We start from the raw sequence: 72089 nt of genomic DNA, 5'->3' as shown, positions 1-72089 counted from the left end.
GTACACTCTTAGAAAAACAGAACCTGTTACACCAAAAAGGTGATATTTGGAACCTTCTCATCAAACAGATGCTAATAGGAACCTTTTTGCCTCTCATTCCACGCAATGCTCTGTTTGATGTTGGGATGTCAAATGAAAATGAGCACAGATGTAATACAGTTACAGTAGAATCAAACAAGAACCCATCACAGATACACCGGTTAGTGACATATTACATAACATAAAGAACCAAAATGCACAGTTACCCACAATTACCCAGCAAACGTGCTACATTGCTTCCTCCTGTTGTCACAAGGAATTGCATTATCTCACTAACCAATACACCTGTGATGTTGGTTCATTGTCATGCAAGGTCATTCACCTTTGAGGTGTTTTGAAATGTTTAACTTTGAGATATGTTATGGTCTGCCAATGTGAGATTGCCTGGACTTCCTAAAGCTAGGCTACTATTTCTGGTAGTTAAAATAAAACAAATTCCAAAATAGAACAATTTAAGGTTCCTTAGACTATTAAATATAACCATTTAAGATTATTTATACATAAATAAATGTTCTATACCATAACTCATAAATAGCACCATGCATTGTTCTATTTAGAACCATTTAGACAACTCCATATGGATCTTTCATAAGAAAGAAAGGAGCTCACAAATAACTATCCTATATCCTCGCTGTGCCCTGTTAGGCTAAATACCACAAATCCTGTTTAAAAAAACATGAATTAATCTGGTTCATTTGAATGGGATAATAAACCCAGAGTAATATGTATTATTTGTGACTGGGTGGCAGCTTGTCTCCTGGTCTCCAGAACTGTTTATTAAATGTTTATTTTACTAATGTTAGCCAAACCCTTTACTATCCAAACACACACATACACATTGTGCACAAGGGATTTAAAAATGTATGCTTTCAAGAGGCACCCTCTACCTCATAACATTATGAATCATTTCACAGAACATGTTTGAAGTACATTATTCAGGTTCTTTAATTTGCCCTCAAGGCTGAATTACAGACCGGGCCAGTGCCCCGGGACCTCGGACTGCCAGGGGGCCTCCAAGCCTCAAGCCGTGTGCGTTGCGTGGCCCAAGACTTCCGAAGGAAGTTGAACGGCAGGGCCCTCAGTGTACACACGCAAGCTGACCACTAGGCCCCTGGGTGCTTATACTGTGAACTAACCACTAGGGCCCCCAGACCCCTTGGTGTTTAAAACGTAAACTGACCACTACTGCCCCCCTGACCTCTCGGCGCTTACAATGTGAGGGCCCCCAGACCTGTTATGGAAAATACATTGATAGAACTGTTTGAAGAACATACACTTTCATATGACCGATACAACTTGTGTAAATACTGTGATTACATTTTCTCCTTTATTACCACACCTCTAAAGTTCTATAGCCATTGTTCTGAGAAACACTGTATGATTACCATATGGATAGCTGTGGTTCCGGAGTGAGTGGTGGAAGAGAGAGAGCAAAAGGACAGACACATCTTGCCGACAGGAAGGTGGATAGGTGTGAAATGTTGAACGCCGATTGATCTATAGGATATGATAGGAAGTCTCCCCATTGTTCTTTCTCTCCCGCTACCTCTTGTGTAAGCACAAGCCCACCAGTAGACTTTGTAGCACCCACCATTTGTTGTTTCATCTTTATAAAAGACAACCTTGAGAATTGCCTTTTCAGATTTGCGCTGAACAGTCCCCCGGATTTACACTGGGCTGCTGTTAAGCTCTTGTCTCTTGTTTGCAAGCAATAATAAATACCGGACTCAGATATTGTGGCTACTCATGACTTTATTTCTTGAATCTCATCTCTGAAGAGCTAAAAGTACAGAGTGGTAAATCCTAGACTTCCACCACAGACCCCTTGGTGTTTAAAATGTAAGCTGACCACAAGGGCCCCCCAGGCCCAATGCCATTTAAAGAGTGAGCTGACCACTAGGGCCCCTAGGCCCCTGGGGCTTAAAGCGTGATCTGACCACTAGGGCCTCTGGGCCCCTCGGCACCTACAGTGTGAGGGTCCCTGGGCCCCTCCGCACTTAAAGCATGAGCTGGCCCCTGGGCCCCGCAGCACTTACAATGTGAGGCCCCTGGGTGCTTACAGTGTGAGTTGGCCACTAGGGCCATACGAGCGTAACATCTGGGCCTCTTGGTACATACATTGCATGCTTAAAACGAGAGCCTCTCGGAGAGTACAGTGCTTCTGTACAACTGAGCCACTGGTTGGCACGCTACAATATGCTGTGACATGATACAATATTCACCATCAGTTCATTCTGCATAACAGGACAGTTTGAAGGGTGTCATTGGCAAGCCATTTGTTATTTGGCTTACCATAACTAGCTATCCCTTTATTTTTCTTTAGCTAGCTGTCCATATGATTCAGCTTGTTAACAGAAATTAGTTAGCTAGCTGCCATTTTTGCCAGCTAGCTGCCCATACAACCACATCAGCTGCAGTAAAAAGCCAGCTAGTTAACTAGCTATCGGCCTGAAACTCAGCTGTCTAATTAGTTAGGTGGCACACAACTTAATAAAAACCTCATTGAGAGCTTATTAGCTAACAGTTTTGTGAAACATTAAAAAAAATATGCCAAAAGCTATGGTGGAGGGCCTTGGGTTGGACCTCTCAAACTGTAGAGGTCAGTCATATGACAATGCAAGCAACATGTCAGGAAAATACAATGGGCTACAGGCCCACCTGAAACAAAAAAACCCTCTGATAGAGTATGTGCCTTGCGCAGCACATTCACTTAACTTAGTTGGTGTTAACACCTTAGATGGCAGTAGCCCAGAGGCTGACAAGTTTTTTAACATGTTGTAGTCACTGTACACATTTTACTCTTCAACCACAGGTGGGGGAAAGTCTTTCGGAAGACAGATGTCAGACTGACATTAAAATCGCTGTCTAGTACTCGGTGGAGTGCTCAGGCAGAGTCAACCAAGGCACTGTGGAGAAATTCCACTCACATTAGAGAGGCCTTCACTGGTATGTGCAATGATGATAATGAGAAAAGAGATACTCAAATTGAGGCCGCTGGACTATGTGCTAAATTGGACACCTTAGAGATGTGTTCATGGCACATTTCTGGGATGTCATACTTGACCGGTTCCACGCTACAAGCATGCACCTACAGAAAAGTGACATTGACATCTCTGTAGCAGCACAGCTTTTGTCTTCATTGAGGGATTTTGTAGCGGGACAGCGAGACCAGTTTGAGGCTTTTGAAAGGGCAGCATTAAATGTGACAGGTGTCTCTCACTCATATAAGCATGATCTTGTCAATGAACTCAATGAACTGCCAATGAACTCATCCAATTCAAACTTTCATGTCTGACTCTGAGGGTGAGAAGTGCCCAACTAAATTGCTTGAGACGTTGCAGGCACTTAATCTGCAGTCAGTGTTCCTCAATGTTTCCGTGGCACTTCAGATTTTTCTAACTTTGTGACAAACTGCCAGGGTGAGCGGACATTTTCCCTTTTAGGCAGAATAAAAAAAAGCTGCGGAGTACCATGTGCCAATCACGTCTCAGCTCATTGTCACTTATGTCAGTAGAGTCAGATCTTGTCAGACAGCTAGATTTTGATTATCTAGTGGATGAATTTTGATTTGCGAGGAGGAAGGCAAGAAAGACACCAATATAGGAAAGCAGGGGGGGGGGGCTCCAAAAGACCTCACAGGCCTCTGGGGCCTCACGGGACCTCATGGACCTCAGGGGCCTCACAGGACTATGATCCGGCCCTGCTTGCACTGCTCGGAAGCGTTTTTGAGGACATGCATATTACATTTTCATGTAAGTTTAGCCCACCATTAGAGAAATGTAAGCCCATTACAGTTCCAATGAAGTTAATTAGGTATGTTGTCTTCCTTCACTCTGCTGCAATGTGCTCACGAGGCCATTTGTGCAAATTACGTCCAGAGATGTCATTAACATTTCATGCACAGTGGACATCACGTAGCTCTTGCACGGACTTCAGATAACCCGGCCTTGACGCAGAGAGATGTGGGAGGAGAGAAGAAGACCTCTTGGGACCATAGAAAAGACAAGCATCCTTATACATGTGCAGTACTGTATAAGATTGTTCAATCATCTGATTTGATTCTGTGGTAGTGGCTGGCAAACCTTCTCTAAATATATGCATATGGTGACATTTACAGTGTATGCACATTTACACTGATTGCACCCATCCGAGACACGTTACTGTAGGTAATCTATGGTGGTTCGAAAAGCGGAAAAATAAACATAAGCTGTTGTAGTCAACACCTTGTTGTAGAGATAAGGAATAATGAATCTATACTGACATGGTGCTATCTGAGGCATGGCTTAGCCTGGTGATCTCACTGGAGGAAATTCCATTAACTACATCAAAGGTTGCAGTTTAATGTACAGTGCATTCGAAAAGTATTCAGACCCCTTCACTTTTTCCACATTTTGTTAGGTTACAGCCTTATTCTAAAATGGATTAAAAAAATGTTTTTCCCTCATCAACCTACACACAATACCCCAAAAGGACAAAGCAAAACATATTTTTAGAAATGTTTGCTAATTTATTAAAAATAAAAAACTGAAATATCACATTTACATAAGTATTCAGACCCTTTGCTATGACACTCGAAACCTGTTTTGGCTTTGTCATTATGGGGTATTGTGTATAGATTGATGAGGGAAAACAATTAATTTAATCCATTTTAGAATAAGGCTGTAACATAACAAAATGTGGAAAAAGTTAAGGGGTTTGAATACTTTCTGAATGCACTGTACATACAATGTACTATCATTAGCGAACATAGGAGACATGAATACAGTTTTAACTTGTCAGGCATGGGGGGGTGGGGTGGGGGGGGGTGGAGCTCGCAAATAATTATCCTACATACCTATATCCCTGCTGTGCCCTGTTAAAATAAGTACCACAAATCCTGTGTTTTATAAAAACATGAATTAATCTGGTTCATTTGAATGGGATAATAACCCAAAGTAATAAATGTATTATTTGTGACTGGCTGGCAGCTTGTCTCCTGGTCTCCAGTTGTCCACTACAGAGATGTGAGTCTCTGTTAGGAGGATGGAAAAGAAAGAATACATTCTTCTGTCTGTTCTGTCGAGGCCCCAGCTGTGTCTCATTAACCACTGTCATTATAATCCTCTTAGTCAAATCCCATAATTTCGTCCATCAACAAAAACAAGAGCAACAGGGCAAACGTTTAGTGCATCCCAATCATGGTTGTTTAAAAATGGAGAATGAAGGTGCTTCGATCAATAATGGTGTTTTTGGACACAATCACACACATTATGCAAAACAATTGGGAGTAATCCTCTCTCTTTTTTTCCTTTTTTTATTTACTCTCATTGACTTCTTCTTGGTCTCTGACTGTATGATCCGACTGATCTGATTTGGACTGTGCAGCAATCTTGTTCACTGACAGGATTTTGTGTCTGGACCTTGTCCAGACACAATCCTGCCTCAGGATTTTCGGAGAACTACTGTAACCCAAATATATGTTTATATACAGTACATATAACTGTATGACTGCATGTTCAGTTTCTATAGTTTCTCCTCCCAGGCCCTACCCTCTCTTCCCTGTGAGCTACAGTATTTCCCTTTCTCTTTTTCCACACTGACAGCTGGTCGGTCCACTTCACCAGCACTCCAGCATGGACCTGCACTATGTATAGACCTCCATCATTAGAAAGGCGTATTTCAGTGAGTCTTGGTGCTATGAATATCTCTCAGTCATTAAACCAGAGGGATCCATCTGCAATGCTTTTGCCCCTCCATGCATTCTCCAATTTGAGTCCAATAATGCTGCAATGCGCAAGCTCTCGAGGGTGCGTGAGATCCAACCTCCTCTGTTGATGAGAAACTCCTTAGACTTGATTCTCCAAATGTCAAACTGTCCCTTGAGAGGTATTGCAAGATACACAGTACTCGTGGTATGTTTTTAATTGTGACATTTATGAGATGTGGGAGAGCAACATTTGTGCTCCCTCTCTCCGCTGTCAAAGCAACCCAGAGGATTTTGTTTTTCCATAAGAGTGAATCACCCCTTTAATTGTGGACAGGAATCAGAGGATCGATTTGTCAGGTAATATTTCTCTGAGCTGCAAATTGGTTTCCAGAGCAGCAGTTTGCATGGCGGCTGTGGGAGTCGTTTGGTGATGTGTTTCCAGTCCAGTGTTTTGTATTACCGTCAGGGGGTTCTCTGACCATAGTGTGTCACAGTTCTCTGTGACGCCTCTGAAACCCAAATCACCACATTGCAATTACTGACTATTCCTTAGTGCAAGGCTGCCTACAGTGTCTGCCTTCAACAGGAGAGTCAGGACAAGCCTCACTGCTTTATACTGTGGCATGTCATCCCGCTCTAAAAAACAAGATTAAATTGGTTCTGCTCAGTTATTTGCTGTCAGCTAAAAGTAGATGGTTCAGCAGGAGAAAAAAGGTATCTGAATACAGAGCATAACACTCACACTCACAGACACATGCACAGACACGCACACACACACACACAAACACACACACACACACCACAAATAGACACGGACACACACATACACAGACACACACACATGCTGATTCACACGTCAGTGTCACACCCTCCACTTCCACCTAGCCTGTGCCAGTCTCTCTCTCCCCTGTCTGTCTCTGTCTGTCTGTGTGTGTTTGTGTGTGGGCGTGGCCCCAGGCTCCAGCTATCCAGTTCACGTCATCCACTCCACCTGCTCTGTCGACACACCTGCGGTTCATCATCCCATCATCCATGCAGTATTTAAACCCCAGCTTCCCATCCACTCATTGCCAGATCATTTGTTCTAGTGCCATTTCCCGGTTTCTTCCTGCCCTGCCACCCTGCCCTGCTTGCCATTCTACCCTGCCATTCCCTTCATTGAAATCTGGTTCCTTTTATATACATGTCCTGACTCTGTGTCCTGCGCTCATATCTCGTTGAGGAGGATGTGAAGGCGCAGGCTGTATTTGTGACCTTTGTTGTGACTGTGAGGCGTGTCTCTCCCTCTTAGGAGAGGCTGATTAATTTCTGTTATTTACATTACTGCCCCGAAGGCTCCTCTATGGCTCTCACACATTTGTCATTTCCTGTTTCGTAAATGAAAAAAATGAAAACGAATGGCAAACCTCCTGAGCCTCATTTACTTACTGTTCCAGTGCCAGTGCCTTTTTAGGTGAACATTTGCTCATAATAAACACCATATCTTATTGCTGTAATACAGAATAGCAGCTGGAGCTCGAGTGCTGCGGTCCCAGAGACGTCTGCTAGCTGTTGCAAACAACTAAGTAACCTGGAGGGCTGTAAGGCGCCCTGTTACCATTCCCATGTTACTTCATTAATGCTTTGATTGGATGTGCAGCACAACCCATAAACCTGCAATAACACTGGTGAGATACAGCTACTGATCCACATTCCCTTTTAATTTCACTTTCCATTTCCAACCCTGAGGGAGATGACGGACATCCCCAGATGTCGTCCCACAACAGCCCCAACGACTTGTTATAAAACGACATGGGACCCTGACATTTTCCAACCCGATCCCTTTGCCTTTCAGCCCTCACTCTTCCTGCTGCTCTTCCTGCTCTTTATTCTCTCACCTTCTTAGAGGAGAGAGAGAGAGAGAGAGAGAGAGAGAGACAAACAGAGAGACAGAGAGACAGAGTGAAATACGCAGAAGCGTCCTGAGAGCACTTCAGCTTCACAGGAACGCCAACGCTAATCCTCTGAGCGTTACTGCACTGTCTGCATCCTAAATAAGTACCCCTGTCTTCAAATTCTGTCACCCTCCCCAGCTGTGACTGTCTCTCTCTTTCCTTCTTTCCCTCCCTCCTTCTCTCTCATCCTCCCCCCTCCCTCCAACAGCCCTGCAGATGACCAGATAAGTGACTGAAGAACTAAAGAACAGGGCTTTGCTTCATGACAATCATCAACAACATACACTACTGTATCTATAGGTAATCATACTTAGCTTAATGTTGAAAGAGGATTAAAGGGAATTTGCATACCACTGTCATTATTCCACCCCTTTAAGATTAATTATATGTCCCTTATCAGAGATAGTTCCATCTGACAATTGGCCATAAATGAGTCACAGTCATTTCTGATAACAGAAACAAACACTAGCACTTTCCATTTGCATTAAACAACTGCTTTGTTTTCCAAAGACAAGAGCCAGCATCCCTTCCCCCTGGGGTAGCATTACTGCAGCTGGGCTATAGCTATCATCATAACTTAGCGTCCCAGTAATGGAGTTGCCCTATAACGAGGCTGACCTGTTTGGCTTGGAGACTGTTTGACTGCGGTAATTACATATACAAGGTCTTTCAATGGGTATGATTAGCCTCAAATAAGCACAGAGGCTCAAAGCAGCAGGTGATTAAGCCGACTACGGCAAACAACAATTCATCTACCACGGAGAGCAGCATGGCCGGTGTGCTCTATAAAAGTGTATATATGTGAAATTATAAGCAGTACTAGGAACTCTCTATCTGGTATGAACACTCATTGGTATAAACAACAATTAATCTACATCTTGAGTACAATATGAATGAGTGTGCTTTATCCTCTTGAGGTGCTCTGTGGCTATGCACACACTAGTATTAAACAACAGTTGTTCAATGCAATGTGTGTACTGTATGTAGCCCATGTTTGCATAGCTCTGAACCAGTCTGAACAACAGCAGGCTACAGTATATAAGGCATGGCTGGATCAGAGAGGCACGATGTTCTATATTTCTGGAGTTCAGATTGGGTCTCACATTCATGTGTTTATTTCAGTCTCTTGTTTTATTTAATCACACACTTGCGTTGTCAACGTAGGCCCATAGAAAGCCTGAATGCTGAGCCCTTGGGCAACTTTTCCCTTTGGAGATAACACAGATCACAGAGTGTAACACATCAAAAAATAGCACTTTAATGTGGCAGTTATATTGACAGTGGGAAGCATTTAGGATTATTTTCAGCATAAAAAAAAGGGTAATTTTCAAATATAGTGCCCTGCGCAAGTTATGGGACAGTGAAGCATGCTTTCTTCTACACTCCAAAAGCTTGGATTTTAAATCAAACAATTACTATTAGGTTAAAGTAGAGATTCTCAACTTTTATTTGATGGTATGGGTGTACATATTGGTTTCACCATTCAGAAATTACACTTTCTATGTCCCCCTATTTCAGGGTTCCCAAAAGTGATGGGGCACTTGGCTTGACAGGTTTGTTAGATGTGTTCCATCATATAATTTGTGCAGTCATAAGAGAGTTCCCAATGTCTAGTATTGATTCTAGGCTTTGTGTTTGTTGTTGGAGTCTGCTTTTGGTGTCTGTGAACATGAGGACCAAAGAGACATTAATGAAAGTCAGGGAAGCCATTATGAGGCTAAAATATCAGAAACATAGCCAAAACCTTAAACCTACCAAAACCAACAGTTTAGAACATCATTAAAAGGAAAGAAAGCACTCAGAAAAAGCGTAGAAATCGCAAACAGCCTGGTAGGCCAAGGAAGACTTCTACAGTGGATGACCGAAGAATGCTCATCATGATTAAGAGTGTTCTGGAAAAAGGTCTCGTGGACAAATGAGACAAACATTAACATGTATCAGTGGCAAGAGTAAAGTGTGGAGAAAAAAATTAACTGCCCAATATCTACAGCATATCATCTCATCTGTGAAATATGATAGAAGGGCATGGGCATGTATAGTATGGCTTCCACTGGAACTGGCTCACTTGTCTTAATTGTTGATGTAACTGCTGACAGCAGCAGCAGGCAAATGCCTCCAAACTCTTTGCAGCAGGATACTGACCCAAAAACATACTGTCATAGCAACTAGAGAGGTTTTCAGGCCCAAAAAGTGGAAAGTTGTGACTGGCCAATCTTCAGATTTAAATCCTATTGATATGTTAACTAAGTTTGGAATGTTTTGACAATGTTCTCCAACTACACCTTTCCATGTGCAGTTGCTCATATTTCTTTTGTGTGTTATTCATGTGTGTATACAGTAGCTACTGTATGTTAATTTTAATTTGTACTGTACTTGTTATTCCACTGTGTGACAAAACACTAAATTATTAATGAAATATCAATTCAAAGTTTTATACTCCAACTTTTGACAATGGGTCTCGCTGATAATCTTAATAGGAGCTGAATATTTCATTGAGGAGATATTTGAAGGCTCAGACGAGTCACACCAGCTTATAGCTAATGGGGAAACTTGATACTTAGAAAAGTGGTGGAAGCATTTATGCTCCTGAATCTTTAGGCTTTAGGTGAAAAATCTTTGCCTCAAACTGCTAAACCTCAAACATCAGGATGGCTAAATGTCTTGTTGTAAGGGGGTATTAAAAATGTTTTAATCCTGAGCTTTATATCATAGTATGTGATCAAATTGGGTTCTTCCATTATAGGCTCTCTATAATGAACTACCATCAATAAAGTAGGACACACACAGGCACACACGTGTGCATGCACGCACTCCCACGCGCGCGCACACACACACACACACACACACACACACACACACACACACACACACACACACACACTAAACCAACAATGTTCTCGACTCATTATCTGAACAACTATTACAGTAGGGACGGAACGAGAATTGCAGCAGTCAGTCATGCTAATAACAGATATTAACAAGGCCACTTTTGAAATTCTAATATTTTTTTAAAGGGCTCAATTTTAAATTCATTATGGGTGCGAAGGTTCATTACTATGTACCCGATGAATTATCGTTACATGGCCCTTCTCAGGCCCCTGTCTGTCATTAAGAACAGTGTCAGATCTGCTTTGGCTGGGGGTGCTGTTAAAGGGAGCTGGGGAATTTATCTGCTCAGCTGTAAAATGATTTTCTGTCTCTTCAAGAGATGCGCTGGGATATCAATGATCTGAGAGTAATTAAGATATGGGCTCACATCACATGAGAAGGGCCTTTACACTCTGGAGAGATGAGCAGATAAAATTCAATGTGAAATAGTTCACTTTAAAAGAGAGACTTTGATTAATTACAAAACTCTCACTGGACGGTCAACCCCCGCTTAATTGAACTGCCATCCTATAGAGCCAAATGCAGCATTGATGACCTCTACACCTCCCCTCTATGTTTAATAGGCAAGCTATCTTGTTATTCTTCTGATCTTCCATGGCTTATGTGGATGCTCTCTCTCTCTCTCTCTCTCTCTCTCTCTCCCTCTCTCTCTGCCTCTCTCTCTGCCTCTCCCTCTCTCTCTGCTAGACTATGTGTTGTTACATACATCTAACAGCTATTCATAAAGATGAAGATTAAGATAAAGATTCTGGTTAAGGGTAAAAAGAACAAGAGGAAGTGTGCAGCAATAGAATGTCAATTGAGATTGAGACACACATTTTCACCCTACTGACATACTGTACATTTCATAGGATTTCATAGAAAAAGTGACAGTCTAGTTACACCTGAATCACCTATGGATATTACAGTAGTATACTGTATGACTGATACAGTATGTGATGGGGGTCCCGATGCAGGTGCCTGTGGTCTAGCCCCTTCTCCCAGGACCTCATTACCCACCACTACTGCAACATTACAATGACACTCTGAACACCTCATAATACACATCTGATCCTTATTACACATCCCAAATATAGGCATAATGCATGAAGTACTGCTCATGGCTTACCTAAACATCCCTCATGAGGACTGAGTAAAGGAAAAGAAGAAAGGAGGAGGAGGTGTGAGGATGAGAGAGAGAGAGAGGGAGGGAGAGATGAGAGAGAGATGAGAGAGAGGGAGAGAGGGAGGGAAGAGAGGAGAAAGGAGGGGCTGCGTACCAGCCAGGCCTCATGATGATATTTCTCCCAGAACAAACAAGCTGAGCTTCACAGAGAAGGAAAACATTGATCTGGTCAGGTCGAATCATAATACATCCAGTTTCCAAGTTTTCTATCTGCTGCATTCAATCAGGACGCTCTTTATAACGTTTGTGGTGACAAATCGATTTGTTATTTTCCTTTCTCTCCCTCCTCCTCCTGATCGATGGGACGGTTGATAGGGTGGTGTGTGTGTGTGTGTGTGTGTGTGTGTGTGTGTGTGTGTGTGTGTGTGTGTGTGTGTGTGTGTGTGTGTGCCACTTGCAGTGCCATCTGGCCTCAGAGCACAGGGGCCACATGGTGGGAAAGCAAATGTCACTGCCCAGCCCGGCTGAGCCAAGCCCTGAGAAATGACATCACATGTATCCCACACCACACCATAGTACCAACCTGATCCCAACCAAGCAAACAGCTGTGTTACCCAGCTCTGTTTCTCCTTAAAGAGAGCTGGAGGATTAACTAAGAGGATGAGATAGGGGACAGTTCCAAAAGACTCCCCTCACAGATGGCCAAGACTTGAGGATGTTTGTGAACTATTCCCCCAGTAAGGGAATCCAAAGGGCAATGAAATGTGGACCGAGAAATTGGTTTATATATTCATCTGAAGGGAAATGTATTTTCGGTTAGTGACATTTAAGTGTCAATCAACCTAAAGGGTAAAGTGATTTACCAAATAGAATCGTAACTGGTAACATACTTTCAAGACCATACAGTGTGTTACCAGACAATGAAGTATATTGGATCCCCCCCAAAAAATCACCTTAGTTGTATGTGTCTGGGAATTATCCTATGAATTATGAATCCCAAATGATTGGGCCCAATGAACCCATCTCTATGGGTCCTGATTTATCCCTCCTCCTGTGATCCAGAGTAGAACTGTGACTAATCTCTGTCTTTTCATAGTCATTACTTAGACTCTCAGAGAAGCAGCCTAGATATAGAGATTTGGAAACCTGCCATTAGCTACTGAGATTTAAAAAAAGAAAAAAAAGAAAAAAAAGCTCCACTTCAATTTGTGTGGTGCAGTGGTTGCACAGATGGTGCTAACCTGTTAAAAGCCTTGTGTTTAGATGTTTAGACAGCATCTGTTGAGCCCCTCAGCAGTGGGGAGTATGATACAGAGATGAAGAGGCAAGAGGGTAAACAACACAATGTCCTTGCGAAGTTATTGCTGTTTCAATGGAGGCTGTGAGAATAAAGCCATGTTTTGGCTTTGGTTTTTTAATGAACTGAAAAGCTAACAGGGTTTAAGGAAGGAAATATTAGAGGAAGTTAGAAGAGTGTGTGTTTCATTTTGGTTTCATGGTCATCTATCACATTTGTATGAGGATTTATAAAAAGGACTAAACTTTAAGTACAGGAGATACCTGTACTGTAGTTTATGAATGCGCCCTCCCCCTGCCTCCCTCACCAGATGACAGGAACTACTTTCCATATCAGAGGAACGGCAGTTGTTAAATTAAGGATTATCCAAGCACTAGTGACAGAGCGAAACCTAGCCACAGTGACCTCAAGCACAAACATCCTCTTCCTACACAACATTAACAACCCCCCTCCTTCACTCTCCCTCATGCCACATACACTAACGGATACAGTAAACACACACAAACAAATATGCACACACACACACACGCACACACACACACACACACACACACACACACACACACACACACACACAAGCACACACATGTTCAACACATCCCACTGCCAAATGCAATAAGGGAAGCAGAGGACCAGTTCTATATTACACATCCGCAGGGGGTCAATAACTCATTAGAGCTGAGGCGAGATGGGTGAGGGGCATGAGGTGGTGGGAGAGGCAGCGGTGGGACTTTTACCTGGAGAACTCAGCATGTCATTGTACCCAGAGGTCAGAGAGACACAGCTTCATTAGTACCATGTCATAAAGCATGGTGGGCCGTTTCCAGGGCTGGTTACAACACCACTGCCTCAGCTTCTGTCCTCTGTGCCACAAGTGTCCTCAAGTATAGTATGTACTTCATTCTCATTTGACATTGAGGTATAGAGACAGGAAATGCTAAAATTGTGTACATTAATTCTGTCCCATTTGTTTTTCATGGTTCACATCCCATATTTCATGACAGCCAGTTTATATCATTATTAAGCCACTGTTAGATAGGATTGTGCATGGCTTTAGATAAAAGTGTAAGCACAAACTTTAATGAATTACTTCAAATGTCACTATAACATCCTCACTAGACCTACTGTATAGTATTTGCCATCTTGTTGACCTAAATGAAATGGAGATGGCCCTCCACCTCTCTCTCAACAAGCAGTGGCACGTCTCCAATGAAGGAGACTCATCTGTTTAATCATCTCAATCATTGAGCTGGATTGGACTAAATATAGATTAGAAACACACACACACACACACACACACACACACACACACACACACACACACTCACACACACACACACACACACACACACACACACACAATAGACTGAAACAGACCACAGCAATCTACTCCACTGAGCAGACTGCCATGCATGTCTCTAATTCAATCACTGTGTGTGTGTGTGTGTGTGTGTGTGTGTGTGTGTGTGTGCATGTGTGTGTCTGGGTGTGTCTGGAGAGAGATTCTAGGAAAATAAGCTACTCTAGTATCTGTGGGTCACTGAGGGTGGTACAATACGTCTGCTCTGGCCCCTGTGAACACACACAAGTAGTGTCTGTGTATTATAACACAGGGGCAGAACAGGAGACAATAAAACCAGCTCACAGGCTTTATCCACATTACACAACCAAATCCCAGAGGATTGAGGGCCCCCTCAAATGTTCAAAATGTTAGCAGGCACTGATCGAGCCTGATCAGAGTATGGTGTCATTATTTCAGAGGCTGGTACTTCAGAGGCTGGTACATCTTACTGTCACACTTCAGCCTTTTTGCCTCTCCTATTAAATTGCTGTTGGCTTTCGTTTAGCTTGGCAACTTGACTTAAAGGAATTGTTCACCTAAATTACAAAAACAAATACAGTGCTCCGCGTAAGTAAAGGGACAGTGGGATAGGGGGACTATGCATAACAATTTCTGAATGGTGAAACCAATATGTACACAAGTACCATCAAATGAAAGCTGGGAATCTCTTCTTCTCTTCTTTAATCCCATAGTAATTGTTTGATTTAGAATCCAAAGTTGTTGTTTTTCTTCACTGTGCCATTACTTACACAGGGTATTTGGTTCCTTACCCTGAAAGGAGTCTAAAGACAAGGTCAGACTTCAATCCATCCTTCGGTTCTGTTTATCTGGGAAATGTAACTGTATGCCAACTGTTAGCATTTTGAACCAAAAAAGCAATTGAAATCAACTAAATTAGCCTGTTAGCGTCAGGCTTAATTAATTTCAAAGTAATGTACATTGAGAATGAGAATTTGCGACGATTTAGGCATGAAATTTCAAACATGCTTATTAAGGGTCCATTGAAAATGCGAACAATTAGTGGTTAGTTACAGTGCCCAGATAAACAGAACCAAAGTGTTGATTGAAGTCTGTTTCAGGGTAAGGAACCAAATGTGTGATTTTGCGATTTGGGTGAACTATATCTTTAAGATGAAGAAAAATCATATTGCAATGAAAGGCAAAATGATATTGTTTCTAAATCTCTCCAACTGATGATCCTAATTTAATGAGGGCGCTTGCTAATTAATTGATCCAAAGAGTAAAATCCATAATTACTCGGGGAAGGTAATTAAATCAATTGCATACCTCTGTGTCAACACCACTCATCCGAGAAGCGCAGTGTGCAGTAAGCGTTCAAATGACATTGGACCTTACTGCAATTAGCAGTGTGGCGCTCGGGAGAAAATTGACTTGTGCTGTCTGACGAAATCAGAGCGCTCCATGGTTCTGAAAAAACATTTCAAGGTCTGTGACGATGAATAGCAAAGCTCAAGGGGGCTTCGTCACTTACCCGTTCTCCTGTCCTGCATATGCGTTCATTTTCAGCCGGATAATTCACAATAGGCGGCAACACGTGCTTCACAAGCACGCGCGGACGCAGCTGTCTTGAATACCGCGCGGAGCCAGTGCGACGTCAGACTAACGGTCTAGCTGCCACTAGAAAAGCGAGTGTTAGCATTATGGAACACATGAGAAACATTCAATATGGTTATTTTGGGAAACGTCACTGCAGCCCACTGATTGCGACGATTTGATCTATTTTTCAAGCTTCTTTACAGGCCTACTAAAGTTATACAATAGCCTATGCTGTGGACTGAATAAATCATCTATAACCTATGTGATTGCATTGAATTATGCTTGTGCCCAGAGACATAGTCTAGACACACAGTATAGGTTTAGGATTAATTCTCGGAATTGGCCAATACATTTTTATTATCAGAAATGGTGCGTAATAGTAGAAACCTGGTCCAAACATTAGTAGAAACTTTACAGAACCCGCTGTACAGAACCCAACCTTCCTTAATATAAATTCAATCTTTTTCTATGGAATATAAACTACATTAGTAGGTTACTCAGCTAGAGATCCCACAGAGCAACATCATATTTCATAGGCTAATCATTATAATTCAAAGTTATCGTATTATGTAACGAAAACGACACGTGATACACTACTGTAACCCATTAGCAACGCGGGAATTTCGGTGATCCAAAGCGAGGGGCACATAGTCAGTCGGTACAACTTCCGCCAAACGTTTTGGAGATGCTGCCTATCTCATTATTTCACGTTACGCGTTGATTGATCTCTCTCTTTCTGAGCCAGTCACATCACATCAACAGTAGTGGAATTTCCGAGTGTGCAGGAGACCACTCCTTTCCAACTGCATGTTTCCCAGTCTGCTCTCTCCACTGTCGGTTCCTGGGGGGTGGGGAGGGGGCGGGGGGGATTGGGTGGGGGGGTGGTCTTGCAGTCTATGTGAGGAGCAGAGTTGCGCTTTTATTGAGGAGCAGCTGCATTGGAAGAAAAACGCACTGAAAGCGACCACCAACTGCCCATCGTTCCCTCGCGGATGATGAAAAGAATGGAGGATGGAGGAAATGACCACGGACTGAAGGCTTGTGGCGAAACTAAAGACACATTTGTAACTTGTTGATGCAATATTATCTCTATTTTTTTTTTTTTTTTTTGCATTTTCCCTGATCGTCGGGGTAAAGTGAGGCTGAGGCGGGTGGAAGCTGAATTCTCAAGCATTTCTCTCTTACAGAAACAGGTGGTGTTTCTCACATTGGATGCCATATACAGAATAAGTTAAGGTAAGATAAGACTTCACAGAGTGAACGAATTTTATTCTTGCTTTTCCTTTCCTATTTGACTGATAAATGTGTCATAGTAGTACCCATGCACCCATGCACATTTTCTGAGCTCATTTTTAGAAGTAATAGTTCTCTATTAAATCAAAAAAGGTTCCATGCTTTGATACATATAAGGCACCCCTTTAAAGTGCTATACAGAACAATTCATGAAAGAACCATATGGGGCTCTCTAATTGGTTCTAAATAGAACCATGTATGGTGCAATTTATGAATCATGGAATATAACCTTTTTTATGTCTAAAGAACCTTAAATGGTTCTATTTTATAGTCTAATGAACCTTACATGATTCTATTTTGTAGATACATTATTTTTAACTAGTAGAAGTAGTAGCCTCGCTTCAGGGAGAGTCCAGGCAATTTCAGATTGGCAGACCACAACATAGGCACTATCTCAAAGTTACAAATTTACCTCAAAGGGGAATGGCCTTGTGTGATCATTTTTACTATACCAAGTGGAGGACCGCACTGATAGACTTGCACACACTTCACGCCAATGGGTGCCGGACCAACAACCCCAACAAAACACATGCATAAGCATGAGCACAGATGTAATAGCCTACAGTTAGAATCAAACACGAACCAACATCACAGGTACATCGGTTAGTGAAATAATGCAACACAAAGAATGGGAATTCACAATTACCCACAATTCCTTTACAACAGGAGGGAGCAATGTAGCTTTAAAGTTTTCTGGGGAATTTTGGGTAATTGAGAATTGAGGTTCATTATGTTGTAATATCTCACTAACCGAAGTACCTGCAGGTACATCACATGTGATGTTGTCCTAACTGTATTACATGATGTTTGATTCTAACTGTCTTACATCTGTTCATGTGACATCCCAATTTCAAAAAGGTTAAAAATAGCACCCCTTTCATGAGAAGGTTCCAAATATCACCTTTTTGGTGTAAAAGGTTCCAAAAAGTACCATCTTGATTAAATGGTTCTATAAATGACTTTGTTGCACCTCAATGATGCCATAAATAATAAATAAATAAATTTTTTTTTTTTTACATATGTTACATATGTTAAACCAAAAGGTGTAGGCCTATACATTTGTATTCTGTAGACAATATAAGGTATAATGTCTCATAATGTCTATTGTCTCTTTAGATGCCAATTCATCTCCAAGCCGTAGCACTGTGATATCCGAGGAAGGGTCTTTCTAATACATAAGTCAGCATGGCAGCAGGAGTGGCGGCATGGCTTCCCTTTGCCCGCGCGGCGGCTATAGGATGGATGCCTGTGGCAAGTGCCCCTATGCCAATACCTCCAAGGGACAAGAAGAAAATTCAAGATGGAATTATCATCCTCAATGTGAGCGGGACCAAATTTCAGACGTGGCGAAATACTTTGGAGCGATACCCAGACACTTTATTGGGAAGTACAGAGAGGGACTTCTTTTTCCATGAGGAAACTAATGAATACTTTTTTGACCGTGACCCTGACATCTTTAGGCATATTCTTAATTTCTACCGCACGGGCAAACTGCACTATCCACGCCAAGAATGCATTGCTGCGTATGATGAGGAACTGTCGTTTTTCGGGATCATACCTGAAATTATTGGGGACTGCTGTTATGAGGAGTATAAGGACCGGCGGCGTGAGAATGCGGAGAGGCTTCAAGATGATGAGGACGATGAGAAAGGTAACGAAATGACCCCTGTAGACATGACCTTCCGGGAGTATCTGTGGCGGGCTTTTGAAAATCCTCACACAAGCACCACAGCCCTGGTCTTCTACTATGTCACAGGGTTTTTCATCGCCATCTCGGTCATGGCCAACGTCGTGGAGACGGTGCCATGTGGGACTTTGCCGAACCGGTCCAAAGACATGTCCTGTGGAGACCGTTACGCACTGGCGTTCTTCTGCTTGGACACAGCATGCGTCATGATCTTCACCGTTGAATACTTGATGCGTTTAATTGCAGCCCCGAGTCGGTACAAGTTTATGAAAAGTGTGATGAGCGTCATTGATGTGGTCGCCATCATGCCTTACTACATTGGGTTAGTCATGACTGACAATGACCAAGTGAGCGGGGCTTTTGTCACCTTGAGGGTCTTCCGTGTCTTCCGAATTTTCAAATTCTCCCGCCACTCTGCGGGGCTGCGCATCCTGGGCTACACACTGAAGAGCTGTGCCTCAGAGCTGGGCTTTCTGCTGTTCTCCCTAACTATGGCCATCATCATCTTCGCCACTGTGATGTTTTACGCAGAGAAAGGCTCCTCAGCCAGCAAGTTCACCAGTATTCCCGCTGCTTTTTGGTACACCATAGTCACCATGACAACACTGGGGTAGGTGCCTGTATTGCACTGCTCACTGTAGGATCTAGCTTGATTTTAAATTATGTCTTTGCTAGACTATACACGACAGACACTCACTCTCAAGGATTTCAATTATGAAGGCATTCTAATAGGCCTATGTAAACGGTTATGCTGACTGTAGCCTTTTACTATTTACTGGTTGAGAAACCACACACCATGTTTTAGTTTGCCATATTGAACCACTAGTCTACACTGACAAAGTTAATGAAGGAAAAACATGTATTCTTTCTCTCTCTCTCTCTCTCTCTCTCTCTCTCTCTCTCTCTCTCTCTCTCTCTCTCTCTCACTCTCTCTCTCTCTCTGTCTCAGGCCTATCTTTTCAACAGGGTGTATTATAGAGCAATGTTTGAATTTTAATTTCATGCTCATGAACAAGGCGGCTTGATGTGCTGATGTAGCATAAATTAATTAATCATAGTTAAGGCGATTATTTTAATTAATTTATATTGATGTGCGCAGTCATCCAGTCAGCTGCTCGTCTGAGTTATTGTTCATTGAGGTTTTTCCTCTGCATTCCGCACTCGCGTGCTGCGGTGGTGCGCTTTCCAAGGTGCTGAAAACTTCCTTGTGTTGCAGCCAGTTGCCGCACGCCGCTATATTGCGCACGGTTGCTTTGTTGCTTTCTGGAGCTGCCGTCAAAATACTGAACCGCTGTGTCTGGCTGGCTGAAGCGCGGGCATAAGTCATACACTGAAAATAATCAGACCGTCCCTAATTTGTGACTAAAAATACCCTTGCTACTTTGATCACCGCTTCCCTGAAGTGTGCTGCTATTCGAGTCATATAAAAGAAAAAAGAAAAACTCGTCATGTCAGTTCCCATGCCTCCTCATCATTGGCGCCTAAGGCATTAACGTAATGTTGGAAATATATGTGTTAACCATTTAAGTTGGGGCTTGTCTATGCACCTTAGTGGGGTAACTCTTCTTGGCAAATGCAATGAAAGCCTAATTATGAAAACACACAGATACATACTGTAGTAGCAGATAGATGAGATTTATGCTATTATTTTCATCGATCACACTACAACCAGTCAACAGCCAGTGGCAGCTGGTGAGCTATCAAAAGGTCTATACTGTAGACCATTTTCCTCATAAATAATGTGTTGTGTCTAATAATCCTATTTTACTAATCATTTACAATGATTAGAGAGACAGGTGCCTTTATTTTGGGGGCCAGTAAGTCTATAGCTTGCAGAATCAATTTGAATACATCTTCGAGCACTGGTGCCTTATAAAAATATTGATGATAACCAACACCCATTTTGATCTGGCAAGCTGCAGTTACTTCTCTAATGTCAGTGGATCTATCATAATAATTAATTGCATTTATATAGCCCTTTTCTAGACACACAAAGGGCTCACGTAGTAAGGAGGAGAACTCACCTCATCAATGTGTAGCAGCCACTTGGTTGATGCAACAGCAGCCATTATGCACCAGAAAGCTCACCACACATCAGCTGTTAGTGGAGAGGTGGGAAGAAAATTACATCTCTGTTTTCTTCTTAATAATACACAGCTTTCACTCTTACTCAATTCCTATTCATTTTTCAATTGCCAGTTAAATATCATAGAGCATTGCAAAATGAACGCCATTATCTCCACAATCCAATGACTGAAGGTGACAACTTAATTAGAATGTGTCATTTCAATACTGCCACAGTTATTTATTCATTTTTCAAACTCTAGTCTAGTAAGGACTTTATGGATTATACACTATTCTTCTTTAGCAAGCCAATAGAGGTGTTTTTCATACATGAGGTGGAATTCCTAATGTGTTGCTAAATATATTGAAAAAGATGCCACTCCATGGAAAGACAAAACTGAAATGACCTTGGTGATGGAGCCGTTTTTGTCCGTCTGTTGTAGGTTAATCATTGACAGCTATGTTGACAGATTTGCAACCTGAGTTTAAGGTTTAACATTCTTTGACTATTGTACTGCTTATCCAAAAGCTGCATACCCTGTGCAGTGAAAGAAATATCCCAAAGTCACCTCCCTTTCATATGAAGCCCAGTAGATGTGCATAAATACATTTATTCACACATGCAGTGTTTTTAAATCCCATCTCCAATGGCCAACTATCACTGGATTATAGGTGGTTGCTCTTGTCAGTCATAGTCAGTCGAAGGTGAACAAAAAAATAACTGTATTATCCCCTGGTAACCTTTACATGGTTATTTGAGGATAAGTATGGTAGATGGTGCTAGATGGTCTGTTTCAAAGCACAGCATGCAAATTAATTCATCAAAGTTAACAGAATTCTGGTCCAGGCTATAATATATCAACCTCTATTCTCGATAGATGTGAGCAAAGATATTTCGGGAGGGGGTATTGGGGGGGGGGGGGGGGGGGTGGCTTCTATTGGGGGGGCTTCTATCTATAAGCTTTAATGGGAATCTGTTTGATTTCCTTATGATCGCCACACAAATGCATTACGATTACAGAATCTTGATACCTTTCCACTAAATATATTTTTAAACAGTGGCGTTCTCTCCCCTGCTGATGGCCCATTGATCGTGCTTAAGCAGACGTGCAGACACTGGCAGAGCAGGGCCCCCGTTCACAGGCACTTGGCAGGCAGCCTGAATGGGAGGGGAGGGAGCCTGGAGACCAGCGAAGAATCAATAGCGCTGTGCAGCTGCGTGTCACGCCTCTGTCTCTCTGTGGCTCTGTGGTTGCAGCTTGCTATACCAAACACAAGAGAAGGACCACTTATCCCTCCTATTTATGGAGTCTAATCTCCGTAGCTACTCCGGGATATCCAATTGGGAGGAGAACAGAAACATCCTATGTTGCGATGCTGCTGCCAAGGTTTCACTATCATCTCTAAGAAACGCTGTGGGTAATATTCTGACAAATATGAAATTCATACCGTGGCATGGTGCAGATCTGTGGTATAATTGGTATCTTCTAAAGGTCAAAGTGCCAAACCTTGAAATATTCAAGACAGTCCATTTGTATGGTTGAGGTATAAATTAAAATGTGGCTTTAGCACTAGCTACACCATTAGCCTGTGGATCAGATATGGCTCTGTGCTGTTTGCTTACTGAAGCCCTCTCTGGCTGATCCATATGGTCAGGGTAAATTAGCTGCAGAGGGAGTTTTTGGTGCTTCAGATCTTTTAAGTGATTTAAGGTGTAATGGAGTGCACCGCTGAGAGCAGCTGTGAAAAAGCTGGAAGTCAAGCGAAACCCACAGGGGAGGAGATGGAGTGAGGAGGGGAGGGAGGGGGCAGGGCCACTGGTGCATGGAAGGGACAGGCACATCTCAGCCAGTCGGAGTCCGGCCGATTGGCTTGAGTTCAGCAAGGGGCTTGGATTCAGCAAGGTGCTTGGGTTGAGCAAGGGGCTTGAGTCCTGCATTAGTGTGCCTAGCCTTTAACAGGCTGCCCCCTCCTGAGGTCACATCCAATGTGTGAGAGTACCTTTCTCTATTCTTGAGGAATAGGGTGTAACACCACATTTGATAGAGTATTTGAAGTCCCACTTCCACTGAGACATTTGCATTGACATTATCCCTTTCTGTCATGGATGGTGTTATTAATCAAAGTTTCCACTACATTGACACAAATATCATTTGTTAGAAGAGCCCCAGCCCACCCAGCATCACAACTAGAGAGCCTTACATGACATGTGATGTCCATAAACATGACAATCTGACAATGATTTAGGAGTGGAGATAAGGTTAATAGACACCAGGGTCAATGGAACCTCCATAAATCCCCAGCAGTATAGAATTGTTGTTGCTACTTCGGTCATCACAGCCCTCATGGCAATCAAAACTCATTCTATATGCAAAACATTAACTTCACACTTAGCTGAGCTTTTTGATGTCCTAAACTTCAATCCATAGCTGATGTAATTGAAATGTATAGGAAAGATCTTGAGGGCCTCTTACTGTATCTGTTCCCAAGAGATAACAAATGTGCTTTTGACAATCTACTATTCCTGCTGTTTCTTAACTTACTGTGCCCCTGGCAGACCAAGGAGAGGATTTTCTCTCTTTTTTCCCAAAGGAAGCATATGACACAGTCATGAAGAACATTTTGTGTGTTTGGTGTGTTACACAGTATTGGGTGTATTGGTCTTTTTATGTTAGAATGGTACAATAGATTTGCTGCAATGTTTAGAGACACACCCCTGATGGTATTGTTTTGGAGGGGGTCTTTGGTGTGTGGATGTGACGTGACTGTTCGAGTGAACGAGATGGAATCCTCATAGTGTACATCAATGCTTAAGCCCAGATAAAGAACACTAAAAGTTGGTGCGACACATGTGCGACACATGTCATAACTGAGGAACATTTATAAGCTAACCATACAGTAATAATGTAATGTATGAGGTGGGTGTGTTAGCTATGTGCCTTTGTGTGTTCTACAGTATGTGACCATTATGAGTCAGTCAAATAATTGAATGTGAGTGGATGATGCCAGATATGTACCATTAGGCAGTACTGTGCCTTCTCCAGGTGCAGAGATGGAGGAGGGGAGGTGATTTGATTGCATCCTAAGCTGGTTCCGTACATATATTACAGGGAGAAAATTCTATGTCAGTCTTGGAGATCATGTGTTGGATGAGTATGATATACGTTTTGGTGTTGCACAAGGAAATTGCCTTGGTCCCTTACTATTCTCACTGTATATGCTACTGCTTGGCAATATTATCAGAGCACACAATGTAAACTTCCATAGCTATGCGGATGATACTCAATTATACATCTCTGTTGAACCAAATACTATTTGCCCCCTCAGTAACTGTCTATCAGCTGTCAATAAATGGATGAACAATACATTTTTAAAGCTAAATGAGGACAAAACTGAAATCCTCTTACTTGGCCACAAAGACAAACGGGCTATGCTTTTAAACAGCCTTGGGAATCTAACTCCCTTGATTAAGTCAGAGGTTACAAGTGTTGGTGTTATCTTAGACTCAGATCTGAGTAATTCCCACATTAGTAAGGTGACCAAGACAGCCTTTTTCTCATCTGAGAAACATTGCCAAGGTGTGGCCGTTTTTAACTCAGCAGGATGCTGAAAAACTGATTCATGCTTTCATTTCAAGTAGACTTGACTACTCTAATGCACTTTTTACTGGCCTCCCCAAGAAGTCTATAGACAGGCTCCAACTAATTCAAAACTCTGCTGCTAGGCTACTGACAAAAACTAAGAGGAGAGAGCATATCACTCCAGTCTTAACTCCTCTGCACTGGCTCCCTGTATCGTTTAGAATTTACTTCAAAGTCCTACTCATATTTAAAGCACTAAATGGGCTGGGACCATCCTACCTTACTGATTCGCTGACAATCTATACGCCCTCAAGAGCACTCAGGTCCTCTGCTGCTGGCTTATTGAAGGTTACTATCAAAACCCAAAAGAAAGTTGGTGATGCGGCATTTATAAACTATGCCCCCTGAACTGTGGAATACGGTATCTCAAGAAATCAGGGAAGCAAGCTCAGTAAACATCTTTAAGCGCCAGTTAAAAACCTATCTCTTCAATTTAGCTTTCAATTAACATTTTATCTATGCTGCTATCTCTGCTGATTTTATTGTAATGATCAACTATCTATACAACTAGATTGAGTGATGCTGCTTTTATTGTATTGATTAATAATGTATATATTTTTAATCTGCTCTTGCACTGTATTGTACAGCACTTTGCTGATGTTTTGGTTGTTCTCGTTTTTTAATCTGTTCCTTTTTCTTTCTTTTGCGCAGTATTGTACAGCACTTTGAGCTGCATTCTTATGTATGAAAAGTGCTATATAAATAAAAGCTGAATAAAATTATTATTTACATTTTTGGACATTTAGCAGACCTTTATCCAAAGCGACTTAAGTGAATCATCTATACATTAGTCATCATAAGAAAAACAAATCTATACTAGGACCAGGGGCTATTGCCAATCACAATGCTAGAAGAAGGAAGACTTACTTTAAAAAAAAAAAAAAATATATATATATATATATATATATATAGAATCTGTACAGGGGGGTAGTGGGGATGAAGAGGTCTTTAGGAGGGACATTCAAGATGTAGCCTGAAGGGATGGGTCTTCAGTCAACAGCGGAAGATCGGTAGTTCCACCAGTGGGGCGCCAGGACAGAGAAAAGCCGTAACCGAGAAGCACGTCTGCTGCATCCACGTAGAGGCAGCGGTGCCAGGTGGCCAGCCGTGGTGGAAGAGCGGGGTGATTGGGCAGGGGTTTGGGGGCTATTCTTTGCAAGTAGGGAGGGGCTGTTCCCTTTGCCACCTGGTGGCAGTGTTGGCGAGAGGTAGAGAGAAAGAGCTGCTAATGTCATCAACCTTCTTTTCAAAGTAGGTGACAAAGTCATCTGCAGACAGGGAGGAGGGAGGAGGGGGAGGAGGTGGGTTGAGGAGTGAGGAAAATGTGGAGGGTTGAATTTTGGAATGGTAGTAAGAAGCTTTAACAGCTGATGCAGAGGAGGTGTAGTTGAGGAGGAGAGAGAGATAAGGTTTTAGGTCATCGGCAAGGCCGTTTTTTTTCCATTTCCTCTCAGCTGCCCGGAGCCCTATTCTACAAGCTTGCAGGGTTTCAGACAGCCAAGTTAGGTGAGTTGAGGAGTCCTGTGCCTCCCCCTCGACCAGAGAATCTAGGGGAATGAGAAAAGGAGTAGGCATCAGAGAAGGCTGCCGGAGTAACTGAGATAGCCTCTACTTTCCGGACCGCTGACTGGCAGTTCCAAAGTCCTCCCGTAACAGTGAGGTCGTGGTCAGTTGAGCATGGTAGGTATATTAGATTAGAAGGGTTGCGAGGGGAGGTGTAGCATCTATGTGTCCTCCTGAGGGATGAAATAACAGGAATGGGGAGAAAGCACATTGGGATATTTGCCGGTATAGAGATAGAGGGTTTGTGGGCTATACAATATGTAGGTAGCGCTCAATACACTCAGAGTAGTGAAAAAATAATCAAATAGAATAAAAATACTCAGTAGTTTGGCCTTCCTCTCAGGCCTTCCTCAATGGACTCCACAGATTGACTCCTTCGTCTTCGTGTCTGTCGTAGGGGCTGTCGTAGGCTGTCGTAGGGGCTGTCGCTCTTTGACCATCAGGATAGAAGTGCAGATTCTGTAATTGCTGATGACTTAGCAGGGTTGCAGCCCCTCCCACCTAGCGATTAGTTAACAACCAGACAGGTTCCACCACTCAGTCCAAATGTATTTAGTTCTAGTCAAAGCTGAGTAGGGACTTAAATACCTTGCAGAGTAGTTTCAGCCCCTCCCACTGGAGATGGACAGCAATTGGTTTCAAAGCAGATTGTTTTCAACAGAAACTAGGTCTCAGGGCTTCAAGCAGGATAGCCACAGCAATACTACCAACAACACACTGACTTTTAAACAAGATTAAATTAACTTACTCAGTCTGGAGACAGGCTTCAGGGGAGATGAGGCTGACTGTGAAAGACAGAACTCTTAGACACTCTTTCTACTGCTAAGTTGAAAATACACCTATCCCAGCTCCTTCCTTTATTTCCTCTGATACACCAGGACAAATTTAGCTCCTCAAACAGTCACTTTAGAGATGAAAGAAATAGGGAATTAGAAGAGAGTGTCAAACACTTTCTGTAGCAGTGATAGATAGCAGAGAAAGAGATATCAAACATTTGCTCCTTTTTCCTCGCTATGACTTATCATCCATAGTATTCCGGTTTTGCTTAACACTGAATTTTATTTTCTCACACTCATCCGCTCATGTTGTGTGAACAGAAACAGAAAAACATATTTGTGGTTATTGGACCATGAGATGCAAAACAGATTAGGGCTTGATGTTGGGTTGATGTCAGGCCACAGTCTGTGGACAGTATGTAGATGAAAGCACCGACCTTTGCTGACACTCAGATTGATAAATAATCCATATGGCAAGGACAAAATGGCTGTCCTTCCATTTCATTCGATTGCCATGACATGAAGCAGTGCCCATAACCTTCTGTCAATGCTCGGAGATTGTATTAATGCAGTTTGAATGTGGTGCATTAAATAGTGAAATGGACTGGCATGTTCTCCACTTCGGCTTGGGGTAACGTAGTGTGAGAACATAAAATATGGCATTAGTATTTCCCACTGCTCAGCATTTTCTCCTTTTTATTTTTTGCATTGCAAGCTACCTGGAAGATGAATGGTATTTTCCAGAACAAGATTAGAGTTATCCTGAATGAAGCCAGCGTCACAGCATTAGGATGTAAAGAGATATGTGAGAAAATACATCACTGTGATTTTATTGTTGTTTGAGAGCATTTCACTCAGCCCGGCCCTGCTATGGCCCAATCTAATAGCCGAGAAGCCTGACCCAGCGTGAGTGAATCAAAGATATGTGAGAATATTTTATTTGAGCAGCTCCCCCATCTTGAAGCTTCGATATGTTGTGTGAGATATCAGACGCAAAATGTATTCCCTCTGATCACTAGATCAAATAGTGTGCAAATCCAAGTCCAACAGCAATCTCATCCCAAAGAGGCTGTGTCGTTTATTTACATACTCAGCATTTACATACTAATGAAAATGGCTTGTCAGGTTACAGAAATCGGTATGCATACACACATAATGCTTCCTCATCACTTTGTGAAAATTGCACTACAATATTTAAAATATCTCTGTGGCTTAGTCCTCTGTGTTTTACAGCCTGTTTGCCATTGAATGCAAACAAGTGTCATGTTGTAAACATCAAAGGGAAGTGGGTTTCTGCTCTGAGGGCACTCAGAGCGGAGAGACTTAGGAATTGCCACCCACACCTTTGCAGAGGGGGTTTTAGGTGCAGTATAAGTTATGCAGTTAGTAGTCTCTCTCTCTCTCTCTCTCTCTCTCTCTCTCTCTCTCTGTGTGTGTGTGTGTGTGTGTGTGTGTGTGTGTGTGTGTGTGTGTGTGCTTTCCTAACTTTGTTCTGGCTCTGTTGTGCATCAGCATACAAAGGAGTGATCCCCTGTTTGTTTTCTTAGAGGGCTGTGTCAATAGTGTGTTTAATGTCTGTGCTGTGGCACTGTGAACACTACACTGCTCCTGGCATTGGCCTGTAATGAGAGCTGAGCATCGGAGAAACAGCTGTCCCTGTACATGTATTTTTAGCAGCTATTGTCGCTGAGGTAAACATTGAAGACAACACTCATTACACTCTATCTCCCAGGCCCAAATCAACCCCTAAACCCTACTTCCAGACACTTACAGATGGTCCTGACTAGATCTGACAAGACTGGATTGGTGTAAGCCATATGATAACAGTTCCACCTGGCCCGATGGTAGGCAAGGTGGCCATTTCTATTTTTTATCCATGTGAAAAATGTATGGGTGCAGAGTCAGTTCCATAGTCTGTAGCTGTCTTACTGTCTCACTGTCACATTGTTTCAGCTGCATCCCACAATAATAAATCAACCTATTTACCAAAGCCACAGATTTACCTGGGCTCATAACAGGGATCATCAATCCACCTGTTGGAGGTGATCTTGTTTACACAGACAGACAGGCCACAGGCATTATGTATGCGATTGTTATGCAGGCAGGAAAGCAATTAAAAAAAAGATGTAATGTTGAGTGCCATGAGCCTCGTGGTTCCTGCTCCACTAAGAAAGACAGAGGGCTCATCTGGTCGTGGTTGGAAAAACATCACTCTCAGCTGTGCGACAGGTGATGAGGGGAGGATGAGGATAAAATAGGGTCAGGAGAGGAGAGGAGAGGATAGGTATTTCTTTGGTATAGTAGTACCTCAGCTGGTATAGTAGTACCTCAGCTGGATCTACTGAGGAGGAATGAACAAAAGTATCATGATTATTAATGGAAATTAAGTCAATTAATTATGAATTATAGAAGATACTATTCAAATTGAAGTAGTTACTCATTAATTACATGTGTATTACATAATCATTAACTTTGATACCAGTTGTAATACTTAGTGCTGAAGCACTACAAAAGGAAGTAAAACCACCAGTCTAATAGTCCTGCTGAAATGTGCCTTTTGACAATAGGGGCTACATCAAAGTGGCTAACGACAACATGGGTAATTTATCTACCATGTGAGAAATTATCTGGAAAGTTATAACTCAAAACAACACCACTACTTATTTCAGAGGAACCATTCCAGGTGCCACCTGCATAGCATGTAGAGTTATTGTCACAGGCAACAGGGACCGTAAGCTCCAGTAAATGAATAATACAGGGGGCATGTACTGCTGCGTATATTTAATGATGCTGTCCCATTTGTATGTGTATGTGTGTGTGTGTGTGTGTGTGTGTGTGTGTGTGTGTGTGTGTGTGTGTGTGTGTGTGTGTGTGTGTGTGTGTATGTGTGTGTGTGTGTGTGTGTGTGTCTGTGTGTGTGTGTGTGTGTGTGTGTGTGTGTGTGTGTGTGTAAGTAAGTAAGTAAAAGTAAAATATTGGACTCTGTCTGGCTGCCTGGCAGGGAGGATCCTGCTGAGATGAGTGATGTCAGCCTGTCACCCTGACGCAAGGCAGCTGCTTCCTGCCCGCCCCATCTCCTAGAAATAGCCATACATGTCACCCAATGTAGGTCATTTGGTCAATGACCAACAAAGCAGGACTCATATGTGCTGCAATTTTCATTCTCTGACCCCCAAAACAGTTCTTCTTAGATAACACTGAGATAACACATTACTGCTTTTGTTTGGTTCTTTTCTTCCAGCAAACTTGATCAATATCAATAGGGGTCAGTAAGGGGTTCAATAACTCCATAATGACGCCAACAGTATTAACATAACTAACCCTAACCCTAAGTAAATTCCTTTTAAAAAACACATTCTCATCCCTATTTGTCCTTATTTCACCTGTCAGATGTATTTCCTGGTAAACATTCTGAGGTGAGCATCTCTGGTTGGTGGATTAGAGCTGTGATCTCATGTGAACCCTGCTGGACAGCTGCAGGCCGGCTGGTCGGTCATGTCAGGACACTGAACTCAATCAATACTCTACATCTTGATCAATAGCTCATTCCCCCTGTGGCTTCTTCTGGCATTGTGAAGCATTACAATGTAATACTGCAATATGTCTTTGCCACAGCATTGTATGTATCTTATTAGGCAATATTTTCAGTATCTATTCACTTGGTCTGGCATCTGGCAATGGTGATTATAAAATACAAAGCAAATAGCCAGTGGAGTCTAATAATAGTTGACTGAGAAACAGCTTTAAAATGCACTATGTAGAGTAGGGTTAAGACATACATTTTTCATCCAGCCATATGTGCATTCCTCGATTTTTAAACAGCCCTCACTTCTCATCCTCTGTGTACATACTCTATTGGGCCCAATGAGTTGTCAGAGTGTGATGTAGATGTTTTAGGATAATGTTATTCGGTCAAAACCATGTTTTGTCACAAGAAGGGCGGAGTTCAACAATGCTGCTAGTCTATCTGTGCGTCTGAGTTTGGTAGAGACTGTTTGATGAGCAAACGCCAACACGGTCCCCATGGAAACTGCCGACATTCTGCTGAGCTCTCTGGCCCCTTTCATTTGGTTGGCACTCAGCTTTCCCCCTTCCCACATGCCCCCTGTGATGCCCACCAGGTCTCTGCAGGAGTCAGGGTGCGGGCAGGGGAATGGGCAGGGACAGCTCACTGGGTGGAGACATGAAACCCACAAGGACCCACTACTTAGGTCATGACCTTTTATCAGATCTGTCTTGGCTTGATCATCCTAATGATGGCTGGAAATAGCCATCAAAAACCTATATCAACCCAGGGATTTTTTTGTATGTAATCTGCCACGTTAAGCCCTCCCATTTAGCGAACAGGCGTCATCAAATAAGATTCAACATATATACCTGCTTTCTATGGTACGTCACTCTTCAGTTGAAACACACTAATCCATATGACACTGCAGCAAGATGTCATTAGATTTGAAATGCTAAGAATACAAACAATTTATTCCGAATGTGAGAGCTGATTGATGGATTGAGACATTGATGGATTGTTGAGATGTGTTCTTCAAATGACAGTTCAGCTCCTCTACAGAGGACTTCTATACTTGTGTTTTTCCCCCAAGTCATTCTACTCAAGAGTAGCTCTCTCAACTGCTTTAGAATTGCATTTCTATGCAAGATTTTCAGTTATTTTTCAAGGTATTATGGCTAAAATGTAAACAGTTGATTTATTTGTTTGTTTTTTCTCCTCCTCTCCCTCAGCCAATTGTCCATCTGTTAATCTCTGTGGAGGAGCTTAAGTGTTTAGTTTCTGGCAAGCAAGGCCTTATCTTTACATAACGTCCACAGACAAACAGAGCTCATCTCATTTTGGCTAAGCTGGACATTTGGGGAGCCCACAAAGATGAGCAGACGAGCTAAATGGAGCAGACAGCCACGTAGACAGACGAGCGGATAGCATTAATAAAGCAGGACGATGCTATTAATTTAAGATTCAGCCAGGGCCAATTTACATTGTGGCCGCGCACACACACACTCACACATACACACACACACTCACACACACGCACACGCACAGACAAATGGAAAGCGTTTATGTACATACAGACACTTTTGCATTTAGCCAGTAATCCTAACCTGTGGGTTGAGCTGTGATGTTTCCTCACGTGTTCTCTGACTCCAGCGGTCCCTTGGAGGTCACAGGGGATCGTGTCTACATCACTGCCTCGGAGGGAGATACAGAATCAGGCCTTTTGATGTGACTTTCAGTTACCTCTAAAGGTGATGGGGTCTTAGGGATACGGCCAAAAGGAATCTAAAAATCAATTTATTATGGAATTTTGTCTATAACACCAGATTCCCCTCCTCCCTCTATTCTGTGGACGTCATGGTGACAGAAAATAAGTGACAATGCTGTCAGTCCTCCCCCACTTCCTCTCTGTGAGATGGCATCAATCAAAGTTAATGGACTGTAATCATCACCACAAATGTCCTGTCATGTGTCTCCTGGATATCCAACCTCTTCTGTCAATGGGATTCATTTGGCAACCCAAACAATGACATCTGTGAAATACAACATTCTTCCGCTCATTGACGATTTTGTATAAAAAATCTAAAGCATTCATCAGCTTTGAAATCTCATCCTGTTCCCCAACATCTTTCATCATTGGGTTGTGAGGTGTAACCTCGGAAAAACATGGTATTGTCCTTGTTTGTAATCATATTTTCAAGGTAGTCAGTGTAAGCCTTCTACATACAGTAAAACATACAAGACACACATCAATATCAACCTCTTTGCCAAGCAATTGAACCATGGTACCATAGTTTTGCATTGTACACATTGTTGCCTCTCCAGCCTCGGCCTCTTGAGTTTAGTATGTCTATCTAATTCATCCCACTCATAGCCCCCCTAACTGTATGCGGCTTCTCTTTGATTAGTCATCACACACACAAACACACACACACACAAACACACACACACACACACACACACACACACACACACACACACACACACACAAACACGCACACTCGGACACACGCAAACACAAACATGCACGCACACACACAAACATACACACACACACACACACACACACATACACACACACACACACTCACACGTCTACACTGCCTAGCCTGGCACAGATCCACACAGACCGTCCCTCATGTATTGGGGTGTTTGATGGGATGTTTTACCAATAGATTCCCCACACCCTGTTTGACAGACCTTACCAGATGGAGGAGTCCAATTAGAAGAAAGGCGAATTAATGCGAGAGAGCACTCCATCTTTGTTTATCTCCCCGAGGAGGGATGGTTCTCAATAGTCTGATAGCACAAAGACAAACGCCACCACTGATTTCAAGGGGCACATGAAAAAAAGATAAAATGAAAGTAAAAAATAATCAAACACTTACATCCTCACATTTTGTAGTTGAATGCTAAACAGTCAAAGTCTTTTGAAAGCCACTGAATATTGATAAAGCTCCCTCTCTAGTTATGAAAATGCCTCACTGTTGTTTGATTCTCCAAGGGCGCACGTCCCATAAAGCAATTGCCTCTCCATCAGCCCAGAACGAAAAAAAGAGAAAAGGAATGAAAAAATCTGCTTAAAAATAGTAACCCCCCTGGGGTTGTGGGAGGGAGGGTGCTGCAGTGTGATTAAAACGAATAACCTTTATTCAGTCATTATTGTGTTAAACAGTACATCAGCACACACCCACTACGACAACCTGAACTGTGTCTTCCTTGAGCTCCTCTAGGTTAAGAGGATGACTGTGACATAATTATTCACCGATGACAAACTTGCTTGACTAATAAATAATGTGCTGTGTGTTATCAAGTAAGCACTCTCCTCATCATCAGTACCCCTAGGGTCAGTTTCCATACCAGCCAGCTTTTACCGCAACAACAAGCCATCAAAAGAGAACAAAATTGTTAACGACTGTTAGATTGTGTCTACAGCACAAAATTCCATTCCGAAATGACCTTTTCTGATGTTTTGTTGTTATGTGTACAATGCCCTTCAGTTATTATTTTCATTGGGTTTTTTTCTCTCCTCCAATTAATTATTTGACGAGAGACTTCCTATAAAGGGGAGTGGAAACAGTAACGGTAACGATGTCCCCATGCACATGCTGCAGTGGTGTGGTGGAGCAGGTGGGGGGATGGTGGCTGTGGCGTGCTGCACTTTACTGTGTGGTGGTGCTGCACTCTGCTCCACTCTGCCTCAGGGGCCAGTCGACAGCTGTTAGCGGAGTTGTTTCTCTGCTGGCCCATTGGGCCTGATTCCCAGCACTTCCCATAGATTCCCAGTTGGTTCCTGGTACTCACACTGGTATCTGGCATTGCTTGTTGATGTGGCCTGGCTGGTTGGCTGAAGGCTCCACGCTGCATATAGCTTAGGCTAGCAAACGCACAATGCATTCCTCCCCACGTTCTCTTCTCACCCTTCGCCATCTACAGTATTTCTCTGTGAGAGTTGAGGTGCTCTTTTGAACTGGCAGCTGTTCTTGTGTTTTTTAAAAGCCTGGCATTTTGCTCTTGTAGTTTGTCTCAGAGCTGTTCCCGGGGGTATTTGATACGGTAGACTATTTCATCAGACTGAGCGAGAATCATCCGGAACCGTTTTCACCTGCACATCCACATCTTGTGTGTGTTTACTGTTGACAGTATACTTGTGTGCCATGTAAAGGCCTATCTCTGTGTTCCCTCTGCACTGCCTGTATGTGCAAGGTGCATACCCTGAGAGATAAGGAGGGCCAAGGGCCAGAGGGGGGAGCTGATATCCAGTGGCTGCTCTGTGTGAAATCACACATCAAAGTTAATCTTTCACTGTCTGCTCCAGTGCTGGCACGGTAATCTTCTGAGTGATGAGGCTACTGGACCAGTTCCCCCCTCCTCCATCGAGGCACTAATCCTCAAGACCTTTCACTTCCTCCCTCCTCCGTCTCCTGGACACGTGCTAAAGGTCATCGGGGTCACAGGTTTACCATGCAACTACCCAACCTCCGGTCAACCCTATTGCGTCGTTGTCGCTGTGGGTGGACCCCTCTGAGTTTCACCTCCAAGCCTTGTGTCTGCCTAAACGAGATCACAGGTCTGCGCTCGCTCGTAGTGGCATTTCCTGCCTCCGGGATTTGAGGAGGCAGATATTGAGAACAAAACCTGACTAGGGGAGTTGGGGGGCTCATGCTTTTACTGCACTTTGCCCCTTGACTCAACACGAGATTCAACCTGTGTACCTAAAACTGTGGATAAACATTGCACTTGGAGCAACCACTTTCACTTTCTCTAGCAGCCCGTTCAAAGCTGATGCAATCAGCCCCACCATGTTTTTGATGGTTACTCCTGAAAATCAAACCGTGTCAGCTGTCATCACATTGAGCATTCTGAAAGCTAATAAATCTCTTCTGGATGCCCCCATTTTCTCCACACATCACACTGTTATTGACAGTTGACCATGACTACTGTCATCATTGACATAGAAGTTAAAGGAGCAGGTTGTAAGTCTGTTGGAAATCTGCCACATCTGGCCACCGTGGCGAGATTCAGTTCACAGTTCCAGACAATAACATCCTCCTTAACAATAATATAAACCCCAAAATGGACATTAGCTGTTGTGTTTCTGCATGTGCGCACAATTCGAAAGGGCAGCCTCCAAAGAAAGAAAGGCAAAAATCAGCCCGACATTGCGATGTTTTAATGTATTAGCTAGTACATCATTGAAATAAAGGCTTAAGCCTACGCCCGGTTTGTCATCTATGAAAGAACAAACATAACAGGTAGGACACTCCATTTTAGAAAGCGCTTTTGCGGGACCAAAACAGCATTAGTAAATTAAATATTTATTTCAAGGGATCCCATTCCTTGATCTCTATCAATTAAACAGTCATTACAGCCATTAGGAAGCTTTTAGAAAACGTTAATGTTACATATTGCACCTTTAAAGGAAGAGGGTCTATCAATTTTTGACAGAGCAGTTGTTCAATCACAGGAAAGTAGAGGCCCTGCCTCCTATCACGTGACTTTCAATATGAATGGATTGCTGTAAGTCTTCTATCTGGAGGCAAGCTCTCGGGAAGGCAGAAAACAATCTCTGACCAACGCTACTAGGTCGCTGTTGTATTCCATTTGTCTTAAAATGTCATATTTCTTGACAAATTAGGCAGTTCTATTCTTGCTTTTTACATGAAAAATTATGTTATTTTTTCATCTACATTTTGAGGTGGCACTGCCTGCCTCCTCGTAACTAACACCCCTCTCACCCGCATGGAGATTAACCTGTGATGAATACAGAATTAATGCATTAGCATAAACGCTTGAGTGTCTGATGATTTCATTTTATCTTCACGTTCTCTCCATAAGCCATAGCCCTGCCACCGCCCCCCCCACTGGCTCCCCTTTCATGTTCCTCTGCCCTCCCCATTCAGCCATGAAGCAGTGTAATTGTATTATCTAAATGTTACAATAACATTGTAAGAACGTGTTTTTAGCCTCCGGTTTTTAAAAAGTAATTTAAAGAGAAATGGATAAAACGCAATATGGAAGGAAGAGAAAGACACGGTCTTTGAGCAACCGTGGAGTCAGTTTACCTATTTAATTAAGCCTAGACTGATCAAAGACCTGTATCTCTCAGCCTCTCCTTCACTGACTGGAGGAAACCTCAAGAAAATAATGCTTTGTGTCTGTAAATAGTGGGGGCGCGCCCACACACACACACACACACACACACACACACACACACACACACACACACACACACACACATACATCTATACACACATACAAACGTTCTGCGCACACACACACACACACACACACACCCATGCAAGCACATGCATGCATGCATGCACGCACACCACACACACACACACACACACACACACACACACACACACACACACACACACACACACACACACACACTAAACCACCAATGTAACCCTAACCCTAACACACACACTCAAACATGGTTATTCCCATTTTTATGAGAGCATGATCTTTTATAGGGGCTTGTGGATGTTTAACCTTTTAGTAAAACAGCTATTAAATCTCAATTAAATGAAACTGCCACTAGGAATCATTTGTAATGATGATGGGGAATGAAGTGAACGTGCCTCGGTTGATGATGGGAGAGAAATAGAACTGCTCTTTTGCATAACACAGCAATTGTTTCTCATGTGTCAGCAGAATAAACCTGAGAGATGAGAGAACCGGAGAAGAAAGGGAAATGTGAAGCAGGTGTGTGCTGGCACTGCATGGCAAAGAGAGTGCGGGAGAGAAAGGGAGGGAGTGAGAGAGAGAAAGAGAAGACGTGATTCTTTTCATCTCCAACTCATAGGGAGAGGGAGGTCCAGAAAGTGTGAGTGAAAGTCGGTAAAAGAGTGAAAGAGCGGCAGAACGGTAGAGTGGTGGGGGGAAGCTTTTTTATCATCCCTGACTCTAAGAAGATCTCCCAAATGAGAAAGGAAGTGCATGCTAACGTTAAAGCCGTAGCGATAACTAGCCGCCTGGTTTCTCAGGGCCAGGGTTAAGCTGGGATTTTGAGGACTGAGAGAATACATGTTTGATATGTGAGCTGAAGAGAGAGAGACGAGGTGCCTTTGCTGGGGATATATGGGAGGGATTATCCTATACAGTTTATCTATGTCTATGTATAGCTAAATGGGAGAATGCCATGGTCTTTGAACAGTAAGGTCTGTGTTCTCTCCGAGAGGCTGTGATTAATTAAATGGTGGAAGCAATGCTGCATTGACACTGCAGTACAGAAGGAAGTAACTTCGGTAGCCTCCAGTGCATAGCCATAAAATGTCTTTGTAATGTTGCTCTTTACACCAACAATATTTAACCCTAACCCCCTATAAAATCCTGAGATGAGGCTGGTGACTGTCTTCTGCTTTTGATTGTGTTTTTCCCATTTTAGAGAATTTAAACAGTATGTCAATACATTCTGCTTACCATTCACTCTGAGAAAAAAAGGCTACAAAAGGGTTCTTCGGCTGTGCCTGTGGCAGAACCTTTTTGGGATCCATATATACAGCCCTCTGTGGAAAGGGTCCTACATGGAACCCAAAAGGGTTCTTCAAAGGATTCCCCCCCTATTTTTAGTTTTTGGTAGAGCCTTTTATCGACGAGTGTAGGCATCAGAACTGTATGTGCTTATGCTCAACGTTCTTACCTTGCCACTGAGCAGTCATTTTTATGAAAGAAGACAAAGGCCCTTTATACATAATATTGTGTGGATTAACTGTGTATCTCTCTCATATCAGATACATTGCCTTATTGTTATGTGCCTCCGCTGCCCTCTCCCCTCTCCCCTCTCCCCTCTCCCCTCTCCCACATCACCTGCATTGGAAATCTAGCATGATAATCCCACCGCCTCTGGGATTCCCCCTCCATAATGATGTATCTCAGGAATAGGATCACAGCCAAGCCCTATCATCCCACACACTCTAATCCCATCAGTCCCCAGTGCCTGATCCACAGAGGGCCCAGCTAGCGCTTCGGACGCGAGGCTCCCAGATTACAACCAGGGATATAGTATTGGAGCACCTGGCTGATGTTGAGGGTCTAGGGTTGTTAGAGATCATGCTGAGTGAGGGCTCTAATGCCTGTGACCTTGTGTCACTGGTTTTGGGGGAGGTTACTTTCTGCACCTCTCCTTCTCAGCTTGGTGATGTGGTACTCTTTGACCCCAAATGTAACCACTAAGGGGTATATTATTATATGATATGTGCTCTGTTTTTTGTTTGGCTCATACTTAGGGGTTCAATTTTTAGATTTAGTAGAGGGTGGAACCGTGCCCAAATAATGGAGGTTACCTGTCCATGAAATCTATCAACACAAATCTGTTACAGCATATGTCAGTGCATGAATTTTATAGTCATAGTTATATATATATATATATATATATATATATATATATATATAATGCATTTATTTTATATAGAGCTTTTCTCAGTACTCAAAGACACTACATTCCATGGAGAAAACAACAATAGATAGATAAATAAAAAGTAAAAGAAAAGCACAGTCAGTAAAAACAACAATAATAAAAGTTAAAGATTAAAAGCAAGTTTAAAAAGATGGGTTCTGAGGGATCGTTTGAAGAAGGAGAGGATGCTGGATTCTTTGATGTGGTTTGGGAGAGTGTTCCAAAGAGTGGGAGCTGCAGCGGAGAAAGCGAGAAAATCCCCCCAGATCCGGTGTTTAGTCCTGGTGATGGGGACAAGGAGGTTGGCATCAGCTGACTGGAGACCATGCTTAGAGGTGTGCCAGTGGAAGACTGGAGTGATGTGGAGTTATGTGGTTCGATGTTAACTCCTGCTTCTGTGTCAGTTATAGAACAACAAGTAAGTTGTTCTTGTCAGTTGCAATTTTCATTAAAGCCATCTTTTTTGTATGGCTGCTTTTTTGAGAGGGATATTCCTCATGTTACATTTCTACCTTTAACACTGTGCTCCAAGCTATCAACAAGGCTCAGAGTGAATTAATCATGCTGCTCGTAAAAGTCTGGCAGTTTCATAAATATATTTAAGAATTTGATATATTTTGACATGTATTAATTTAAAATGTGCCTCTAACACCAGTCATAACTTATGACCCAGGGCAGCTGAATACATAGTTTGGCCACCGGCTTATGTTCATCAAGCTTTGGTTGGATGATTACATTTTCAGTGTATCCATTATCTAACTGTCGGCAAGGATAAAAGAATGGCTTTAGAATTCAATTGTTTGTCTAAAGGCAGAGCGAACTCTGGCTATAATATTATTATTATTATTATTATTAGTAGTAGTAGTAGTAGTAATAATAATAATAATAATAATAATAATAATAATAATAATAATAATTAACAATGCACTCTTAGTTCCCACGCGGTGGCTGCGTTCAGATTGTCTAGATTGTCTTGCCTCGCTAGCAAACGTCTATGAGGAAAAGGAAAGGAAAAGTTACATGGAAAGGAAAAAGGTTGCCTTTTCTGTATAATCTGAACGTGCAGCCCTATGTCAGTGTCCTTGCTCCTGTGTCACTTCTCCTGTGTTTAATTTATGCCCCGCTCTGCCATTATCACCTTTTGATTGGCACTGAGGCACCATCTGGCGCTCATCCTCTTTGTGATTGACGGGTCTCAGTCTCTTAGGTTGGGGGTTGGTGTGTAGCTACTGCAGCAGTTGGCGGTTGGTGTGTAGCTACTGCAGCAGTTGGCGGTTGGTGTGTAGCTACTGCAGCAGTTGGCGGTTGGTGTGTAGCTACTGCAGCAGTTGGCGGTTGGTGTGTAGCCACTGCAGCAGTTGCTGAACTGTGAAAGTGAGAAAGTGAATTACCACGTGAAGTGCTATTGATGATGCTGAGCTCGGTGTGCAATGCAGGTTAGTCAAGGTCCAAAAGGTTTTTCTTAGTTCTGGTGACAGCGAGATGACTGGGATGTAAGATTGTACAGTAATTGTAATTGTGCGTGTTTTTAAAAATTTGCCAACCTTGTTGTGTTAAGATGAACTGGTTGCAAGTGTCTCTATGAAGGTTTTTAGGTTGTCCTAAAACATCAAATGGGATGTCTTGTGTTGGCATCTTTAATGGTGTCTCACAGTAGTTTCATTGCAGAGGCTCATGTAGATTCAAATGGCGGTGCTTCGGGAAGCATTCCCTTGTTGAAGATAAGAGGCGAATGTTGAACAGGATATGAATCCTACTCTGCAATCAAAAATGAAATCTTATGGAAAAAAATAAGAGTGAATCAAATTAATTTGGAGTCATATTAGATCAAACTCAGTTCACTAATTAGCGACATGAAACAACGAGAACTGATAGTAGTGCCAGGAATAGAGAAAGTGGCTAAGCTCATCTTGATATGAATCAGAGCGATTAACACAATGTATTAATCAAATTAGCTTAATTCCTTTGCTGTTCATTTGAACATCAAAGCACCGTGGATCAAAGTTGAATAAGAGTTAGCTTGAATATACTGTGGCAATAGTATCTTCATCATACAGATGCAGATAGCTTGGTATGGCTATAGGCTATTATTTTCATCACAGATACTAGCTCTCCTACAGGATTCTCTCTGGATGGAAATACAATGACATTGTGAGTCATTGAATAAAGTCAAAGATATACAGTATTCAACTTATTTGGTATTTGAAGGTATGTTATCAGTAATACCATCCCAGAGTTGAAACAATGGTCACTGCTGTAATTGGATTATTAATTTATGTAGTAATCCTGTTGCAAACTACTGAAATGTGTTCTGATGTATTATCACTTTCGTTCTCAGATCTTCTTTTTTTCTTTCTTTTTTTTTATGGAATTAGCAATATAATACAAGTGTATTACAACACCTAACTCCTGTGAGTGCAAGGAAGCTGGTGTAAAATAACTCATTCTCAGTGCCTTGCCCCAACATTTCAGTTTCAAGGAGTAGTCCAAAGTTGTGTTTAACCCCAGCTGATGCTAGGGGAAACTATAGCATTATCTCGGGGGAGAAAGGGGATGATTTGATTTAAACACTGTTGACAGCCCCCTCCCAGCTGAGAGATCTCCCACAATCCTCCTTGAGTTCTCATTGTCATCGCTGCTAAGCTGTTGGCAACCGGCTGAACTCACATATCAGTTTCCGGGACAGGAGGAACCAGGGGCTTATTTTGGAGACATCCTTATAGAGTGATGATTACATCAGAAGTTTGACCATGTTGTCATTGAGGAGGGGCTCACTTAAGAAAGTTCATTGACCTTTTCAGGCTAGACCCTCAACATTGCCGCACAGGTGTGTGTGTGTGTGTGTGTGTGTGTGTGTGCGTGTGTGTGTGTGCTCGTGCTTGTGTGTGTGTGTGTGTGTGTGTGTGTGTGCTCGTGCTTGTGTGTGTGTGTGTGTGTGTGTGTGTGTGTGCGTGTGTGCGTGTGTGCGTGTGTGCGTGTGTGTGTGTGTGTGTGTGTGCGCGTTTGTGTGTACGTGTGCTTGTGCGTGTGTGTCAATATATGTGTGTGTCAACAGATGTTAAGGGTCAAATTCGTTTTTTTTGGTGATGTGTGGAGATCCTGATCCTTAAAAGCTAAGCTCAATTTGTGTGTGTAGTTTTCTGTGCAAGTGTTCAATTTGTTTGTTTCGTTCAGGAAGAAAGAAATTGGCCTGTGCTTTTTATGAGTAAAGAAATAAACAAATTGCGTGTCTGTAAAGTCATCCAGCTATTTTTTTCACTTCCCACTCACCAGATGGCAGTCAGAGTGTTTCTGGAAGACAATCAAGGAACAAGATTGCTTTTCTAGAGTGGGAATTGGTTTAAATAGATGTTGAATTAAAGCGTTGCTTTTGTTTTTCATTTGCAGAGGGTTCCAGTTTGGGTGGTTTTGTTTGTTTTGACAGAGGGAGGGGTCATTTTACATCTCTGTGTCAGAGCACCCCCTGATGGAACTCTGCCCACACTTTAAGGTAATTCTGAGTTGCTCCTGATCTCCACAATGCAGGTTGATACTGTGGCTCATACATATTTGATCTCTCTATTATCCATGCCAGAAGTATACCTACCATGAGGCCCAGATTTGAATACAGCTCTGACCTATGTCATTCTTTAAGGCTGTACAGAACTATAGTCTTCAATGTAGGCCTATGTCACACTAATGCTGCAATGCTGCTGTGACTCTATAGTATGCTTATCTTATACTTAACTAATCATAGTGGGAGCACAGTGGTTTCAGGTGGGTGGAGCTCTGAGCCTGATAATCAGTCATTTAGACATCCCTCTTCCTCCTCCGTTGGCTGGATAAAGATCTGGCCATCCATCTTCATGTCTCCTCCAAGTCAGGGAGGCAGACCTTGATATCAGGTAGTCAGAGACAACAGGGGGGAACAAATCAGGACATTGCTTCAATCTCTTTCTGGTACTCTTGCTGGTCCGCAATGTTATCATGGAGTTTGGATCTCTTGTAGGATGTGGAGAGCCTGTCTTTTTAAGAGTGTTTATCTATCACTATTAATTTTTTTAGCATTTCATGATTTTTGTTGCAATGTCTTTTTATATACTTTTGTAGAAATACTGTGCTTCCCACCAGTTTACTCTGTGGTCCTTACATTAGCCAGCATTATGGTTTTTCATTTCATTTCATTTTCATTTATGGCATTTAGCAGATGACTTTATCCAAAGCGACAACAAATACATTTGTTTAAGTAAGTGAATCATCTATTCATTAGTCATCATAAGACTAAGTAATCAATGCTGGCAGTCACAATGCTAGAAGAAGGAATTGTTTATTAACAGGAGAGAAACTTGTACAGGGGGGTAGTGGAGGTAAAGAGGTCTTTAGGAGGGACCGTTAAGATGTAGCCTGAAGAGATGGGTCTTCAATCTACGGCGGAAGATTTACAGGCTTTATATAACACATGCAAGCACTCACTGATATGTACGGTAGGAATTTAATGTGTTCTTGTATATCCTCTACCAGGATCTCAGGGGTACGTATCTATAATTGACATATGCTGTTAAGCACAAGCAGTGATTACATAGGGAAATGGCTTGACCTGAGCTATCAAACTAACAACATCTGCATGGAATCACTTATCTTGAAAGAAAACGGTTGTACATGAATTCACATCAAGCGTGATATTGAAATGTCCACTTTACATCTTTTCCCCTTGGTTCAGGGAAAGGGCCTGCATGGCTGTTAGACCAACATGATGGAAACCTGAGGCTAATGATTCAAGCTGCCGGCCATGGGCATTAGACAACTTCATTTATGAAATACTCAACATCCCGTGTAGCGATATATTCACATTACCGTGCCTCCATTGAGAGATACGCGGCTGTCACAGCCACTGAGCAATGCTGATGTCCTCTCAAACCTGCATTTGTCTTACTCTGGGGAGGTAATGGCGTTCTCAGGTCAGTAACACATTAAGGTCCCAATCCGTCATATTCCTGCCACCTGCAAAACCACTGGCCCCTTCATGCAGGAGTGTCACGGAGGACATTTAGGAACCAGGAGACTGCAGGGACCCCATTTTGTTATTACACACTATCTCCGTCATTTGCACTCTTATCTGTCTTTATGCTCCCTCAGACATGACACTTTGACAGAGGGTTATTCATGACCATGCGGGCTGTGTTAAAGTAATTATGGTAATTTTCAGGTTTGTGCTCAGCACTATTAATTGTTTGGAGGAAATCGAGTACGCTGCCTCATTATTTGTTGATGTTGAATTATGACCCCATCTACACAGAGGGGAAACTGTAGAATGCATAAAATGTTTACGAGAAATGTACTATGAAGTTGTGGCTCTACCTGGGACAGACAACAGCCTGCCATGAGCTAGTACAGAGGCTTAGGAAGCACGGTGAGATCCTAACGGCAGTTATATTGTAGATTTACATTGAGCAAAGACAGGCTGACTGCCTCACTGAAGACAGGTGCATTAATCCAACTAATGGGCCAATTCTGTACCATCTGATATATGGACACCATTTTGTCTGCTCATCCTAAATGTCTTCTGAACATTTGAATGATGTTTGAAAACGACATGTTTAGGGCCAACGGTGAGATAGACAAAGAATTTAGCTAATTCTCAACTCCTGAGTCAACTGCTTTAATGTATTCATAACATGTTTTTGTGTTGAAGGTACACTCTGTTCATTTGATTGTGTCTCACAGTCATTGAGCTGTGGGATTGAAAAACAGTGTTGAGTGGTTGTAACTAGGCCCGCAAACTTTTAAAAGGATCTCTACAGGTTTTGACATTGCAGTGTCGTCTTTACTTTTCTTTCTCTGAACATGTCATGGCTCCCTGTGTCTTTCACAAGTTGTTTGGCTCACAGAGGTTGTGGGAAATGTGTTGTGTGGCTCATCATTGCGTGAGAGCGTTAGCCTCTGCCATTATATATGAAACATGGTTTTAGAGATGAACGGCATGATGGGGCAGAGAAAGTAGGCCAGGAAGCAACTTCAGAAAGTCCTATTTATTGATTCCACATGAGATGTGTGACTTTTTATTTAAAGGCATAACTCAATAAGTTGAATTGAGTCCATCTGAGTGCAAGGATAACAGTTAATGTGTTTTCAGAATGAATGTCTTTGTTTTTATAGGGTCTCTGATTTGCATAAGATCAATTACACACTGTGTGGATCATGTTGTCATTACAAACTGAGCAAATGGAGAGGAACAAAACTGCTCAGGAATGCTACCCTGAAGCCTGGGGAGACTTACAAAAATCTACAAAGTTGAATGGCTGAGAAGAAAAACAAGCACAGTCATCCAGTCACACTGCAAAATTGGTCTATATAACTGAGTGGTCAAAGAGAATCCCTTAATGAAAAATGTATTTCACATCTATACAGTAATTGTGTTTGCAACAATGCATTCAAGTGATTCAGCAAATAAAGTGGCTGGAAATGTGTTTATTTGGTTTTACTACAAAGCATTAAGTTTAATACAAACCCAGCACATGCAATGCAGTTTCTGCACCATCCTACTGTGAAGAATAGTGGTAGCTACATCATGTTATGGGTATGCTTGTCACCTACAGGGACTAGGGAGTTTGTCAGGATCAAGATAAAATTATGAAATTTGCTGAGTTGGTGGTAACAGCCTAATCCACACAGTGTGTAATTGATTCCTATGCAATTCAGAGACCCTATAAAAACAATGATATTCATTCAGAAATCACATGAACTCTTATGCTTGCACTCAGGTGGACTCAATTCAACTTGAAGAACATTTTTGCATTTAAGCAAATTTTAGGAATGAGTAAAAGGGGGTGAATGCTTATTGACTCAAGACATTTCAGCTTTTCATTCTTTATTAATTCCTAAACATTAAACATTAAAGCTACAACAAAATGTGGAAAAAGTCCAGGGGGGTGAATACTTACACCTGTTCAACTGCTTGTTAACGCAAATATCTAATCAGCCAATCACATGGCAGCAACTCAATGCATTTAGGCATGTAGACATGGTCAAGACGACCTGCTGAAGTTCAAACCGAGCATCAGAATGGGGAAGAAAGCTGATTTAAGTGACTTTGAACGTGGCATGGTTGTTGGTGACAGACGGGCTGGTCTGAGTATTTCAGAAACTGCTGATCTACTGGGATTTTCATGCACAACCATCTCTAGGGTTTACAGAGAATGGTCCGAAAAAGATAAAATATCCAGTGAGTGGCAGTTTTCTGGGCAAAAATGCCTTGTTGATGCTAGAAGTCAGAGGAGAATGGCCAGACTGGTTCGAGATGATAGAATGGCAACAGTAACTCAAAGGTTGGTGGTGGTGGTGTAATGGTGTGGGAGATATTTTTTGGCACACTTTGGGCCCCTTAGTACCAATTGAGCATCATTTAAACGCCACAGCCTACCTGAGTATTGTTGCTGACCATGTCCATCCCTTTATGACCACAGTGTACCCATTTTCTGATGGCTACTTCCAGCAGGATAACGCGCCATGTCACAAAGCTCACATCATCTCAAACTGGTTTCTTGAACATGACAATACGTTCACTGTACTCCAATGGCCTCCACAGTCACCAGATCTCAATCCAATAGAGCACCTTTGGGATGTGGTGGAACGGGAGATTTGCATCATGGATGTGCAGCCGACAAATCTGCAGCAACTGCGTGATGCTATCATGTCAATATGGACCAAAATCTCTGAGGAATGTTTCCAGCACCTTGTTGAATCTATGCCACAAAGAATTAAGGCAGTTCTGCAGGCAAAAGGGGGTCGAACCCGGTACTAGCAAGGTGTACCTTATAAAGTGGCCGGTGAGTGTATGTATATGTGTGTGTATAGTATGCTCATTAGCGATAGTGTCTGAGATAACTTCCTTTGGCAAACAACAATACAGAAACAACATTTGCATATGCATCACAAATACTACACTTTTGAACTCAGTTCAAGGAAATGTATTTCCCAATGTACTTACAACTCCTGTGGTATTCCTTCTCTGTGTTTCAGGTATGGTGACATGGTGCCCAAGACCATAGTGGGGAAGGTGTTTGGGTCCATCTGCTCTCTGAGTGGGGTGCTGGTCATCGCGCTGCCTGTCCCTGTCATTGTGTCAAACTTTAGCCGCATCTACCACCAGAGCCAGAGGGCAGAGAAACGACGAGCCCAAAAGGTACAATACTGTCTTTAAACCTCACAGAATAGAATGGACATTACAGAGGAGCTGTAGATAGCAATGTTAAATTGTGTGAGTGCGCGTCCGTGCCTGCATGCATGAGGTGTGTGTGTGTGTGTGTGTGTGTGTGTGTGTGTGTGTGTGTGTGTGTGTGTGTGTGTGTATTGCAGTGTGAGACATACAGTGTTTCTGACTAAAGCTGTCATCAAAGTAGCAGTGCTCACAAGGTGGGTTCTAGTGCTAACTCTGACTGCAGTGCTGACTGCTGCTGTTGAGAGGATGCAGAGGCAACCAGCACAGAGGGACCTTCTGGAGCTCTAAAACAGAGATGTGTTTGTTCAAACAGAAAACGCGGCTTGCTAAAATCCGTGCCGCGAAGAGCCGGGGCACTAACGCTTATATGCGCTACAAACACAGTGGGCTCCTGAGCGACTCACTGGAGGAGGTAACTGGGCCGACGGTGGGGCCAACCGGGCGTGACTGGTGCATGCCGCTCTGCTCTGGGCCATGCCGCGACACACAGGGGCTTCTCATGCTGTAACACAGGGGCTCTTCTCATGCCGTAACTGCTGCCATTGCTTCAGTGTAATCGTCCCCTCTCTAACAGCACCACTCACACGTCTCAGCTGCAGCATTGACATTCTCTCTCAAAGCTCTCTCTTCACACAGCAGCAGGCCCAACACACCGTTCTCCACCGCCCCCTGCTGGTGGAACAGAGGCATTACTCACATTGACTCATGAACAAGCTCTGCATGTCTGTCCAACAGGGTTTGGAGGGGAAGGGAGGTACCACGCATCACCTTCTCTTGTGAAAGGGCGTCCACACAGTCTTCATCTCCTCTAAACTCTGTTTTTAATTTGTGTATTAAGTATATTGGCTGATAGTACATCCAGTCGATGGCTTTGCTGCAGACTAACATGTATTCCATGATTCACTTGGTGTTGTGTGCTTCATCATTTCAGAAGTGTGTGGTTTTCTAGGATGAATGTTGTATTTGGTGGGATTCAGAATTATGACTCTCTTTAAATCCAGGTCTGCCAATATCAGTTGCACTAAAATCTAACATTGACCTCTGTCACTAATTCAGCTGCTGATGCATGTCTATAAGTATTAACTCTCATGAAAGAAAAACGTTTTAATGTCTATCAACTTCTAAAATGTCTCCACCCCACCAGGTTCGCATTGGCTGCCACCATCCAGAGCTATGTTTTCAGTTGTTGTGTGCCCTCTCCTCCCTCAGCCTGATCTATGTTTAATTAACTCCCTCTCTGCTCCTCTCCTCTTCACTTACAGTATAGTCACTGTGTTGTTCTCTTTGTGTGCCCCAAAGGCCTCCAAAGAAGCAGGAAAGCTCCTGATAGGGAAGCCCAATAACCGTCCATTTGAGAGCCAACACCACCACCTGCTGCACTGCCTAGAGAAAACCACGGTAAAAACACAATACCTTCAGGACCAATAAGCTCTCTGTCTCACCCACTCATTCACCCCCTCACTCTTGAGTTACCTTTTTCCATTGTAGAAATGAGAAACATACACCATTATTTATCATTGATAATGTTCACAACACATACTTTATAGCCCATGATGTTATAATTCTATATTCTTTTCTGTCTTACTTCGGAGGCAAGAGTTTAACTCCCTGGTTACAGCCCTAGTTTGACAGTCTCCAAGACCTGTTGCATGGACTATACATAGTATAGTTTAAAATTTCAAAATAGCTACCAATGGGCTTGGGAAATAGAGTGCCATCAGGGAAATAGAGTGCCATCAGGGAAATAGAGTGCCATAGTATGCCAAAGATAACATGCATTCCACCAGCCAAGTAACATTATGCCCTCAAAACAGACGAGCGTACATCATTTTTATGTATAATTCAGAGAGATAAAAAGCCTCTTTAATGTTAGCTATGTAAGTGTTTTACACTTACAGTTATCTGGTCTGTGGAGAGATGTTCAGGTCTGGACAGTAAATCAGTGTTCCTGAGCGATGGACAGTCCTCCTGGGTCCTTCAACCAGTGAAAGGCTTTGACATCTGGGTAAACCTCCAAAACCCTTGATGCCAGCATCCATGTTAACATTTAGGCCTCTTATGGTGTGTATTATGGATGACAGGTTGCAGTGCGTGAGGGAGGGAAGAGGAGAGAGTGGATCAGCTTTATATGGTGTTGTTATGCCCTCTGGTGGCTCAATATAGCACATACATGGAACCATATCTTGCCCATTTATGGAGAGAATGGTGAGCGCTTTCACAGATGGTATGTGTTGTAGGGCTTAGTATAGGTTTTGTACTTACAAACTCACATTACTCACATCTTAGGTCATTATGATACAGCGTATAAGTAATGTATAAGTAATGTATAAGTAATGTCTGTGTGATTCATTTACTGCCATTACATTAATTTTCATGTCTCTCTGCAGAACCATGAGTTTGTGGATGAGCAGACTTTTGAGACCAACTGTATGGAGGTGTCCATGGTGAACAAGTCATGCTCTCGCTCCTCCTCCCTGTCCTCCTCTCCACACGGCCTCTCCTGTTGCTCCAGACGCCACAGAAAGAAAAGCTTCTGCCTGCCCAACTCCAACATGGCCACCTGTAACCAAGAGCTCAGCACCATCCAGATCAGAGAGAGGCCAGTGGTCAACAGGTAGGGACTCTCTCTCTTTCTCTCTCTCTCTCTTTCTCTCTCTCTCTCTCTCTCTCTCTTTCACACACACACACACATAATAAGGCCTGTCACCCTATGTCTCTCTCCTCTCTGCGGCAGTCGGTCCAGCCTGAATGCCAAACGTGATGAGACAGTGCCCCTGAAGTGTGACCCGCCCTACATCACTGCCTCTGTGGTCACCTTGCCTGCACCGGTGGTGACCTCATCAGATGGGGACGGCCCTACCAGCTCCATCGTCTACTCACAGAGCAACATTGTCAGAGTATCTGCCTTGTAGATGTCACACCCAGCTGTCTGTTTGACAAACTGATCTGAAGATGTACTGTACCAGATGCTGGGGAGAGAGCCCCCTGAGCATCAACCTGCCAGAATCTAGAGGGATTATAAGATTAGTAGAGGTCAGGGTCTGACTAGCTCTGCCATCTGATGCTGGACTCTGCATGGGATTAGATGTGGCTGCCTTGGAATGAAGGGGAACCTGAAACTTTCTCCTTCCACTACAGGAGTGTAATGAATTGTTGGAATAACTTGGTAATCGTTGTTGCCTGAAAAAACACAAATTATTTTTTGAATATTAAGTATGGTTCATGGTGTCATGTTATATAACTCAAGGTTGGATAGGAGCTATTTTTGCAGTTGTCAGTCAATTTCCTGTTTCGAGGTTATTCCTGGTGACTAAGCAACTCAAGGCAAAAGCACATGGGCATTCAAGTATTGAAGGCCATTGTTGTGAATATTATCTGTCTATTTTCACACATGTACTCACATTTATGGTCAATCCACCTCACTCTCCACTCACACAAAGCATACAAAGTTGGTCCTTGAACCCCTTGATTGAACAGATTTTTTCCTTACTCTTGTGAATTCAGATAACAAGTAAGCATCCATTATTTGGAATGAATAGCCACTGTGAATATTCATGAACTGGTTGATGTCATTGCTCTATTGGTAGGATCTTTTCTGTATCCTGAAATGTTTGTGAAATGTGCAAGTGAGTCAAAATCATGACATCTTTTGCCTGGCATACTGAAAAGGACCTAATGTGAGAACCAACACCACAAGTTGTAACCTCTTACACTACAATCTCTCAGACAACAGTGATGTACATTTCACCTTGACTGACCCTCATTGAACAGTTCAAAACAATAGATGTTAGCTTTCAGGTAGAATAAAGTACTAGAAAGTAAAGTTATCACTAATAGTAAAGCACTAATAGAAGCCCTTACGTGGATACGTAGACCTATCAATGTAGATCAGGAGAAGCAACATTTTCAACTAGATTTCTTTGTCTGAAGGTCTAAACATATGCAGCAAGGATTTCTGTATGGAATGCCTTTGACATCAGACATGTGTTTAAAAAAAAAATGTGCGTCCGGTTTCGTTACATTTTCTAAAAGCAAGACTTGGTAGACTTCACTGTGTTTAAAATAATCTCATTTTGTAAATTGTTTTTGTAAATGTTGTAAATATTTCTCAGTTCATCTTCATAAAACATCCTTATTCCATATTCCTCTGATTTCTAGATTTGGTTAACAGTTGTACACATAATATTTTTGTCTGTTGATTGCTGATTGAATTAAGGATTTGCATGCTGTCATTGCGAAATTCTGTTTTATTCAATGACGTTGTGTGTCTAATACCCATTTGAGGTTTGTGACAACATATCAGACTTATTAGGGGGACAAGATGGTACATGATATGATGTAAATTCAAGAGGACACTATAATGAATTACAGACCTTGATATGGACAAAGTATATTAGATTACGGAGAAGCGACAAATAATCACAAATTGTGCATTTGGTGCAGTGGATAGAATAAATAGTTCTACTAAAACACTTCATAAAACTAGCCATGTCTTTATTTAACAGCTGATGTTGATATAGTACAGTAGGGATGGTGGATGTGTTTCATAACAGCTATTGGTAAATAACCCAGGCTGTGAGAGAGAACCCCTACAACGCCCTCACTGTGGGGTGATAATTAGGTCTCTTCCCTCCCATGGTGGGGCTGGAGGGCGTGTGAGGACCTGACAGACCCAGTGGTTGGTCCAGGGTGCAGGGCCCACTGAGACAGACCTTGGTGATTACAGAGACAGGCTGTGTGCTCAGCCTCAGTCACCCCCCGCCTCTGAACTGCAGAAGGGCTGTTTGTTGTGATCCATGCTGGGTCTCACAGCATGTCACACCTCAGACTGATTATTAACTACTGATGATGCGTGACGGCTTTCAATCCACCTGATAGCTTGGTACCAAACAAGCCGTGTTTAAACCCTTGTCATTATGCAAGGTACACAGGTACAGCCATACCCAATGAAGAACAAAAAAGCCATTTGACTTTTAATTGCAGATAATTAAAGAATGTTGTATTTTACAATGCTAAGAGAGTGACCATCTATCAGTCTTTCAAATATAATTTTCATCATATGGTAACTAAATGCCTGAAATTAATGTCACAGACCACAAAATAACAACTATAATCATAATATCTATCTAATTTCTTGTCCAAAATGATTTACACTTATTCTTGAGATGATAGAACTGTGTCCGGAATTGAGGGTTTACAACAGCATAAGTTATTGGGTTACTTGCGGAGGTCATGCAGGCAACTGAGACAGACAGTACTTCCAGATCCTGCACGGTCTTTGTCTGAAAGGCAAGAGGTGAAAGCATGGTGAAGGGTGATATAAAGTAGCAAAGTGCATGATCAACAGTCAACGGTCTCAACACACTATACATCATATAAAAACCAAAAATATAAATAAAACACATTAACAAAACACATTACATAAATGACAGCAGGCTACATGGGGAATATCGACATGAGGAATGGCAGTAGGGTAGGGGACTTGCTACTGGCAATTGTATGCCGATGTTAAAAGGTGGGTCTTGAGGTTAAGGTAACAGTCTCTGACCCCCTAACAATGGCAGGCAGGCTATTTATTGTGAAGACACATTAATAGTTCCTGAAACAGCACATAACTTTGCCAAAAACGTTGTCTGGAGAGTTTAGCATATAGGCATACTGTAAATTGCACAGTCTACGACTCTGTGAAAGACCAGAATGACATTGATAATTTTATGACAATTTATGGAACTGTACCGTTGTCAATGCATTATCACTATGGCCTATATCACTGTATAACACGACTTACGGCTGAATGTCTGTTATTGTAGATGAAGACGTTCAGTAGCACCGTCACTATCATTGGAGTCCAGAATATGAGGAAGGTGAGAATAATGTAACCAGAGCGCTTCGCCAATTTATTCTCCTTATTTTTTTTGGCTCTCTCTTTGTTGACGAATGATGGCATCATGCAAACGGCACCTACCACCTCTGCGTTTTGATTCGCAGCTGTAGGATCTGGATCATTACTTGAGATTTGGACCTCCCCAGTTGGTAAAGAAGAGACTTCATCTGCTTTGGCATCGCCAAAAGATTGAGGCCCGCGCGAACTACCGTCCTTGAGCTCTTCCAAGTCCATCAACTTCAGCGCCTCGGCGTTGGGGTTGGGGTTGTCCACCTGTGGCGCAAAAAAAATCCCTCCCTTATTGGGGGATGACTCCACCTTGTCCCCCGGATTTTTAGACCATGTTTTGTTGTCTGAAGAGCCGTTAGTGGCGCCATGTTGGTCTTTAGTCCTGTCCGTTGGACCAGCAGCAGTATCTTTACTGGATAATTGTCTTTCATCAGGTAACATTTGTTCAACCTTAACCAACCCCTCCTCTGTTTTGTCTTTCTCTGGTTCATCGTGTCCCGTTTTGCCGCCTTTGTAAACCACTTCAACTACGTTTTCTCTTGCACTTTTTATGTTGTCGTCCTGTTTCGGCGGAGGAAATGAGCCTTTATCAAATATTTTCCTATTGTGCGCTTTTACCAGGGAAAATATGCGAGCGTAGAAACCAGTGATAACAGCCAAGCAGATCGACCATAGCGGAATTAAAACGTAGAGGCCAAACGTGTCATAGGTAGTTAACGCTTCTACAGGCAGTCCTCTGCATTTTACATACACAGGTGAGTCTTTCACACATGTAAAACAGAGTAGCGCCACAAAAATAGCTACAATCCAGGTCAAAGGAATCAGCACCAGGACTCGTATTCTGCGCTGATCAATTTGGAAAGGGTGTGCAACTGCTAGATATCTCTCTACGCTGATGCATGCCAAGGTGACCAACTGGATGCAGCAGCCGAAGGAGAAAGAGACAAGCTGTGCGTCGCAGAGCAGTTCTTCCACTCGGTCCAAATCCAGACGACTCCCGGGCCCAGACAGAACAATGGTGATAAGAATGGGGCAATCAATTGCGCAACGGAGGATGTCTATAATTGCAAGGTTCACCAGTAGCGCGTTATTCCATGTTCGAAGTGATTTTTGATGGTATACTGCCCATGTAACGAAAAAGTTTGCTGCGATGCCTACAAACGAGGTGAGGAACAATACCACACAATTAGTCACGGTAAACGCGATGTCAAAGTACTCATCCCAAATTGTGTTGTTCCCATAACCCCACTCAATAGGAAAAGTACCTCTCATCTCCCAATTCATATAGTTATTATTAGTTTGATATCCATCTCCACCTTCTTTGAGTCGTTATGATCTTGAGCACAGATGAATCTTAATTCTATCACTTCTCAGAGCTGAATTAAGAAAATCCTTAAATCCCCTCCCCCTCCCCACACTCCTCTCAGTCATTGTCATTATGACAGGTGACGCCCCACTGTGTCCATCCTTTTCACTAACACCTTGCATCGCCAACACAGGTCACATGGGAATATTCACTGTGAATCAAAGTAATTTGCACTTTGCTGTGTGTAGTCTATCCATAATTATGATTTCAGGACAGGGTACTAGATTATTTCACATTTTATTTATCATATGCTTAGGTTTATAATTAGTAGATACATTTGTGATTTGTTTAGGCCACATTTCTATTACAACATTGCTTGTAGGCCTTATAGGCCTATACGGGTAGATTCAACCGAATCCTAGAAGAGGATAGACAATGTTTATTATGTGATCATGAGGAAGTTGAAAACTAAATGCATTTTATGTTTTACTGTGTTTTGTATTACAATTTAAGAACTAGCCTCTTGTGCAAAGTAGTCAGTGTTCTGGCTCTGATGACCAACTTAAATTATATTATTTTTATTTTATTTATTACTTTATTAGAAAATATGTATTTGATGTTGCGCAGTTTATCCAAAATGCCTGGGACAGGAGAAAACTTGCACTGTATGTGGGAGAATATATACATATATAGCCTATGCCTATGTGTATGTGATGTAGTTGTGTAATTAATTGAGCTCTAGCCAAATTGTGTTTGGTTCTTTTTTGTTTTTGTTTTGCTTTAAAATGAAATGAGATTAATGCGAAAAACACATGTTTATTCTAATATGAGTGTCTTATCAGCCCATATGGGCTGGGAGCCATTGATGTGCAATGACACTTAAATAAATACAAATCTGTAAAAAAAAAAAAATCAAGCAAGTGAGCAATCATATACAAATGGCAGAGTACTGTACCTACTCAGTAAGACTTGGCAAGGCTGGTTATATTCTGTGCTATTATTTCTCTTCACAGTGCAGACCTGCTAGGTCTATTAACAAGACTGGGTGAGGACAAGTATGAACCTGATCCTGAAAATACTCATGATATGCATTGAGCCTTGACTACCCGTTTTGTCATATGACCTAGACATAGAGTTTGTGATGTGCATTTTTCAGGTAGAAGGGACAACAGAATCCCTACATTTTTACTACTGAGTTATATGATATAGGTTTTTATGAATATAGACCACTATATTAGCCATTGCAGATGATTCATAGAGTTCATCCAACAAAATAAAAGATGAAGTATACTATTGGATTACAGTATGACATTGTATAATCCTATTTGTAAGAGATAAAGTGTGGAATGCTCTTTGCTTGAAATGTTCAAGCTCACAGGCCATGCGAAATCTGGGATTAGATCAAGGCAGTGCATTATTCTCTGGACGTCTGGCATTGGTGCATTGATTCAAATCGAAATAGAAAGACTTTGCTATAGCACCACTCAGTTTCAGTCCACCAATTCTACTGTATATGTCTCTCCAGTGACCCAATGGTATCTCTCACCCAACTCTGACTAAAATATGTAAGTGTGTCTATAGGTTAGTGGGTGATACCTTACCTGAGTTGCACTAATATGTGGGTCAGAATGTTTGTGAATGAAAAATACCACTATCTCTGCATGTATAGAGGAGGTGGTTTGGATCCATGCTCTTGTGATGGGTTGCTCTGCCTGACACTTATAAGACCCAAATGTCAGCCTTGGACTATTAGGTTGTCCTCTCTGTTTAATAATATACACTTTGGCTTGGCATGTGGGAGACTCCCACTGGGTTTTATCATCATTATGCACTCTTGGAAATGCCCCGAGAAAAAAACATACCTAATCTAGCCAATGGTCGTTTGTTCAAATATATTCAGTCCATCTTAAAGCAAGTAGTTCTTGCATTTGTTTTTATTAAGTATTGAATTCTTTCTCTCTCTCTCTCTCTCTCTCTCTCTCTGATAAAATCCTGACAAACTCCCCAGTCCCTGCCGGTGACAAACATACCCATAACTTGATGCAGCTACGACTATTTTTCACACGAGAGATGGTGCAGAAACTGCATTGCATGTGCTGGATTTGCACCAAACTTAATGCTTTGTAGTAAAACCAGCCACTTTCTTTGCCATATCACTTGAATTCATTGTTGTTTTCAAAAAAACAGTTTTCGCTTTGTCATTCTGGGGTATTGTGTGTGATGATGAATTTGATGGCAAATTCTTTTAATTGAATCCATTTTAAATTGAGTCTATAACATAACAAAATGTGGAAAAAGTGAAGGGGTATGAATACTTTCCGAAGGCACTGTAGTTCCAAAATATCATTACATTGCACATCTCATAACTATCCCAATACAAAGCTAGACATGTTTTTTGTAATCTGCTTTTTCAATGGATCAGGCTAAATCATCATCACTTTCAACTCCCTTGGTGTTTAACTGGACAGTGCATTTCCCTGATGAGAAATACATCCATGCAAAACTAAACCTCAGAGTATCGATGTACTGTAGGTCTACAACACACAAAAAAAGTAACTGACCAAATGATTTACACATATTTATAGATTCACTTACCAAAGTAGTTGACAGCAAACCCTTGAAAAATGCAGAACTTGTCTCCAAGAAAGAAAGAGCCATGGAAATTGGTGATAGTCACTATCAAGGAACCGCACAAAGCAATCAAGTCAGACACCGTGAGGCTGAGGATGATTGCATTCATTGGGTTGAGCAGCTTTGGATGCTTCAACATGACGGTTAGTACAAGAGTAAGTATGTAGTACCATAATCTGATTATCAGCCTAAATAATGACTTTTCCACTACTTTCTTCATTCAAATACAATCCAGATATTTTTGGCAGACTATATTTGAAGTAATTTTACATAAACACAAGGAGTACATGGCTGTGAAACATCTAGGCCTACTCAGACAAGGGCATCTTCTCACTGAAATCAAGGTGATTTATTTCAATGACACATTTAAGAACAGGAACAAGAAACAATGCCATTTTTTTTTTAATAATTCAAATGAAAATACACTCCAAGAGGAAAACGTAAAGTAAAAATTCAGACCAATAAACATTTACGTAAACTCTGAGATAAAAGCTCTCTTTGTGAGAAAAATTCCAGCAAGATCGCATGTGCCCTTTTCAGCCATAAAATACTCTAAAAGCTTTTTAGAACATTCTTGCCCCATGGGCGCTCATACTGTAGACTGTACTCATTTCAATACATTCAGTGCGAAAGTGTCAATATGATTTCAACACTTATGAATACAAATCAAATGTACGTACGGTAGGTTAAAAGCAGAAAACATTTGTTTTTATGAAAACAAAACAAAAACAATAAATAACCAAGTAACTAGCAAATATAGTAAAATCTCTGTTGCTATATCAAACAGTTGACAGTGATTAATACATTAAATGTGTAAGTATAGCATGACCCTCTTCTTTAAAAAAAAAAAAGGAAGATTCTCATAAACTGTTTCTGAATTACCATCAAGAAGGCTGGTACAACTCCCCTGGGGGGATCTCCACTATTACAAGTAACTATATTATTAAATTATCACAAAGATATCTACAAAGCCGTTCAAGTTGACAAAAGCTTAAGGCAATTGAAAGTTTGTGCTGAAAATGGCAAAGTCATATTTCAGGCTGTACAACTGCATACCAACATCTCTGCAGTAGAGGTCCTGTCCTAGGTCATATCAGGAGCATTCCCTCCTCTGTGCATAGGTACAAAGACCACCCACCTCATTCTCAAAGTTCCCTTTTCACCTACAGTCCCTTATTTACAGATACATTTAAAAAGGACCATCTCCATATAAAGTGCAGGATTCTGATTCTGCTCCACACACATAACTTAAGTGCATCCTGCATTTACATAAGTGCATGACTAACATGAAGAAGTTGTACGCATCTATCACTCACACACACACATTTTTTTTATGTTTGGTATAATACTACCACTCTACTTATACTTAAAACTTATAAACAGATTAAATTCACATAAGTAGTAGTGAGATATTAGACCGTAGCAACATTACTGTTAAAGTTAATGGAGAATAAGTCAGCATGTGAGATGGAGTTAGTCTAGGTGCAGCATGCACCTATTGAATGCCCTTTTTTACATCAGGCTTCAGTTATACAGTATATTTATATCATAATACAGTTGTAAAGAGCTGTCCTGAGTAAGCCAAGTCCATAACTCATCTCTCAAGAGTCCAGAGCAGGTCTGGCATGTCCCAGTGAAACCTGTCCTACTCCCTACTCTGTGGTCCTATGGGACTGGAAGGGGATGTTCATGGCACCTGCGCTGGTCTGCTCTGGCCAGAAGGGAGCCTCGTGCTGCAGAGGGGTGCGGCGAGGGAAGAAGGTATGCTGGAGGTCGTAGTTGAGCATGCAGCTGATAGAGGGCATGTAGATGTCAGCAAAACGTGAGAGACGGCGGGAGAAGTAGGTGGGGTTGTGGTACGTCCGGAAGAGACTACCAAACTGGGCGTTGAAGATGTCCTTCGTCTGTGATCTGCCATAACAAACAACAACAACAACATTTTAGACATTCTTATTATCTTGTTATCATTATTAGCAGATCTTGAGATTCTTTCAAAGGCTATTCTCCAATGAAGATAATGGTGAAACCAGACAGATTATCCCTCACAGACCTAACTGGTGCACAGTACAAAAGTGAGCAATATGAAAAACAGTGGGGAACTACCTCATGGTCTCTCTTTCTTTGATCCATTCCTGGACAACAGCTTGAGATGCTGGGTCCCTGTGTACCTGTAAGGGAGAGATCACATGAGTCCCACACACACACGAGTCGCACACACACACACGAGTCCCACACACACGAGTCCCACACACGAGTCCCACACACACACGAGTCCCACACACACACGAGTCCCACACACACGAGTCCCACACACACACGAGTCCCACACACACACGAGTCCCACACACACGAGTCCCACACACACACACACACACACACACACACACACACACACCACTGCCTACTGACCTGCATGTATTCTATCAGCCCTGTCAGGCCCTGCAGCCAGGTCATCATGTGAACATACTGCTCCTTGTTCATGATCTTGATCTCCTTCCTCAGCTCAGGGATGATGGCTCCTGTCCTCCAGCCATGTTTGAGGGTAAGGTCCTTCAGGGAGGGGGGAGATCAGATTAGTATCTTATTTGAGATGGTAGGAATATTCTCTGTCAACCACCTTCAGAGAGCCTCTTTGCATGTGTAACTGTGTGTAGTTGGTACTTACAGCCAGGTCACTGTAGATGTGATCTCCAAAGTATAGCACTTTCGACCCACTCCAGCCAGTGAGTCTCAGGAACTCATACAAGTTTCCCTGAAACAGATAGAAAGATCCAGGTGGAATACAGAGTTGGGAATTCAATAGTAAGTGGAGGCATACTGTACCTCTGGTATTGACCAAGTACCTGTTTATAGATGTTTCCTTTCTCCAACTTGTGAATCCTGTCCCACAGCAAGACTCCTTTGTCTGTCAATCGTCTGAAGGGCCTAGGATAGACAAGGGATGACAAACACAAACAAACCTACTGTAAAGATCTACTTAAGAATAATGCCAATGGAGGGCAAATAGACAAGCAGGCTTGTTCACGTTTTTTTGTAGTTCACACTCTTACTTTCTCCTGTCGTTGAAGAAGCCAGGTTTGTCGGCCTGCACGATAACAATATCAAACAGGTCCCTCCAGTCCTTCCCAACAATGTAGTTCATCCCCCGGTCCCTGAGAATCCACACAGCACAAGGAAAATTAAACGCACCGCACAATTGGCCAGCAGAGAAGCCTTTATCAACAGTATCTGCAAACTCATCATGAAGGTACTAAATCAACCGTTTGTTCTATTTTTAGTCAAAGTCATGTTTCATGCGGTTGCCATTTCATCACTGAGGGGACTGAATGTAACTAACAATGGAACCAGGGAAACAGGATGGATGGTCTTTGATTTAGACCAGTTGCTTTTGGTCAAGTGTCCACATGAATCAAAGAACTGTTGGGGTTATAGAACTGATTAAGAGCTCCTTAGAACATGTAAATGGGACAAACAATGGTCTGACTCCATAAAGACTTCTGTCCTCAGTTTGATGGTTTCCAAAGCACACAATATGCTATTGCCTACACACTTGAACAAAGGGTCACACTCACACAAAGTCAAATGGGCTGTTGGTGATGAGGAACATCTTCTTTCCATTCTCAGAGAGCTTCCTCAGCACAGCATGGCTCTGCTCACCATAGCAAATATACTTCCCTGAAGAGAGAGACAGAAACAGAGAGAGCAAGGGGGGGGGGGGGCTTTATATTTTGTGTCAAAATATAAAGCAAACAGAGGTCCACTGTCCACAACAGCTACATATCTTGCCACAGAGAACACATTCTTTTTAAGAACTAGGATAATACTTTTTTTTTTTTGTATTTCCCTTGAAGATAAGAGAGCACTATGGCAATGACCCTGAAGTGCCCCTCATCACACACACAAAGACTTGTTCACACAAAGCAACACAAATCAGAGAACACAGTGCTCTATATTTGTCATTACCAATATCAGCCTCTACAGCTCGATACATTAGCCCCTTCACATGGACATCTCCTATGGCTTGCTGTGAAAATAGAGACAAAGATACATTAGACTCAGCCCTAAGGAGGGACACATTTGACACAACTATAATGTTTTGTTTCATATCAAAAATGCTGGTTTGCAAAAGTACAGTGAACCAATTGTTACCAACAAATGAACCAATGTCCCTAGTGTGAATCACTGAATACAAATAAAAGATCACCGTGAGGGTTGCTACATAAATGAGACATAAAGAATGTTTCCAACATATCTTAAATAGCCTTGTGCATGCCAGTGCTAAATGACTAAAGTAATGTACCATGACAACTGTTCCCCCATGACAGGCAATGTTAATGGGCTGAAAGGCCCTTGAGTGGATGACTCATGGAAAGTTAAGAGTGACAGGGTCAATCATCCTGTGGTAAATCGGGATAGACTGACTGAGGGGACTGGGGTGTCCTTGACACTGTGAGAGAGTGAAACTTGAGAGGTTGTTTAGAGAGATACAGTATAGAACCCATTCAACACTGTGAAGGGAGGATTTTTATGACAGTAATCTGTCAGAAGTGCAACAGAGTGACAGTGAGCAGGCAAGACCTCCCTGACAAAAAATTAAACACAGAAAGGAGAGCACTTCACTTTCTTCTCCCTCTGATGAAGCAGAGCCACCAGACACAGATGGTGCTGGCAGTGGCAGGCACACATCTCTAAATTTAGACTACCGTTTCACAGCTAAAATGAAGACTACACTCCTCACGGAACTAGAGTCACAACAAGGCATTACACAAACACATTTTGGGCCGGTTTCACAGACAAGGCTTAAGCCTAGTCCTAGACTAAAAAGCATCCTCAGTGGCAATTTGCCATTGCAAGTGTGAATTAGTCCAGGACTAGGCTTAAGCCTTCTGTGAAACCGGCCCTTAGGCTAATTCCCACATTATTGCAAACAGTGGATACATACAAAAGCCTGAGACCCATACAGCTGAAAGGTCAGGTGAGTATTGTGAGTTTTCTCCTGTCTATGGTTCCAGTGGGATATCATTTTTCACTTCACCTTGACATCTTTGTAGAGATGGACAGGCTCATAGTCAATGTTGTGCTTCATGAAGTAGTCATTGACAGAGGACAGGAGGCTCATCTCTGGTAGGGAGAAGATGTCCATGAACTGTTTCATAGTGCTGCCATGGGAACTCTGGACAGGAGATCAAGAGAGGAAATTTCAGTCAATTTGGACAAGACAAAAATACATTCTAATGAAGCAACATACAGTATCACATTGGGTATGGATTTAAACCGAAACATAAGTGTATCCCTAATGTGAGTCCTTGTCTATACTGGGCTGTTTCCCATGGTTAGGCTCCATAGACCTTGTGTGATAGGAGATGAAGAGGGCTGGAGATGGCCCTTACCTTGCCATAGAAGTCACTCATGAGATCTAGAGGGACATGGGAGCCCTCGTACATGGCGATGACTTCCTTGTCTGGCACTGGGTAAAGACCCCTACAGGGGGAAATGAGAGCATGTTTGTGCAACCATTCTTTTATAAACTAGGAAATACATTCTCTAATACATATATCACTCCATGCAAACATATATGCATGCACAATGCATTATTCATTCCAAAATGTGTCAATATTGAGTGCACACATTAAAGACAGATACCTGTATACTGTTCCCAACTGGATGTAGTGAAAGGCATCTATCTTCATCAGTAAAGCCTGGAACAGATTATTGATGAAGACAATATTGTGTAGGCTATCATTTAAAAATGCAAATCAGTTTATAGGCAGTGTGTTCAGCTCCAGTAAGTTCTTTGAGGTTTTGAATGGTAAAACATGTAATTTGTAATGATACAGTTGAGATTCAATTACAAGTTACTGTAATATGCGTGCACATTGACAGACAAATAGAGAAGGGGATCAAAGTTTGTAAAAATGTACTCACCTTCTGGACATCATAGTGCAGTCCCCTGACTACAAAATTAGGGATGTACTCATAGTGTCGCAGGCCCTCAGGGTACTAGGGTGAAAGAAAACATCTAGTTATCATTAGGAAATCTTTGAGAGGACCACAATTGAGATGTGTCTCATAACAAATACTGAAGTGTCTAAAAATAATGTTGACACTACAAGGCAGTGTCATTGTTATTCATGGTGGTCTTTCAACACAGGTAGTTTAATCTGGGGATTACAGTGACATTAATAGAGGTCCAATTTTGGTTCAATCCTCATCTTTTCTTTCTGAGATGTTCTCATGACGTCAAGTTAAGTTAAGTTAGAATGATTTTGATTTAATTATAACATAAAGAAGTTCTCTGTTCTGGTCTGTTCTCATGACCATCATTTGTCATTTGTAGAAGACTCTGCATGAGAAAAATGGTGTGTGGAGTCAAATGGACAGAATAATTTATTGAGATTATGAACAAAGTCATGTGCTGTTGTGCTTCATCAAGTCCTGTCCAACAGAGTAACAGAATATCACAGATCTCTGTTAACAAGAGATGTGGAGCTGAGTGGTCTTTCATGTGACAGGGCAGAAACAGAGCAGAGGAACACACCCTGTGCTCCTGGATGAGGATGTCCCTTGCAATGTTGAATATCAGGGTGTGGAGGTGGCTGGAGTAGAACGCCAGGGTGTAGTCATAGTCAAACCCATAGATCTCAATATCCTGGAGACTCATCTCATTGTTGGCAAAGATGGTGTCTGGGTTCACAGAGTTCTTTGATATTACCGGAATCAAGGCTGAGAAGGGGAAAAAAAGAGGAATACATGTTTGCTTTGTTTTTGTTTATCAACAAATTGAACTATGAGTTGAGAAACATGTTACCATGCTGCAAATGATAGGCAGTGGAGGGTGATGACCATTACTGATTTAGGCATGGGCCAGCCAACCTGTGTAGCTAAACTGATTGCATTTAAATGTCAAAGGGATAGCCTATTATATACATTTGCATGTTTCTAAACTGTAAATCTGTATATTAGGCTTATTTGCTGATAACCACTGGTGAAGAACTTAACCTATTTCCAGAGATCACGTCTGCAACACAACAACAGTCTAGGCCTATGTTAATTGTTTATGCAGTGTCAACAATTCAGGATCCATTTCAACGAACAGTTATTGTGACAATCCTGACAATTACAAGACATCAGGTGTCGTGGACTGATGTTTCCCAACTGAAGGTATGTCAGTGATGCAATGTTCATATCCTACCTTCTGTTTGCTTTTTGGTTTCTTTGTACATAGACCACAACCAGTTGGTCATGTCTTGGCCATCTGCAGAACTGGTGCACATAGTTGCCGCGCAGTTGTTGGCACCGGGTTGTATCAACACTTGCCCGACTCTATGGGAAACCACACTGAAATTCCGCTCCCATAACCGAGCTCTCCGCGGCGTTTGTTTGCTGAAGTACGTTATGCCCTGCGTGTGGACAGCATTACAGCAAATGAACAACTTCTGTAGAGAATCCTTGTTCTTTAAAATACTCGAAAAGGACACTGACAAGGGCGTCATGGCTATGGTCGTCCCCTTTGGGTTGTGAATACCCCTCGTGTAGGTTGTGCATACGATGCGGCTGCTGCAATTCCTCTAAACAGAAACCGTGCCCCCAACCTGACTGTACAGCGAACGTCACTTCCTTGATCCAGTCAAACTCAGAGCCAATCGGCTTTTTAGATTAGTCACCAAAGCAAGTTGACGCAATTTACTGAAAATTATATTGCAATTTATTCTGAATTTAATTAAACATTTTCGTTATGTCCCTAATATCTATCTATCTATCTATCTATCTATCTATCTATATCTATATCTATATCTATCTATATCTATCTATATCTATATCTATCTATATCTATATAGATAGATAGATAGATAGATAGATAGATAGATAGATAGATAGAGTATATATATATATATATATATATATATATATATATATATATATATATATATATATATATAGAGAGAGAGAGAGAGAGAGAGAGAGAGAGAGAGAGAGAGAGAGAGAGAGAGATATCTATCTATCTACACATATATATATAGTCTGTAATATGTTCAGTATTCTCTCTCTCTCTCTCTCTCTCTCTCTCTCTCTCTCTCTCTCTCTCTCTCTCTCTCTCTCTATACTGAACATATTACAGACTATATATATATATGTTTTCATAGATTGGTAAAACTGTCTGACATGATCACAGTCCAGGGCCGCCTGGCAATTGCCACAGTCAATTAGATTAGAATGCGTTTGTAACCGCTCATACAAGTGAATTTTATATTTGGCCGAACTGATGCTATTGATGCACAGCCCCTCCAAATAAGAAGGGTCTGACCTATTGGGCTCCAAAAAGCGATATCACGCCCTGCCATGCTGTAACTGGAATAGGTGCTGTCTGTTTCAGCACCATACATCCATCAACACTGAAACTTGGAGTAGCCTATGCCAAGCCTTGGTCTTAAACTGTATTCAGATAAAAGGTAGGCTGGTAGGCTTTTCAATCAAAATTATTGAAATAATGACTAAAATCTACATTTATGAAATAATGCTTTGATGACAAATAATGATAGAAGTCTGAAATTCATATTCAACAATAGGACTTTGCATAAAGCTCATTCTTAGTTTACTAGGTTTAATCGTTTGCAGTTGTTGATGGAAAAGCTCCCTTAAAAGGAAAAGCTCCCTTACTAGCATTTCACATAATCAGGAAAAGCTCCAGTACCCTAAGGAAATCACATACACATTTTGTCACCACTTTTTCACCCGTGGCGCCACCTTTGGATCACACCAAAACGCGGGAAATTATATAGCTTAAATATTTGTTTAAATATGCTGCTCTCATTGAATGCGCAGAATCACACCAGATTTGCATGTGGAAATTAAACCTGTAATGTAATGGGGAGTATTTGAGTGTTATTGGTGAGTGACCTAGTATGCAGTGTGGCTGTAATGCATCATGGCCTTACTTTGGACTACCCCCCTACACACACACACACACACACACACACACACACACACACACACACACACTCCCATGCTCTCTCTCTCTACACACAGACACACACACACACACACACACACACACACACACACACACACACACACACACACACACACACACACACACATACACACCTTTAATAAATCAGCCATTTCCCAAGACCCCATATGGAGGGCTGATATCTTACATGCGGATTTGAAGTTATATAATGATAAATCTGTCACAATATTCTATCCACGCCATCCAGACAATGCCACCAATTTATTTTTTTAAATCTACTCTTCTGACCACCACCTTTTGTTCACCCTTGAAGATACATATAGTACCAAATAATCTTTATATAGCTATTATACCTGTTCATCACATGTATAGTACTCTATTACATTACCTAGCCTGTTGTCTCACTTGTATGCTGATAGTGCATGCTTGACAGTCTCCTATGGATATCAAACATGCACTAAAGCATGTACTTCTGTAACGTCAAACAAACATGTTATGTCAACAGATTGATTTATAAGAGACACATCTATGTACAAATTGAGCAACGGGAAATCATTGTAGAATCATCTAATCCGTCTAGCCAATGGTTACAAGCCACGATTTTCATGTATCAAGTTGTACATGGAAGACTTCGATTGGGAGATATGTCCTGTAGTCTCGCTGCAATTGGCTGGCGTTTGTGCGTGGTGTGTGGTCATTGGTTGATTTCACGGGTTTAATAAAGGGGGAGCTTTCAGTGGGAGAACGGGCTTGTCATTCTTTCTTGTGAAGTAGTGCGTGCGCTTTACCTCTGGCTTTTGTCTGAGGAGCTGAAGGCTGTCTTTTTCTCAAAATGAAGCGAATTTGGGTTATAGGTATTCTTTGTGCACTTTTAGCATTTGGTGAGTATCCTGCATTGCCAATATGTTAGTTACGCATGGTATACTGTAGCTTTAACTTGATTCACTGGCTGCTTCATTCATGATTGCTAGATAGCTAGCTAGCTAGCTAGCGAACTGCCAAGCTTGCACCAGAGAGCAGAATTGGCTAGCTATATTAGAGATATCTATGTAAATTTACTCTGAAGTTTACTCGAGTTTTTTCAAGTTTCCGTATAGAAAACGCCTTATCGTTTCTGTGTACGTAAACCTGTTGGCCATAGGTTAACCAATTGGCAAACACCTTTAGCCATCTCCAGGATTGGCCATCATCATCATCCACCTCACAGCTAGTTAGCAACCCCAGCCCCCACACCCTTGCTAGGTAGCACACTTTTAACCAATTGCATCCTGTAGCCTTATAATTTGCAGTGTTAGCTGTTCACACTTTAGAATGATAGTTAATGCATCTTCCTATAGCTAGCTAGTTTGGGATCAGCTATTCTCATGTTTGTTTTTTTATCCCAGGAATACTTAAATCTGGAGTCAATGTAGGTTACATTTTCTGATTGCCTGATTCAATTCATCCTGTGCCTCTTCAATCTTAGTAGTTAGAAGTTGGTTCTATAGATAGATAGGTACTATTGATTCCTGAGGGGAAATTAAGGTGTTACAGCAGCTCACAACACAAAAAAAAAAAAATGACAGTAGAATAATGGAATAAAATAGACATCTGACATCTTTACCGTCATTAGAGATGATCTATTTTATTTGATGGATGCTTTGACTTTGTTAGTTCCTAACCCTTTTGTTCTTTCTTCTCAGCTTCTGTTAGAGCAGAAGATGAAGTTGACATCGACGGGACTGTGGAAGATGACTTGGGTAAAAGTAGGGATGGCTCCAAAACAGATGACGAGGTGGTGCAGAGGTAGGTTAAGGCCTCAGATAACCGATGTGTTGCTCTTGCTGTAACATGCATGGCTTTCGTTTACACGGTAGGCTTATTTCTGTCATGGAGATCATGTACAACAATCTTAGATCACATATTGACAATGGAAGCACACTACGACAGGTCAACATGACATGACCCTGGAACTACCCCGTAACAGGTGTATGCATCCTTCACTCTCGAGTTCTGCATAACTTTTACCAATGCTGACTTTGCAAGATTATGCAAAACAGCAATTTTGTACACATTTTTTGGGCTGGAAATGAAACATGTTCTTGTCGTGTACATTCCAAGTGGCCAACAGGAAAAGAGTTGAACAGAGGTTACTGACCCAAGAGGACGTTGGAGACACACCAGCCTTTTGAATGTCACTGATTTCCCACTTGCCTGTCTCTGTCCACAGGGAGGAGGAGGCTATCCAGCTGGATGGTCTGAATGCAGCTCAGATCAAGGAGATCCGGGAGAAGTCTGAGAAACATGTCTTCCAGGCTGAGGTTAACCGCATGATGAAGCTGATCATCAACTCTCTCTACAAGAACAAGGAGGTGAGTGGTGGAGAACAACCCTAACCCAGAATCCGACTTATCTGAATCCCCCTCCATGTAAAATGGTGTCTTGTGAATAGAATAGCAGCCAATTGAATACAGCAGCCAGACAGGGTGAGTGAACCTAACCAATCTCTGTACTGTTTTTCTTTTTTGTGTGTAGATCTTCTTGAGGGAGCTGATCTCCAATGCCTCAGATGCCCTAGACAAGATCCGACTGATGTCTCTGACCAATGATGATGCACTGGATGCCAATGAGGAGATGACCATCAAAATCAAGGTGTGTAGGAGGAGAGGACTACCATTTCAGACATATGACTACTCTATTCTTTATTGGACATAGTAGCATTATGATGAGCGCGTCCATAGAGTTCACTCATTGTGTTTTATCCCCAGTCGGACAAAGAGAAGAACATGCTCCACATCACTGACTCGGGCATCGGTATGACCAAAGAGGACCTGATAAAGAACCTGGGCACCATCGCCAAATCTGGCACCAGCGAGTTCCTCAGCAAGATGTCAGAGATGCAAACAGAGGGCCAGTCCACCTCTGAGCTCATTGGCCAGTTTGGTGTGGGCTTCTACTCTGCCTTCCTAGTGGCTGACAAGGTCATCGTGGCATCCAAGCACAACAACGGCACCCAGCACATCTGGGAGTCCGACTCCAATGAGTTTTCTGTCATCGAGGACCCTCGTGGGGACACCCTGGGCAGGGGAACCACCGTCACGTAAGCCTCTGTCTTTAGCTGACAAAGTTGAAATCTTACTTATGATTTCAGTGATGCTGTATAGAAATGCAAGCTGATTTCCATCTAGTGTCATTCTTGACAAGCCGGTAATTGGTTGATTTTTGAATTTTACAGGCTGGTCATGAAAGAAGAAGCCTCTGACTATCTGGAGTTGGAAACCATCAAGAACCTTGTGAAAAAGTACTCTCAGTTCATCAACTTCCCCATCTATGTCTGGGCTAGCAAGGTGGGTACTTTGGCCAATTGACTTGGGTGTGTTTCAGAAAGAACAAAAGGTGTAGCGTTTCAGAGGTGAGCTGTAGAATTGAAGAATTCTCCTCTCCCTTTCTAGACTGAGACTGTTGAGGAGCCAATTGATGAAGAGGCAGAGGATGCTGATAAAGAAGCCACTGAAGATGATGTTGAGGTTGAGGAAGAGGAGGAAGACAAGGACAAGCCAAAAACCAAGAAGGTAGATACAAATTCTAAGTAATTTGTTGACTTTACATTTTGAGAAGCATGTGTGTTTTTGCCTTTTTAAATAACAAAGCAACTTGTTTCTTTCAGGTTGAGAAGACTGTCTGGGACTGGGAGCTGATGAATGACATCAAGCCCATCTGGCAGAGACCAGCCAAAGAAATAGAAGAGGACGAATACAAGGCTTTCTACAAGACCTTCTCCAAGGTCTACAACCTGATTGTTATCTCACTTACCTTATTTACAAGTAACAGTTCCTCATAATGTGTGTGCCATGCTGGACTCATTCAGGCTGAGCCTGTATGAATGTGTTTCTGGACCAGTTTGTGACTGTGGTTGCCACCTACAGGACAGTGACGAGCCTCTCTCCCACATCCACTTCACTGCTGAGGGCGAGGTCACCTTCAAGTCCATCCTCTTCGTGCCTGCTGCTGCCCCCCGTGGCATGTTTGACGAGTATGGCACAAAGAAGAACGACTTCATCAAGGTACCCCCAGTCAGGCAAAATGTATCCATTAGAATAGTAATGGAGTTATTAAGTCTTTGTTTTGCTATTGCTATTCTTTTTTTGAAATTGTCCATCTCCCTCTTGTAGCTGTTTGTCAGGAGAGTGTTCATCACAGATGACTTCAACGACATGATGCCCAAATATCTGAACTTTGTCAAGGGAGTGGTAAGTAACGCCTACAATACATGGCTCTGCTTTTAAGAATTGTAAGAGGGTTCTGTGGATCCTCTGCTATTAGTTTCTATGTGTTACGACTGTGATCAATGGGAATGTTTCTGCAGGTGGACTCTGATGACCTGCCCCTGAATGTGTCCAGAGAGAACCTGCAGCAACACAAACTACTCAAGGTGAGCCTCACACTACATTTAAGTACCGTTCATTTTATCATAACTCTGTGAGGGCTGTAAAAGAAGAGAAATAAACACTGTTGCTCACCTATCTACCTTTGTCCAGGTCATCCGCAAGAAGCTGGTGCGCAAGACCCTGGACATGATCAAGAAGATCGCTGAGGAGCAGTACAACGAGAAGTTCTGGAAGGAGTTTGGCACCAACATCAAGCTTGGTGTGATCGAGGACCACTCCAACAGGACACGTCTGGCCAAGCTGCTGCGCTTCCAGACCTCCAACAGTGACACAGTGCTGGCCAGCCTGGAGCAGTATGTGGAACGCATGAAGGAGAAGCAGGACAAGATCTTCTTCATGGCCGGCACCAGCAGGAAGGAGGTGGGCATGAGTCTCTTTTCTGAAGATGTTCTGGTATATTGGCTTGCATTTAGAATGGTATTGGAGTCTGCTTTTTATAGTCTTTGCCCACTATCTGCAATTTTGTTCTAACCGTTTTATACAATACATTGTACCTTCTCTCGGCTCAATTTCAATAACTATATGTTTAGACAGTGCTGATCTCTTTCCCAGACATTTGCAGTCAAATGCTTGGAAGGTCTAGTGACAGCAACATGTCCAAACTTAGCCTTCATTTACCCAATAGAAAGACCGGGAGAAACTCCCAGTAAGGCCAGGTGGAGTTGTTACTCCTGGATTACTATATGAGCAATAGCCTGGTGAAGGTGGGGTGAAGTTGGAATGCCAAAAGTCATGGAATCATCTTCTTAAACGTATTCCTTTGTGTAATGGCCTTTTCCCCCAGGCGGAGGCCTCACCGTTTGTGGAGAGGCTGCTGAAGAAGGGCTATGAGGTGATCTACCTAACGGAGCCTGTGGATGAGTACTGCATCCAGGCCCTGCCCGAGTTTGACGGCAAGCGCTTCCAGAATGTGGCCAAGGAGGGCATTAAGTTTGACGAGAGCGACAAGGCCAAGGAGAATAGGGAGGCCCTGGAGAAGGAGTACGAGCCCCTCACCACCTGGATGAAGGACAACTCCCTGAAAGACAAGGTATTACAATGATCTGCAAAATGCTCCATGTCTGAATAAAAATGCAAAAGCATATATTGCGAATCACTATCTATGTATCTAAGGTTGGATGAGAATTTCAGGGTAATGTTGTTGTTTTGCTGATGTGTCAACTTCTTGTTGTTCTTGTTATTTTTTCTAGATTGAGAAGGCCATCCTGTCTCAGAGGCTAACCAAGTCTCCCTGCGCCCTTGTTGCCAGCCAGTACGGCTGGTCAGGAAACATGGAGAGGATAATGAAGGCACAAGCCTATCAGACAGGAAAAGACATCTCCACAAAGTGAGTGATCATGCTCTTCTGCTTTCAACAGTACAATCATTTGTTATGCCACCATCAAGGCCAGTTGTTCCTAATATAATTCCCGTATGTCCTCATTTCTGTCTCCAGTTATTATGCAAGCCAGAAGAAAACATTAGAAATCAACCCAAAGCACCCTCTCATCAAGGAGATGCTGAAGCGTGTTTCCGTAAGTATCTGCTGCAAATAACCTAGTGAAATTGCTTGTTGTAATACTCCACCTAGTTAATTCTTGAGCGGTGCTATTGAGGACCAAGCCAGCAGGATTGCTTTCTTTAAGCAATGGGCCTCCTGTTGTGTCTGTTGCGTAATGTGCAGATGATGCTAACGTACACCTGTGTGTTTCTCTGCCCTCAGGGTGATGCTGAGGACCAGACAGCCTCAGACCTGGCAATGGTGCTGTTTGAGACGGCCACTCTGCGCTCAGGGTTCCAGCTGGCTGACACCAAGGCCTACGGAGACAGGATAGAGCGCATGCTCCGGCTCAGTATGAATGTGGACCTCAACGAACAGGCAAGTGACACCCTGTATATA

At 42.3% G+C, this 72089-nt stretch overlaps 4 protein-coding genes across 4 annotated transcripts in view; 2 read left to right on the top strand and 2 right to left on the bottom strand.

Annotated features, from left to right (window-relative positions):
* Window positions 1-18327: 18327 nt before the first annotated feature.
* Window positions 18328-49894, top strand: kcnd2 (potassium voltage-gated channel, Shal-related subfamily, member 2; the record flags this gene model as incomplete). Its single annotated transcript, XM_083665821.1, has 6 exons — window positions 18328-19439; window positions 46784-46946; window positions 47296-47394; window positions 48282-48380; window positions 49370-49596; window positions 49717-49894. The coding sequence occupies 6 exons, from the start codon at window positions 18328-18330 to the stop codon at window positions 49892-49894; spliced, it is 1878 nt and encodes a 625-aa protein (XP_083521947.1).
* A 2762-nt stretch (window positions 49895-52656) lies between these two features.
* On the bottom strand, window positions 52657-54147 carry LOC310802204 (histamine H2 receptor-like; the record flags this gene model as incomplete). Its single annotated transcript, XM_083666497.1, has 2 exons — window positions 52657-52664; window positions 53076-54147. The coding sequence occupies 2 exons, from the start codon at window positions 54145-54147 to the stop codon at window positions 52657-52659; spliced, it is 1080 nt and encodes a 359-aa protein (XP_083522623.1).
* A 3014-nt stretch (window positions 54148-57161) lies between these two features.
* On the bottom strand, window positions 57162-64375 carry nt5dc3 (5'-nucleotidase domain containing 3). Its single transcript, XM_083667256.1, has 14 exons — window positions 64005-64375; window positions 63351-63535; window positions 62738-62812; window positions 62456-62511; window positions 62203-62293; window positions 61848-61985; window positions 60776-60836; window positions 60385-60487; window positions 59863-59964; window positions 59656-59737; window positions 59478-59564; window positions 59222-59362; window positions 58916-58980; window positions 57162-58723 (listed from the first exon to the last, which is right to left on the bottom strand). Exons 1-14 carry the CDS (start codon window positions 64303-64305, stop codon window positions 58465-58467), a joined length of 1746 nt encoding a protein of 581 aa, XP_083523382.1. The 5' UTR covers window positions 64306-64375; the 3' UTR covers window positions 57162-58464.
* Window positions 64376-66542: 2167 nt separating this feature from the next.
* LOC310802361 (endoplasmin-like) overlaps window positions 66543-72089 on the top strand; it is a 6316-nt gene continuing 769 nt past the window's right edge. The window contains exons 1-16 of the mRNA XM_083666667.1: window positions 66543-66664; window positions 67466-67568; window positions 67993-68134; window positions 68298-68414; window positions 68531-68862; window positions 68998-69109; window positions 69215-69334; window positions 69430-69546; window positions 69689-69826; window positions 69935-70012; window positions 70129-70194; window positions 70301-70570; window positions 70995-71240; window positions 71401-71537; window positions 71646-71724; window positions 71913-72068. Of these exons, the coding sequence (XP_083522793.1) occupies window positions 66616-66664; window positions 67466-67568; window positions 67993-68134; window positions 68298-68414; window positions 68531-68862; window positions 68998-69109; window positions 69215-69334; window positions 69430-69546; window positions 69689-69826; window positions 69935-70012; window positions 70129-70194; window positions 70301-70570; window positions 70995-71240; window positions 71401-71537; window positions 71646-71724; window positions 71913-72068 (2262 nt within the window). The 5' untranslated portion in view covers window positions 66543-66615. The remainder of the gene's footprint in view (window positions 66665-67465; window positions 67569-67992; window positions 68135-68297; window positions 68415-68530; window positions 68863-68997; window positions 69110-69214; window positions 69335-69429; window positions 69547-69688; window positions 69827-69934; window positions 70013-70128; window positions 70195-70300; window positions 70571-70994; window positions 71241-71400; window positions 71538-71645; window positions 71725-71912; window positions 72069-72089) is intronic.

The sequence above is a fragment of the Argentina silus genome (assembly GCF_951799395.1).
Source record: "Argentina silus genome assembly, chromosome: 3".
Classification (NCBI taxonomy): domain Eukaryota; kingdom Metazoa; phylum Chordata; class Actinopteri; order Argentiniformes; family Argentinidae; genus Argentina; species Argentina silus.
The sequence above is the reverse complement of the archived record's forward strand: the minus strand, read 5'-3'. Positions and strand labels throughout refer to the sequence as shown.

Coding starts and splice junctions, on each gene's coding strand:
- nt5dc3 (XM_083667256.1), bottom strand. CDS start 64,305: ATGACGCCCTTGTCAGTGTCCTTTTCGAGTATTTTAAAGAACAAGGAT. Junction 62,512..62,737: donor TGCACTATGATGTCCAGAAG/GTGAGTACATTT, acceptor AATCTGTTCCAG/GCTTTACTGATGAAGATAGA. Junction 59,363..59,477: donor ACATCTACAGTGACCTGGCT/GTAAGTACCAAC, acceptor CCCTCCCTGAAG/GACCTTACCCTCAAACATGG.